Genomic DNA, 60,948 nt, shown 5'->3' with positions numbered 1-60,948 from the left:
CTTTGTCTGGCTTGATTTGTAGAAAGGTATTGTGTAAATTTGCTTTTGTCATGGAATATCTTGGTTTCTCCATCTACATTAACTGAGAGTTTTGCTGGATACAGTAACCTGGGCTGGCATTTGTGTTCTCTTAGGGTCTGTACGACATCTGTCCAGGATCTTCTGGCTTTCATAGTCTCTGGTGAGAAGTCTGGTGTAATTTTGTAGGTCTGCCTTTATATGTTAGTTAAACTTTTCCCCTACTGCTTTTAATATTCTTTCTTTGTTTTGTACATTTGGTGTTTTGACTATTATGTGATGGGAGGAGTTTCTTTTCTTGTCCAATTTTGCCTTTGTGTGTCCTGAGTCCACCAGGCAAGTCACATGGAGCAGAAAAGTTGGTCTTGGGGTTGGGGATTTAGCTCAGTGGTAGAGCGCTTGCCTAGCAAGCACAAGGCCCTGGGTTCGGTCCCCAGCTCCGGAAAAAATAAAGTTGGTCTTACCTCTGGTCTTGGGCGTGAAGTCACTCCTCGGGGATAGGTTTCAGCTCTCCTTGAGGGCAGCAACCAAAAGGGCCTGCCCCTACTTCTCCTGGGTCCCCGTGCACAGGGGGCACAGATGGCGCTAGACGTTTTCCTCTAGAGTCAGAAATGTGGGCAGAGAGTAGCCTCCTCTCGTTTCCCAGGCATGTCTGCCCCTCTGAAGGTCTAGCTCTCCCTCCCATGGGACTTGGGTGCAGGAAGCTGTTTGACCAGGTCCTGTTCGGATCCAGACGCAGTCTGGACTGCAGGGCTCCTGCAGCTTGACTTCCCCATCTTCCTGTCCCCAGATGCACTATCAGAGACATTTTTACTATGTTGATTCTACCAATCCATACACATGAAAGATCTCTCCATTTTCTGAGGTTTTCTTCAATTTCTTTCTGGAGAGACTTGAAGTTTTTGTCATACAAACTTTTCACTTGTTTGGCTAGAGTTACGGTAAGATATTTTATTTGTGACTACTATGAAAAGTGTTGTTTCCCTAATTTCTTTCTCAGCCCATTTATCATTTGTATAAAGGAAGGCTACGATTTATTTCAATTAATTTTCTATCTGGCTACTTTGCTGAAGTTGTTTATTAGCTGAAGAAGTTTCTGGTATAATTTTTTGAGTTGCTGGTATATACTATCATATCATCTGCAAATAGTGATACCTTGACTTCTTTTTTGCCAATTTGTTTCCCCTTGGTCTCCTATTACTGTCTTATTGCTATAGCTAGAACTTTGAATACTATATTGAATAGATACAGGGAGAGTTGGAATTGTAGTCTTTTCCCTGGTTTTAGTGGGATTGCTTCAAGTATCTCTCAATTTAATTTGATATTGGCTGTTGGTTTGAAGTAAATTGTGTTTATCATGTTTAGGTATGGTCCTTGAATTCCTGATCTCCCCAATACTTTTAAAATGAAGGCTTGTTGTATTTTGTCAAATGGTTTTCAGCATCTAAAAAGATGTGATTTTTTTTCTTTGAGTTTGTTTATATAGTAGATTATGTTATGGATTTTTGTATATTGAACCAATTGTACATCCCTGAGATGAAGCCTACTTGATCAAGGTGAATGATGGTTTTGATCTGTTCTTGGATTTGGTTTCTGAGAATTTTATTGAGTATTTTTGCATAGATATTCAAAAGCAACCTATAGATTCAATGCAATCCCCATTAAAATTCAAACATAATTCTTCAAATACATGGAAAGAGCAACTCTCAACTTCATATGGAAAAACAAAAAACCCAGAATAGAGAAAACAATTCTTAACAATAAAAGAACTTCAGGTGGAATCAGCAGCCCTGACCTCAAACTATACTAGAGAGCAATAGTGTGTGGTATTGGTACAGAGATAGACAGGTTGATCAAGAAAATAGAACCGAAACCCAGAAATAAAACCACCCACTTACAGACACTTGATCTTTGACTAATAAGCCAAAAATATACAGTGGAAAAAAAGAAAGCATCTTTAATAAATGGTGCTGGTCTAACTGGAAGTCTATATGTAGAAAATTAAAATAGATCCATATTTGTCACCTGACACAAAGCTCAAGTACAGGTGGATCAAGGACCTCAACATAAAACCAGATACACTGAATCTAACAGAAGAGAAAGTGGGAAAGAGCCTCAAATTAATTGGCATGGAAAGGGGGGAAGGAATCTCCAAAATGGCTCAGGCTCTAAGATCAAGAATTGATAAATGGGACCTCATAAAACTGGAAAGCTTCTGTAAGGCAAATGACATACTCTATAGGACGAATCAACAACCTACAGAAAAATTTTCACTAACTGCATATCCAATAGAGGGATAAGTCAAAATATATAAAGAACTCAAGAAGCTAACCTCTAAACACCCAAACAAGCCAAACAATAAATTGGGTATAGAACTAAACAGAATTCACAACAGAAGAATCTTGAATGGCTGAGAAGCACTTAAAGAAATGTTTGAAGTCCTTAGTCATCAGAGAAATGCAAGTCAAAATGACCCTGAGATTTCACCTTACACTAATCAGAATGGCTAAGATCAAAACTTCAGGTTGGTGAGGATGTGGAAAAAGATGAACACTCCTCCACTGCTGGTAGGATTGCAAAATGGTACAGTGACTCTGGAAGTCAATCTGTAGTTTCCTCAGAAAATTGGAAATAGATCTACCTGAAGACCTAGACTCTTGGGCATATATAGAAAAGATATCCCACCATGCCACAGGGGCACATGTTCCACTATGTTCACAGTGTCCTTATTTGTGATAGCCAGAAGCTGGAAGCAACCTAGATGTCCATAATGGAAGAATGATACAGAAAATGTGATTCATTTACACAATGGAATACTACTCAGCTATTGAGAATAAGTACATCATGAGTTTTACAGGCAAGTGGATAGAACTAGAAAATATCATACTGAATGAGGTAACCCAGACCCAAAATGACATGCATTGTATGCATTTACTAGCAAGTGGATATTAGTCAAAAAAAAGTACAGAATACCAAGGTTACAATCTACAGAATTCAAGAATGTAAACAAGCAGAAAGGTCCAATTAAGGATGCCTCAATCCCACTTGGGAGGGAGAAGACAGCAATCAAGGGGGCAGAGAGAGGGAGGATCTGGGTGGTAGAAGAGATAGGAACAAGGAAAGGGGAACATGATTAGGAACTATGGGAAGAAAACAGGAATGAAGCCATGATGGCCATCAGAAAAAATGGAAACAGGCAATCTTGGGAAGCAGGGGGTGGGGGACCCTCTAGAATGTACCAGGGACCTGGAAGGTGAGATATGCTCAGGATTCAAAGGGAAGAACCTGAGATGAAATGCTCAACAGTGGGGTGAGGGAACTTGTACAGTCCATCTCCAATAGAAGACAGGGCATCATGTGGAGGGATGGCATTGCCATCTCACAGTCAAAAACCCTGATCCAGAATTATTCCTTTCAAAAAGAAATGCTGTGGTGAACATGGAGAGGAAATTGAGGGAAATAAGGTTCAATGACCAGTCCAAAAAGGGATCCAGCTCAAGGGGAGTCTCCAAGGCCTAATACTGTTGCTGATGCTGTGGTGTGCTTACAGATGGGAGCTGGCTGTGGCCTCTGAGAGCCCCTGTGGGCAGCTGGAGGAGTTGGATGCAGGTACTTGCACCCAATCAATGGATGGAAGCTTGGGACCCCTGTGGTTGAATTGTGGAGGGGCTGGAGGAAGCTGAGGAGAAGGTCAACCGTATAAGAAGATGAGTAGTCTCAACTGGTCTGAAACCCTGAGACCTCTCAATGCTGGGTCATCAACCAGGCAGCATAAACTAGCTGATATGAGGCCCTCAACATATATACAGCAGAAAACTGCCTGGTCTGTCCTCAGTGAAAGAAGAAGTACCTTGCTCTCAAGAGACTTAAGGTCCCAGGTAAAGTTGGAAGATCTGGTGGGGTGGGAATGAGGAGGTGGGGACATCCTCTTGGAGATTAGGGAAGAGGAATGGAATGAGGAACAGAGGGCAGACCTGAAGGGGGGATAACAACTGAAGTGTAATAAATATATAATATCATTTGAAAAATCAGAGGCAAAACAATTGACTTACAGCTCCTTCTCTCCAACAAAATGTCCTCATCTGTGGGACATCACCTTCCTCAGTTTCACAGTGACGGTGAGAGATAAAGCTATTTGACACAAACAAGACAGTGCTAAAAAGCTACTTTGACTTCCTTCTTGTACTGTTCTTTCAATAGCAGCAATAAGGCGGGATACTGGGCCCCTTACAGTCAGACCTTCTACTTTAGATAAGTACTCTCTGCTACAGCTTTGCTTGCTTTTTCTCCACAGTGTTCTTTTCTTCACTACAAAGGCATTAATGCCACTTCTTTGTTTGAAAAGGAGCCAAGTTCCTATCTTGAAATCAGCAGGTGACACCCATTGTGCTGCAGTGGTTCTAAAACTCTCCAGTAAGCTATGCCTCTCAAAAAAGGTACTGCATTCATTGTTCTTAGACCAAAAACACATTTGCAATTTTTGTGCATTCCATAAAATCTTGAAGAACTTGGTAACATTACACAGTCCTCGTCAGTATTTATTTCACTAGAAAATGGTAGTTTTTCTTAATTTCATTTGTTTCGTTTGTTTGTTTATATTGCTTCAGAATGACTCTAAGTATGGTGGAAAGATAAAGTTCAGGGACTGGAAAGATGAGTCAACAGTTAAGAGCATGGACTGCTTTTACAGAGGACACTGGTTCATTCCCAGGGCTGACATGGATGTTAACAACCATGTTTGACTCCAGTTTCAGGATGTCTGATGCCCTCTTCTGACCTCAGTAGGCACTGCACCATGTGCACAGACATGTGCAAGCAAAACACACATAAACAAGCAAAACACAGATAAAGAAATTAAAATAACTGAATTTTAAGGAAAAGCTTGTAGAGAATCTCTTTCCAGGAAGGAAAAGAGAGAAGTTGGTTTTCTGTGGGAGTTACATGTAAAACCTACTTAGAATCCTTTTTGAACTATCTTGTAAGGTGTCTGGGGTTGGGACCCCCTTTGGGGGAACTAGGGGGAGGATTGAAAGAGCTGAAGAGGCTTGCAACCCCATAAGAAAAACAATGCCAACCAACCAGAGCTTCCAGGGACTAAACCACTACCCAAAGACTATACATGGACTAACTCAGGGCTCCAACTGCATATGTAGCAGAGAATAGCCTTGTTGGGGCACCAGTGGAAAGGGAAGCCCTTGGTCTTGCCAAGATTGGACCCCCAGTGCAAGGGAATGTCTGGGGACGGTAAGGGGAATTGGGTGGGGGGAACACCTTTATAGGGAAGGGGGAGGTGATAGGGGGCTTATGGACAGGAAACCGGAAAAGGGAATAACATTTGAAATGTAAATAAAGAAATATATATCCAATGAAAGAAAAGGAAAAAAAATTGTTCCTATTTTTAAATTTGACTCCCTTCACAAGGAGCTGAAAATTTCTAATGAAATTATTGAATTTATGTCATACCCACACAGAGAAACAGAGACAGAGACAGAGAAAAGGACAGAGACAGACAGACACACAGAGGGAGGGGTAAGGGGGGAGAATCCCTACCATGCTGGGCTTCTCAGTGCTACTTTGATTTTCCTTTATATGATGGTGCAAGATGTTGAACATTTTCTCATGTATTTATTGTTTATGTACTGCTCATATATTGCCTGTAGTATTTGCTTTTTAATGTTTAATTATTTGACTTATTCATGCATCCTGGATGTTAATTCTCTGTCAGATAGCTAGCTACCTAAGATATTCTCATATTCTGTTGTCTTTTCATCCTGCTGTTGCATGCATATGCAAACACACACACACACACACACACACACACACACACACACACACACACACACACACACTTTGCTCTCTTTAATATCTGCTGAGTCCACCTGTGCTGCCTGCATATACATAGGTGTTAAATCCTCAACTAGAGCATAGTAGCCTCTTGGATCTACATCACTGAAAGAAAGTGGCTCTCCCTCTCCCAGTTACCCTCAATTGTCAATGCCAAAGGGTAGGACTTCATGCTGGAATTCCAGCCGGTTTGGTCTTATGGAAGACTTGGGCCTGTAGTCCTATCCGTTGAGTTCATATGAGCAACTGCATTGTCACATCTGGAAAATATGGTTTAACTACAGACATCACTCCCTCTGGCTCTTTCTTCCTCCATCTTTCTTCCTCCTCCTGTGATGATCCATGAGCCTTGGGGGAAGACAGTATAACACATACATTTCAAATTTAGAGCCAATCACTACATAGTCTCTTAATCTCTCTGTGTTGACCAGTTGTGAATTTCCATTAATCATCATCTACTATAAAAAAAAAAAAAGGTTCTCTGATGAGGGTTGAATCTATGGATATAAAGGTAAGCTCTTAGGAAACATTTAATACTATGTCTATATATAGATATATGTATATATTAGTTGACAATAGCCAAAGAGTGAAGCCATGTATTTGAGAGAGAGGGAATACATGAAAACGGTGGGAGGAAAATTGAGGGGAGGAACTCAGTAGTTATATTTTAATTTTAAAATTAAATATATATATACATATATATATATTTTTTAAAAACTGTGGAAAAACTTCTAATGACTTTTAGATTCATACTGTGCGTTTCTTACTTATTTTACTAGGGACCACTATAAGTAGTAGCTTTGTTTGTAAAATCCAGAGTGCTATCTGAAAACATTTAGTGTGAAATGCTTTAGGTCTCCAAGTCGAGCAGTAGGATTACATATGAGGGATTCAGAACAGAGCACAAGATGGGCAGGAAGTCAGACACAACAGGAAGTTTAGCTGCTCATGGCAAGATGGTACTTTTTCAGCAAGATTGTCTTTTAGGGCAGATTATGAAACACATTGTTAATTTTCCAGTATGACTTTGATGAGTCACCAACAAAGAGGTTGGAGAGCTAGTGAGACATATAGAACATAAGGTAGAATGGTCAATGCTTCTCAAATTCCTGGACAAACTCTTCTCAAAGCTCAGCTAAGTTCTGTTATCCCCCACTTATCCTCCTTATGTGTTTGAAGGTTAAAGTCTGCCATTACGATGCTCACCCATTCAATACCAACTTTCCCCAATTCCTCTCTCTATGTCTGTTCTCTGTGCATATACCTAGGAAAGAGAACTTTGCTATCTCAGTTTGCTTGTGTTTGCTTATGGTACTTTTGGTTTACGTATATTTTAATATCCATTACATTAAAATGTGAACCACAGTCAAAGATCTGTAATGTGTATCTCTTTTTGACAGTACCGGGAAAATTAGCAATTACATAATATACTGTACACAGACACTGTTCACTCTATTCCTCCCCCACTGCCTTCTCTTCTACCACACCCTCCCACTGTTCAACCCCTTTCCCTCAAATAGTACATTTGTGTTTTCAGACTTTTTGAAAAGTCCAGGTTCTGTATATGAGAATAAGCAAGGAATATCTATCTACCTACAAATACCGTATGTTTATTCTAAGTAACTAATGGAATCTCAGAGTCACTTTGCTTTGCATTTTCTTAGTGGTTAAGGATGTTCAACATGTCCTTAAGTTCTTCTCAGTCATTAGAGATTCCTCTGTTGGGAATTCTCTGCTTAGTTCTGTACCCCATTTACTATTGGATTATTTGGTTTGTTGATGTCTAGTTTTTTTTTCCTTTTTAATTATGTTGCCCTCCTTACTGGTCCCCCCTCCACAAGTTCTTCATCCCATTCCCTCTCCCCTTTGCTTCTTAGAAGGTGCTCCCTCATCCACCCATTCACTCCTACCTCACCCCACTAGCATTCCCCTTCCCTGGGGGCATTAAGTTGCTACAGGATTAAGTGCATCCTTTCCCACTGAGACCAAACAAGGCAGTCCTCTGCTAAATATGTAGTGGCAGCCATAGACCAGCCTATGCATGCTCTTTGGTTGGTGGCTTAGTCTCTAGGAGCTCTGAGGGGTCTCACATAGTTTATACTGTTGTTCTTCCTATGGGGTTGCAATCCCCTTCAGCTCCTTAAGTCCCCCTAACTCTTCCATGGGGGTCCTTGATCTCAGTCCAGTGATTGGCTGTATCTGCTTCTGTCTTAGTCAGCTGCTGGAAGAGCCTATCAGAGGACAACCATACTGGACTCCTGTCTATAAGCACATCTTGGCATCAGCAATAGTGCTGAAGATAGAATGGATTGCACAGTATGGGCTGGTTATTAGGGAATTTAGTTCCTTGATGTTGAGTGATATTAATTAATGTCCATTGATTATTAGCTTGTTATTTTTGTGTTGATGGTGGTAGTATGTGTGGTAGTGTGTGTGAATATGAGTGTGTGTGTGTGAGTGAGTGAGTGTGAATGTGTGTGTGTGTGTGTGTGTGTGTGCGCGCGTGCGCGCGTGTACATGCTTCCCTGTTTTGGTTTTGCTGGTGTGGAAGTATTTCCTGTATTTTCTTGGGTGTAGTTAACTTCTTTGTAGTTATCCTTCTAGTATCTTATGTAGCGCTGGATTTGTGCATAGATATTTTTTACTTTTAGTTTTGTCATGGAAGATCTTGTTTTCTCCATCTGTGGCGATTGAAAATTTTGATGGGTACATTAATCTGGATTGGCGTCAGTGGTCTTTTAGAGTCTGCAAGACATTTGTCTAGGTTTATGGAGTCTGTTGTGGAATGGGGTATAATTCTGACAGGTCTGCCTTTGTACGTTACTGGGCCTTTTTCCCTTGAAGCTTTTAATATTCTTCCTTTGTTCTGTCCATTTAGTGTTTTGATTATCAGTTGTCAGAGGGGAAAGGGGGGAGACTTTCTTTTCTGGTTCAATCTACTTAGTGTTCTGTAAGCTTCTGTCTTTCTAGGCATCTCTTTCTTTAAGTTAAGGGAATTTTCTGATTTTATTGAAAATATTTTCCATGCCTTTGAGCTGGGAATTTTCTCCTTCTTCTATTTGTATCATTCTTTTTTTCATTTTTTATTGGTTATTTTATTTATTGACATTTCAAATGTTATCCCTCTTCCTAGTTACCCCTCCACAAACTCATTTTGGCTAATGTTCTACTTGTGGGTCTTGGAAACCTGTTGGGTCCCTGGCATCTGGGACTTTCTAGTGGCTATCCTCCAGTTCCCCCTCCTCCATTGCTACACACCTCCTTTCAAATTCCTGACCCTCTGTTGTTCTCCCCATCTCCTTATTCATATTATTCTTAAGTTTGAGCTTTTCATAATTACTCTAATTTCATGAATATTTTGTTTCAGGAATTTTTTGGATTTAACATTTTCTTTGATAGATTTCTTCTATTGTGTCTTCTACAACTGAGATTCTCTTTTCTATCTCTTGTATTCTGTTGGTGATGCTTTGCTTGGGTCAGTGGTTCCTGTTCATTTACCTAGATTTTCCATCTCCAGGATTCCCCCATTTCTCTCTCTCTCTCTCTCTCTCTCTCTCTCTCTCTCTCTCTCTCTCTCTCTCTCTCTCCCTCTCTCTGTGTGTGTGTGTGTGTGTGTGTTATTGTTTCCATTTCCATTTTTAAGTCTTGAACAGTTTTACTCATTTCCTCCATCTATTTGTATTTTCCTGTATTTAGGGGGCTTATTAATTTCCTCTTTAAAAGCCACTATCATCTTCCTAAGGTTGGATTTAAGGACATTTTCTTGTGACTCAGCTATGTTGAAATATCCAGAGCTTGTTGTAGTAGAATAGCTGGGCTCTGGTGATGCCATATTGCTTTGGCTGATGATGATTGTGTTCTTGTGCTGGCCTTTAGTCATCTGGGTTAGGGGATATTATAGGTTAAGGGCTAATTTCTGAGTTTATCTTTATTAAATGGGTGGGTCTTTTGGATGGATGTCTTTCTTGTGTTGTTGGGTTCATTTGTTTGTTTGAGGTTTTGAAAAGATTTTTTCTTCCATTGACTTCTGTTTTTTTTTTTTTTTTAATTTTTCTGGTCTTCTGTCCTGAGTGTCCTGGGGTACTGGTAATCATGGAGTCTTCAGGTTTAGTAGGGTATCTCAGCTGAGGATTTTATTTTTTAGCCTAAATGACTTCTGGGTTTTTGCCTCTATATTTCCAAGTATCTTTGTGGCCTCCAAGGTTCTTAGTACCTGCTTGGTCTCTGGTGTATCAAGGACTGTGTGGATGCCAGGAAAGAATGTCTTCTGCCAAAGTTGTGGACCAGAATATGGGACCCAGGGTAGGGCTGTAGTTTGTGGCTGTTGGGTTGGCTTTGAGGGGAGTTTGCAAGCAGACCAATTTTTATGTTATTGAGTTAGTCCTCAATTATATTTTCCTTTTAGTATAAAACAATAACAAACAATAGCCTCCAAACAGTAGACAGGGATAAATAATCAAGATCAGGGCAAAAATTTAATGAAATAAAAAACCCAAAGACTTAGTTTTTTTAAATATTAAAAGATTAACACTGAGCCAAATCAACCAAAAGAGACAGAGAGATAAGGCCCATATTCATAAATTTAGGGAGGAAAGGGAAGCATAGAAGACAGCAGTGAAATCCAGAGGCTTCTAAGGACAGACTTCTTTTTTTTTCTTTTCTTTTTTTCGGAGCTGGGGACCGAACCCAGGGCCTTACGCTTGCTAGGCAAGCGCTCTACCACTGAGCTAAATCCCCAACCCCAAAGGACAGACTTCTAAAGCCTTTGTTCCATCAAATTAAGAAATCTAAAAGATATGAATGATTTTTTAGTGCATGTGATACACTAAAGTTAAACCAAGAAGAGACTTTCAAAAGTTTAACAGATCCACCCAAACCATTGCGATTGAATTAACAATTAAGTAAATCTCACAACAAAAACAACAAAGCCAGATGCAAATAGATTTACTGCAGAATTCTACCTGGCATTTAAAGAACTAAAACTGATTCTTCTTGAAATATTACATAAAATAGAAAAGGAAAAATGACTTCAAATCTTCTTATGTAGCCAGTACAACACTAATACCTAACTCAAAGAAAATTTGTTTACAACAAAGAAAATTACACATCAATCTCCCTGATGAGCATAGTTGCAAACATTACCTCAATAAGATATTATTAAAGATCATATAAAAATATTATATAAAACAATCAATTGGGTTTATCCCAGAGATGCAGGGATGATTCAACATATGCTAATCAATAAATGTAACTTGTTATATAAATAGGACAGAAACCATAAGTTATTTCATTAGATGCAAAAAAGACCTTTAACAAAATCTGACAGATCTTCATTATAAAATTCTTTTTTCAAATCAGTTAAAGTGTTTATTTTTGCAATTATCATTCCTTACGAAAGCAATAGAAATGCAAATATTAACATGTTTACAATTGAATACATGAACAGAGTATCTCTACACATTATCATTTACAGCAATATTACATGGTAAATGAACTGATCATTAAATCCCTCTCTTCTGCATCAACTCACAGAGCATTTGCTAAAATACTTACCTCACACTAATGCTATTTCAAGTTCCAAATTAAAACTATATAACTTATATAAAGCGCATTAATATAACAGCTTAACATCTTTACTCAGAGCTTTGTATCAGGGAAAACTATATTCACATTGATAAAAGACCAGAAAATAAGTTTTTACAAAGTCACTGCAGCTGCCGACTGAGAATTCTTCATCAGTTACCTAAAGGGCAGCCAGTTCTAAATTGGTTAAAATCCGTGGCCAACCCTTTTGAAACGTGGTAGCTGGAGTCCCAAATTCTAGAAGAAAACCACACGCAATCTGTTGTCTAACAAGGGGCAGAAAGGTAATAGGGTTAAGTCTTCGCTGGATCCAGCTTCATTTACAATTTAAAACATGCATAACACATTCACCATACATAAAAATATGTATGGCAAGAAAAACTATTTATCATGAGAAAATAAACTCTTAACAGAGAAATACAAATGCACAGCAACTCATGCCTTCCAGGCAGCCAGGCAGAGACAAGTATTTCTCAGAGTAACCACCAGGGGGCAGTTAACTCATGGCAGAGAAGTCTTTCAAAGGTTCAGTTAAACAAGCTTCCAAATCAAACTCATCCTCCACTAGGCAGTCCACATGTCTGACTTTGGTGGGTGTGCCAGCATATACATCAGAGTTATCCTGTGAACTTGTCTAGGACTCAAAGCTGCTTTCTGTGAATTCTGTCTCCATTTCCCCATGATCTACAGGTTGTATTTCTTGCAAATCACACCCTTCTTCAGCAGGAGGATCCCCAAAGTGCAAAGCCATCTTCCAGAGTTCAATCTGTTGGTCCCATGACCGCCGGCTATACTTCTTAAATTCGTTGGGGCTCCTGGGATGGATTCCAGGTTGTCACAGGTGTCTGGGCACCTCTTTAATGTATCGATCATAGGCCATAGCGTTCTTCTCATCGTTGATCTGCTTCTGCCTTCTCAAGACACTTTCATCTGTCTCCACATCAGCAGACACTGAAGACACAGACTCCTTTGAATCAGAACTTCCTGAAGATGATTTTCTCCCTCTCTTCCAAAGTCATTTATGACTAGCTTTCTTTTGTACCTTGCAATCTCTTTGTTAACTCTGGTCCTCATTTCATCTTCTACAACTGTGTTTGCCCAGTCAGAACATCTAGAACGGGGCTTACAGCCTTCAGGAGTTGTAAAGCTTTCAAGTCGATGGTCCGCAGTCTGGAGCTCTTCTTCTTCCAAGACCTCAGGCTTCCGGTTTCTTCCCTCTGCTCTGCGCTTCGGTCCGAGACTCCATCTCGCAGGGGACCGCGGGCTCGCAGCGACTCCCATAACAGGGTGGGCTTCTAGGTCTGCAGGCCATGGCAGCAGTGGTTTGAAGGAGAGCTCAGCGGTAAGAACCTCACCGGCGACAGCACAGAAGGGCCATTATAAAATTCTTAAGAAACTAAACACAACAAAGACACATCTCACATAATAAAGAGAATATATAAAAAGCCCACAAACACTCAACAGAGAGAAACCTCCAAGCATTTCCACTGAAAAATGATACTAGTATGTTGACTTTCTCCATTTCTGTTCAACATGGGCTTGACCAAAAGGAGACAATAAAGGGAATGCAAGAGGGAAAGGGAGAAAAGAAATCAAAGTCTCCTCGAGTAAATGGTATAATTATATACATATAAAGTCCTAAAGATTGACTCACAAAACTATTATAGCTCATAAACTTGCTCATCAAAGCAGAATGATACAAAGTTAGCACACGAAAAGCAGTAGTGTTTAGATATTTCAGTGGTAAGCCTTCTAATAGAGAAATCAGGGAAACAATTCCATTCACCATAGCTTCAAAACACCGTGGATTAAATCTAACCAACAAGAGATTGGTATATAAGCTCCTTTTTGTTGTCATTGATATTGTTATAAAAACAATGTACAGTGAAAGCCAGAGACTGAAAAAACATGCGCATATTTTAAATTTCCAAATTGAGATATGTGTGTGACATCCATCTGCCAAAGTTTTAGCGGAATCAGACCACAAGGGTTAATTCCCACCTGAGGAGGGTGGTGAAATTGAACACAATTCTGGCAACGTAATACCACATCATGAGCTGCAGCTCTAGAGATTTTAAATTTTTATTGAAGAGTAAAAGCAGGAACATGAAACTTTTGATGAAATTCTCTAGCGAGATCAACTGGAGCTGCATGAAAAATAAACTCTCTATGAGTACTAGCATCCACCAAGGCGTTATTGCTGGCCATGGGACCAGGCAAATTAGTATGGGCTCGAATATGTTGTATGAAAAATTTATTTTTTCTAGCCCAAATCAATTTTTGTAATTCTGAAAGAATTTGACATACAGTACTAGTCGACCTAATTGGCCCTGCAATTTCAAGTGAGCGCACAGCATTAACTACAGAAGCAGAATCAGAAATTAAATTAAAAGAATCATGAAGTCTTTTAAAAACTTAAGCTGAGAATCCCCTTTCAGGACCTCAGTAGCAGCCCTTTATCAAACTGTCTCAGTGGGCTAAAGGCCCATGGAAAAGAAAACATTAATCTTGACCTTGGCCACAGCCTCCAGTTGGAGTAAGCTGAAGAGCCGGTGCCAAGACTTTCTCCTTTTATCATCCTAGAGTAAAGCCTGTTCTGTCTGGCAAAACAAAGTTACTCACAGTCTGCTGTAGACTTTTTCTGAAACTACTTCAGGGGCTCCCCTGTCCCCAAACCTGGGGCATTTTGACCATAGGGGCAGGAACTGGCTGCTGAGGGGATAGGATCAAAGGCACTCTCCATGTTAATGATGACCAACGGGAAAGGTAACTTAATGTTGGAGATCAACTCCTCTCTTGGAATAAGGCCAACAGATAAGGTAGGCTCCCTTAAAGAACTTCTCTTAATGAACACTCTCCTTCTGTGAGCAAGTGTTGAAGGTCAGGCCACTAAAGGCAGCAACTGGAATTTTTTTTCTCTGACCCTGTTCTTTGAGGGATGGATAAATTCCTTTCTTGTTCTTGTTTTCCTTAGAGTCCTCCCCCGCCTCACTCTCAGTCTTTTCAGATCGTTCCTCCTGTAGCATTTCTAACACAGCCTGTCCCTTTTCTATAGCCTGCTGACAGCATTTCTGATTTTCTAGGCAGCTACGCACTAAGCGCCATACTGGCTGAACCCCCGCCTTCAAGGTTCTTTGCTCCCAAGCAAAATCTAAAACCTTCCCCAGCTTATCCCAGCTGTCCACCGTGAGATTCCCAGAGACAGCAAATCAAGGTGCAATGGCATCACATTCACTAAGAAATCTCTCTATAGTGCTTCTTTTTATCCTAAGCCTTTTTCTTTCAAACACCTCTTGAAGAGCCAGAAAAATTGGGTGAGACTGATAAGTCTCCATGCTCACTGTAGTGGCTCCTCAGCTAGTTTCGCTCCCCCCTACACAGGCACAGATAAAACAGTATGTTTCAAAAAATAACGTTGGCTATAAACCAACACACCGCCATTAGAGCAGGGTCCATAAAATTAAATTTCCTACTCACTACACTAGCTCCATACCCGGAGGCCTTATCTAGAGAACTTTTATTTATGAGCGGTTTTACGAGCAGGGTGAGCTGGCATGTTTGTTTACACACGATCTTGTAGCTCATCATTAGTGGGCTCTTCCCAGCAAATGCACTCATGCCCAGGACGGTGGCAATTCAAACAGTAACAACACCACCACACAAAAAGGGTGAAAGGCAAAAGTGCTAATTCAACTCACAGGGGATCAATTGGGGAAAACAACATTGCTGTGTTCCACAAACCTTTTTGCCTCTAACCCAAGGCTTTCATTGTCTCTGCTTACTCCAGAGAACCTTATTGTCCCTACTTGGGAACTTTACAGTCCCTTTACCCGGGAGCTTTATAGTCCCTTGTCCGGGAGCTTTATAGTCCCTCACCCCGGAGCTTTATTGTCCCTTATCCAGGAGCTTTATTGTCCCTTATCCGGGAGCTTTATTGTCCCATCCGGGACCTTACCGAAGTTGCCATCCTGAGGCTGAAGAGTTCTAAATCCACGAGGATGTCCTCGGGTGTCCGTACAGGCCACCATTTGTAATTCCCACCTTGTCCAGCAAGGAAGACGCAACACCATTGGATTCTTCTCAACAGCCTTTATTGCAGGAACACCTCATTGTTGATACAGGGACCCCGAGCAACAAAGGCACTAGCCTTATATACAAAACAGGCTAATGCTGTGTAATTGTCCTCTAGGGATTGGTGGAGCATGAAATACCTCATTAGCATGAATATCACTCCAGCCTGATAGCTGCCGGAGAAATGCCAACACATGCGCTTTGTGGGTGTTTACCACAAACGACCACTGGATGTCAGCGCCATCTTTTTATCTATATGTGCCGCTCCCTACAGCTCTTCCTAGAGGTTCTGAGTTCAATTTCCAGCAGCCACATGGTGGCTCATGACTATCTGTAATGGAATCTGATGCCCTCTTCTGGTGTGTCTAAGATGGCTACAGTGTTTGTGTGTGTATTATGTAATTATTCTGAATATTTATCATAATTCTCATACAGTTATTTTAAATTGTATTTATTAGAGATTAATAAATTAAATTAACTCTCTACTTGTGTTTAAAGCCAGAAAAAAACAATGTAATGGCTGAGAACACCATCTTCAGAGTCAGGTAGACACTGAGTTAAATGAGGTTTCTTATCTAATTTGACCTATAGATCTTGAGGAAGTTATTATTTAATATTTTATATGTAAAGTAAGTTTCTAAATGAGAAATGCCATAAAACTAGATTATGCATTCATTCAGTTATATATATATATATATATATATGCATATATATATATGAATGATGTGGGGAGCGGCGCGGTGGAGCAAAGATGGCGCCGACATCCAGGGCAGCTGTAGGATATTGAGGTGATCTGGCGCCCTCCTGTGACACAGCAGTACTGCGCATGCGCGGGTTTTGCACCTGGCATCAGTCTGGCCAAGGTGGTACCATGCTAATAAGGCGATTCGTGCTCCGCTAATCCTTGGAGGACAAGTAGCAGGGGTGATGGTGGGGTGATACATGCTCCGCCAATCCCTGAAGGACAATTAGCATAGCCTCAGCCTGTTGTGTATATAAGGCGAACACTTTTGCCGCTCGATGTCCCCATATCAGCAATGTAGGTGGTCCTGCAATAAAGGCTGTTGAGAAGAATCCGACCGTGTTGCATCTTCCCTGCTGGCTGAGGTGGACGCAACAATATGTATATAATCTTTTAAAAAATAGAAGGAACTTAAAGGGAGTTGTTTATTTTTATTCGTCTTATACTTTCAAGTAACAACAGTCATTATGGAAAGAAGCCAGGGCAAGACCCTGGGGCAGAAACCTGAAGGCAGAGATGGAGGGAGGATTCTCCCTGGCTTGCTCTTCATGGCTTTTGCAGTTTTGCTTACCCCCTGGACACTCTTACAACAATCATTAATCAAGATAATGCCCCACAGACATGCTGACTGGTCAAGCTGATGGAGACATTTCCTTAGCTGAGGATCCTACTTTTCAGGTGACTCTAGTTTGTATCAAGTTGACAAAACTCTAACCATCAGAAAAAGAAAGGACTCATTCTGTCAGCAGTGGAGAGGAGCAGCTAGGGAAAAAATGGCTATAGTCAGATGTACACATCAAGAAGTTTTGGTTTCTTGGTGGGCCTGAACTTTAACGTTATTAACATGCACTCATAGGTAAATCTTCTTCGTTTCACATATTGAATTGTGTTTACTATCACAGAAAACATCATTCCAGCCCCATTTCGAAGGATTCCAGTAAACTATTGAAGCACACTGCTCTTACGGAAGATTGGGCTCATGGGGGTGCCAGAACCTACAAGAGACAAAAGGCAGAAATAACTGATGCTGTGAGTGCATGGCAGTTGTTTGGAAGGTGAAGTGTAATGTTGAATAGAACAGAGCTGAGGATGAGAGAACATTCCAGCATTTTCTCCCTTTCTCTCACAACCTACTTCTAAAATGCCAAATACAGGCAGCTTTGCATATTTTTTTCTGGTGTGGTATACTTTGCCTTTCCCCCTCAACACGATATTTACTGTCTCTTCTTCCGAGATCCCTCATCATGACATGTTAGTAAAAGTTTCTTTCCTTCTGGCATTTATTGAGGTTTCCTCTTTACATCAGTTTCCTAACCCTGAATGTGACCTATCTGTCTCCCCTGAGGAGACTAGTAGTCTAAAAAACTGTGTAACAATAAAATGATTCCTAATTATATTCCCCCATCATCAGAGAGACTTCCCCCATCATCAGAGAGACTTCCTGTGCTTGTGGGACGAGACCCACATGACGACATTACATTTAAAAAAAAAAGACCACATAGCTCTAAACAAGATGTGTCTACCAAATTCCTCCCCTCAGAACTCAGGGATCCACAATACAAAGAGAGGGGAAAGGAGTGAGGGAGACACAGAGACAAGGGACACCAGGAGAACAAAACCCTCTAAATTAACATGAGCAAAACTCGTATGAACTCACAGAGACTGAAGCAGCATGCACAGGGCCTACAGTAGTCTGCACTAAGTCCTCTGCACATCACCGTAAATGACAAAATAGAAATATTTTTGCTGAAAGCTTGCCTTTTCTTTTTTTTAATTTTATTTTTCTTGGATATTTTATGAATTTACATTTCAAATGTTATCTCCTTCCCCCCCTCCCATATCCCCTCTTGCTGCTTCTATGAGGGTGCTGCCACTCCCGCCCACTCACTCCAACCTCAACACTCTGGCATTTCCCTACTTCCTTTTTTTATTGTATTAACTCAAATATATTGTTAAATGTCTGCTATTTTATTTTCTTATGTGGTATGAGGTAAATAATTTCATCATATAAAAATATCTAAGAAAAGAATTAGGCTAAACAGCCTGCTTGGCCATAATTTTAAACCAAATACACTTAGGAAATGTGTTTATGGATGGATATGAAGTTAATTTAACTAAAATCCACTTCTGCCTCATTTCAGAGCTTCCAAAAGGCAAAAAAACAATTGTAGCCTCACAAAGTCATGTGCATCTGTAATCCCAGCACAGAGGAGGCTGAATCAGGAGGATTGTGAGTACAAACTAGCTTAGGCTTTCTAAAGAATCCAACATTACCTGGGTGAAACTGTGTCTTGAAATAGATATGTGAACAGTTATTGTATAAATGTCTCCAGAAAATAGAAAAAAGACTATCCTCGTGGAATTGTTTTCTTCGAGAAAGAATCAGCCCCACGGTTGCTTGACACAAAGAACCCAATATGCTACGAAGAGCATAGTCAGAGCAATCTTCGTGTGGCCGTGCAACGTGCATACGGGGCTTTTGCTCTGTCTTCACTTCTCATGGACTTCTTCACGAGAGCATAAATAAATATAATAATTACATAATAATAATAATAATAATAATAATAATAAAAGGCTGGTGAACAAGCCAATTCTTGGATCAAGATGCTAACAGATGTCTAGATGGCATTGCTATGTGTTAAATATTAAGTCCATAAGGAAAACTAAAGACAAGTGCCTATCATCACACAGAGGTGAGGCAGATATGATGCGCAAGTTGAGTCTCCATACATGAATTTGCCATTTATGCACTGATAACAAGGCCAGGCTCAGCCTGAGTCCATTGTCCCAGTAATAAAGCTAGTACTTGGAATGGAGATGTATAGTATTAATTGAGAAACTTAAATGCCAAAGAGAATTTTATGTATTGAATGTAAAACTCATGGGAATATTTATGAATATCTTCCAGAGTTTACCTGACAGACTATGTGTTGTGTGTTGATAGTGTTGCCCAAAAATCAAGATGGCTGGGAATTGAATTGAGTTGTTTCATGGAAATAGCCAGAACATTAACTGAACGTGTAAGTATAGAGAATGCTTAATAGTTTCCAATTGAAGCATCTCTCTCTTTCTCTCTCTCTCTCTCTCTCTCTCTCTCTCTCTCTCTCTCTCTCTCTCTCTCCCTCTCTCCCTCTGTGTGTGTGTCCTCTTCCCTCTTTCTCACAGACACACCCACACTATAACAAATATATCTTAATAATTACACTATCTTAATAACTACATTATCTTAATAACAATATTCTCACAAGTCTAGCAAAATATTGCAAATCTTCACCTGACACCATAGTCCCTTCACTGCAGCAGGTGAGACTGGAATGATATGTGTGAAGTTCAGACAGTCTTCTATTGGGCTTCTCCATCATGAACTGGTAAGTCACTGTAAACAAAGAAGGCAATGAGCATTATATAACGATCACTGACGCCTCATGTCCTCTACCTGGGCCACGGTTTTCTCTCCTCTATACCTCTCCAGGAAAACCCACTGAAGACCAGACTAAATTATTACTCCCCGATATTCATTAAATTACTTGTTGGTACATCTTGTCTCTTGTTTTTTCTCTCCTCCACTATAATGCCAGCTGTATTTTCTGTGATAAACATTTAAGCTTCTATGTGAATTAATCACAAACCCCTGAATCAAGGAATTGCCACAAGTCCTGCATAGTTAAATATTGACTCACCAATGCCCAGCCTCCTTTGTTTAAACAACTTTGAGGCAAGAATAATGGGTATGCTTACATATCATAAACATTCCTGATTGTAGGTAGGAGTACTTTAAACATCTGGAGACTTTTAAGTGTGGAGGATATGATCAAGATATGTTGTCTACAAGTAGGAAAGTTTCAAAGAATAAATAAAATTATTTTAATTAGCATTTTTATGAGCGTGCATATTAAACAATGTTAGCAAAAAGAGACTTTTTTCACTGTCCTAAGCAAATGTTTCTAGTTCATGTTTTGGGTCCTGACCATCTGTTTCTTCTTGACCAGTGAAATAACTATCCTTAATGGCCACAACCTGGTCTCTTAGGTTTGACTGTGCCAATTAGAGCAGATGATGCTTCAGTGTGAAGATGAGTTTGTCTCATCACAGAGCAGACTGCCAACATGAAGCACTTGGTTTAAGTCACTCCCACGATTTCCTGGACTGTGCAGCAATTACTGTGACTACCCTCAGCAAATGGGGAAGCAGAATGTCGACTGCAAAGAACACCATCAAAGCTTCTCAGGTAACAGACTTCACACGTGGCCTTCTGAGCAGATGAAACAGGTGGGAAATATTTTATTTCCTCAATCATCACTATCTCATTTGGTGACTTTCTCCTCTTTTATTGAGAATAAAACCATACGAATCAAAGACTCTAAGCTGCTGACATTAGAAAGCCAATTGGGCTTGTGCTCCCAATAGAGGGGTATGAGCAGAGACTGCGATTGCTGGTGAACCCAATGCTGGACCACACTGTCACAGACAATGGTTATAAATATCATAAGCTAACAAAGCAGGTGAAGAAACCTTGGATAAATCATTAGTCAAAATATGGGGGGGGGGGGAGAACAAGAAAAAGAAGGCAAGGAAAATATGTAATTACATGTAAAGTCAGACCAGATAATGGGCTTAAAATAACAACCCCAGGGTGATTGTGGCACATGCCTTTAATCCCGGCACTTGGGAGGCAGGGGCAGTAGGATATCTGTGACTTCAGATCCAGTTTGTTCTACAGAGTTCCAGAACAGCCATGGCTTGTTACACAGAGAAAGCGTATCTTGAAAAGACAAAACAAAACAAAAGGGACTCTGACAGTCTCTATGGAACATAGACTAGACAGTGCCCAGTCAGTGAAGAACTTACCCACACAGCTCGTGATGAAACAGGTGCTGAGGAGCAACATGGAAATCACAGCAGTTGACCAGAGTCTCAGAGTCCAGCAGACTCCCTTCCCTGTCAGATAGCAAGCAGATATACTCACCATAGCACCAAAAGCTTAGAGAAATTGACAGTCAGTAAAAATGCTCAGAAGATTTACAAATGAAGCAGGAAATAGGTGTCAAAGCTCTAGAATAAATGTTAAAATCAGCTCTGAAACACACACACACACACACACACACATTAAAATAATTTTATTCTCAGGCACCTGCAATTTCCATGAAATTTCATTTCATCTTAAATGTCAAATTCTTCCATTGATGTCCTATCTGTTTATATCCCCATTCAATATTTGGTCTCTTATTTATCCGTGGCTTCTGGCTCTGAGACATTACACTTCCTTCAAATCCTTGTGTTTTTGCTGTCTTGGTCCACTCCATCACTTCAGCCTGCCTACTTGACTGTATTATTAACCGAGGAAGCTCTTCATCACATTATACACCCTACAGTCTCCTCTGGAACCAGACAGGAGTGCCCATCTCACCTTGGGGATGTCTTTCCTGCACCATTATTGAGGTCTATGTTCAGAAGGTCAAGGGCTTCTTATGTTTGTCTCTCCAAAATATGACTCAGGGACCTGGATTCTGTCAAAGCAACCAGAGTTCAGAGTCAGCTTCCACACACATACTTGAGTTAAATGCCACAGAGATGGCTAATGCTGCAAACCAAGAAGTCAGAGTCCGAACTGCTCTCCAGTGATTTAAAGACATAGGAAAAGAGGAAATTGAGAAATATACCGAATTTTGTTCCTAAAAACTCTGACAAGAATGTTCTTATCACTTGCATGGTTCCTAATGTGGAAATCTCCCCCACATCAAAAGAAATTTATCTATAAACTGTATTTACATTAAATGTTCTTTACATGTGAGTTATTTTGTTGATATAAGGCAAAACTTGTATTTGAAACAGAATTCTCGGAAGCAATAAGTCTGAATGACTGAATGGTTAGCTGTTCGTCCTGGATTGGACATCTAGCAGTCCTTACCCATTCACACATGTATGCACATGCACATACATGCATACATTAAAGCAAGACATGTAAACATTATTCAGAAGTGGTATTGTAAGATGTAAAGGGTGTGGTGGTGTGCATTTTGCTGTATTGTGGCTCCTTGGACTGGAAGCAAGCTAGTATTATAATTATGATTGTTGTGACTATATTTTGAAGGGACAAACTCCATTTAGATATCCCTCTTATCACATAAGCTGTAACTAAGGCAAATAACTGCTCTATCATCTTGACAACACATAGGCAATCACATTGATGACTGTAGGTCAATATGCAAAGGAGACTCATGGGATCTAGGCTTTTTAGGTGTGACATTTCCTTAGACCATATGGACCAGTTATTCAGATTTGCCATGTGTGACACATCTCTTGTCCCTACAGTTCTCTCACAACTGTAGATGTGGAGACTCTACTGGAACAAAGGAGTCCTTCTCTTCAATGCTGATTCCTTGAGAGCACTCTGGACTTTTTCCACTGTTGTCATGGAAGGGGCTGACCTTAGTAACCATCCATAGAATTTCATTCATGAGTGTATGTTTCATTCGTTTCTAATGCTGTGTACTCAACTAATTTCCTTGGACCTATTTTTGCATATATATTTACATATTCCTTTCCCTTATTTTTGCATGCTCTCCCTTTGTGTTCCTTGAAACAAACTGATTTGTGGACTGTTTTCATGTGAGTCCTGTCTTCTCATTTGATTGAAGCCCACTCCTCTGGCAGGATTTATCCTTATGCTTGAAATTGTTCGCAGGTGCCAAGGAACCAGACTGACCTTGTTGGTCCAATATGAGAAAATCTGACTCATGTTGCGCAAAAGTTGGTTGGTAACATTTTACGAGTTCTCTCAATTAGGAGAATTGAAGAGGTGTTACACAATCAGAGGCAAGCCCCCATAGAGTCTGTTCTCTCTTCCTCCTCACACACGTTTTCTAGAACCTTCCCTCCACTATCCTCACCTCCTCATTCATAAGCAAGCAATCTCCAGTGGGAAATTTATGACACTGGAATACAGAACATAAACACATATGGCCCCTACTCTCAATTCCTAGCGCAGAACTTTGAACAGTCTTTTGATCATAGGACATATTCTGTAGAAATTTTGTGGAGACTTTTTAAATTCCAGAAAAAGTTCCAGGGCAATGAATATAAAAGGAACAGCTTTTCTAATATATAACAGTTCTATTTTAGCTAGGCCTTACATTATACTAATGAGGTAACTCTTGTCAGTACACAAGGTTGTTTCAAAATGGGACCAACCATGTGATCAGACAGTTGAAACCCTCACCCTCAATCCTTCAGAAAGGGAGAAGGGCTGGAAATTGAGTTCACTCACCAGTAACAAATTACTGACCTGCAGGGAACATTAAACCTAAATTAGATACAAGGAAGGTTTTCCAATAATAGCATAGTGGTGGCTATAGATAATAATGGAATAGATTTAATAATTTTGAAAATACCCAAAGATTTTTCCATCATTTTTGAGATGTACTACATCATAAGAAGAGAAGGAGGAAGTGCTGATTACCACTGAGGCATTACCATCTGTTTCCAGTTCCCCTCAGGGATGAAGAAGCACAAAATATAGTGTTGAGTTGACTGGCTTTCCAAGAGGAGAAAGCATTCCCCTAAGATGGCCAGAAGCAAACTGTTCTCTGCTTCCTTACCCATCCCCAACAATGCACCCCCTTACCCATCTCCAGTATATGCTCCACCTTACCCATCTCTGATTTTCATGTGGACCACTAGTCTCTACTCCCTTCAATCTCCAAGTTATCCTGGCATGCCTTGCAGTAAACAATGATAAACTGATAGAACAAAGTCCAACTGAAGAATGTCTTGAAATAAACCATAACATCAAACAGAAAAGGGGCTGGAGAGATGGCTCAGAGGTTCATAATGCTGGCTGCTCTTCCAGAGGTCTTCAGTTCAATTCCCAGCAACCACATGGTGGCTCACAACCATCTATAAGAGTACCTGATGCCCTCTTATGGCACATGCAATGCAGAGAGAGCACCCATACATTAAAAAATAAATGAATAAATAGATAAATACAAATAATAAAAAAACATTTAACAGAAGAAAGAAAGTTGGGAGAGAAAATGGAAAAGCGTGAGCAAAGTTGTGGGTGAGCTCCAATCAGATGTGCAGACAAATGTAAAATATCTGAGTCTATTCAAGGAAAAAGTGAAAAATCTCACTATCAGAATATATAATAGCCACTAAGGATTAAACTAGAAGCCTGGAATATACTTGGAGACACAAATAGGGATGTTATGACTGAATCTCTTTTGTTATTTTTTTTAAAGAATACTTCTTTTGAACTTGGCTAAGTAGAACTCCTTACAAATGACGCTTGAGGTTCCGTACCTGGGATAATATCAAAATACTAGGGCTTGCCAAAGGCAAGAGACTAAGGAGATTGAAGCATCTGATAACTACTTAAGAATTAAGTTATACCATGTATGCCTTAGAATCTTCAATTCATGATACCTTTCCACTGGTTGTGATACGAAATTTGTCCTAACAGCTGTTCTTTACATGAGTATTAGCCTAAAATAAAGCTGACTTCACATTGCAGCCAGTAGATCTGTTTGACTGGTGACTTTGAATGATTTTTCTTAATCTTTATCAGATTGTTGAAAAAAGATTTGGTAAGTTGAAAACAATGAAAATAAGCTCACAATTGTGCTCCAGTGGACCAGAAATTTATTTCAAATTTCAATGAAAGCTTTGACTTAACAGATTTTTTTCTTTTTTTGTTAGATATATTTCTTTATTTACAATTCAAATGTAATTCCCTTTCCTGGTTTCCTGCCCATACGCCCCCTATACCCTCCCCTCACCCCTCCACAATAAGGGTGTTTCTCCCCCACATCTATCCCCCTTACCACCACCTCCCAATATTCGTCCAACCTTGACAGCACCAAGGGCTTCTCCTTCCACTAGTGCCCAACAAGGCCATCCTCTGCTACATATGCTGTTGGAGCCATGGTTCAGTCCGTGTACAGTCTTTGGGTAATGGTTTAGTCCCTGGAAGCTCTGGTTGGTTGGCATTGATGTTCTTATGGGGTTGCTCCTTCAACTCTTTCAATACTTCCTCTAATTCCTCCAATGGAGATGCTGTTCTCATTTCAGTGGTTTGATGCTAGGGTTCAACACTGTATATGACATGCTCTGGTTGTGTCTCTCAGAAGAGATCTATATCCAGTTCCTGTCAGCATGCACTTCTTAGCTTCATCAATCCTATCTAGTTTTGGTGGCTGTGTATATATGGGTCAAATATGGGGCAGACTCTGAATGGTCATTCCTTCAGTCTCTGCTCTAAACTTTGCCTCCATGTCTCCTCCTATGGCTATTTTTATTCCCCCCATTAAAGAGTGAAGCATCCTCACTTTGGTCATCCTTCTTCTTGAGCTTCATGTAGTCTGTGGATTTCATTTTGGGTGATTTCAGCTTTTGGGCTAATATCCACTTATCAATGAGTGCATACCATGTGTTTTCTGTGATTGGGTTACCTCACTCAGGATATTTTCTACTTCAATCCATTTGCCTATGAATTTCATGAAGTGTTTGATTTTGATAACTGAGTAGTACACCATTATGTAGATGTACCATATTTTCTGAATCCATTCCTCTCTTAAAGAGGATCTGGGTTCTTTCCAGCTTCTGGCTATTATAAATAACGCTGCTATGAACATAGTGGAGCATGTGTCTTTGTTGTATGTTGGAGCATCTTTTGGGTATATGCCCAGGAGAGGTATAGCTGGGTTCTCAGGTAGTTCAATGTCCAATTTTCTGAGGAACCTCCAGACTGATTTCCAGAATGGTTGTACCAGTCTGCAATCCCACCAACAATGGAGGAGTGTTCCTCTTTCTCCACATCCTCGCCAGCATTTGCTGTCACCTGAGTTTTTGATCTTAGCCATTCTCACTGGTGTGAGGTGAAATCTCAGGGTTGTTTTGATTTGCATTTCCCTTATGACTAAAGATGTTGAACATTTCTTTAGGTGTTTCTCAGCCATTCTGCATTCCTCAGTTGTGAATTCTTTGTTTAGCTCTGAACCCCATTTTTAATAGGGTATTTGTCTCCCTGCGGTCTAACTTCTTGAGTTCTTTGTATATTTTGGATATAAGCCCTCTATCAGTTGTAGGATTGGTAAAGATCTTTTCCCAATCTGTTGGTTGCCGTTTTGTCCTAACCACACTGTCCTTTGCCTTACAGAAGCTTTTCAGTTTTATGAGATCCCATTTGTCGATTCTTGATCTTAGAGCATAAGCCATTGGTGTTTTGTTCAGGCAATTTTCTCCAGTGCCCATGTGTTTGAGACTCTTCCCAACTTTTCCTTCTATTAGTTTGAGTGTGTCTGATTTGATGTGGAGGTCCTTGATCCACTTGGACTTAAGCTTTGTACAGGATGATAAGAATGGATCGATTGGCATTCTTCTATATGCTGACCTCATGTTGATCCAGGACCATTTGTTGAAAATGCTATCTTCTTGTTCATTGGATGGTTTTAGCTCCTTTGTCAAAAATAAAGTGACCATAGGTGTGTGGATTCATTTCTGGATTTTCAATTCTATTCCACTAATCTATCTGCCTGCCCCTGTACCAATACCATACAGTTTTTATCATCATTGCTCTGTAATACTGCTTGAGATGAGGGATGATGATTCCCTCAGAACTTCTTTTATTGTTGAGGATAGTTTTCACTGTCCTGTGTTTTTTTGTTATTCCAAATGAATTTGCAAAATGCTCTTTCTATCTCTATGAAGAATTGAGTAGAAATTTTGATGGGGATTCCATTGAATCTGTAGATTGCTTTTGGCAAAATGGCAATTTTTGCTATATTAATCCTGACAATCCATGAGCATGGGAGATCTTTCCATCTTCTGAGATCTTCTTCAACTTCTTTCTTCAGAAACTTGAAGTTTTTGTCATACGGAACTTTCACTTGTTTGGTTAAAGTCACAATGAGGTAATTTATATTATTTGGGATTAGTTTAAAAGGTGTCATTTCCCTAATGTCTTTCTCAGCCTGTTTATCCTTTCAGTAGAGAAAGGTAGCTGATTTGTTTGAGTTAATTTTATACAAAGCCACTTTGCTGAAGTTGTTTATCAGGCTTAGTAGTTCTCTGGTGGGACTTTTGGGGTCACTTAAGTATACTATCATATCACCTGCAAATGTGATATTTCGACTTCTTCCTTTCCAATTTGTATCCCTTTGATCTATTTTCATTGTCTGATTGCTCTGGCTAAGAATTCAAGTACTATATTGAATAAGTAGAAAGAGAGTGGGCAGCCTTTTCTAGTCCCTGATTTTAGTGGGATTGCTTCAAGTTTCTCTCCATGTAGTTTAATGTTATCTACTGGTTTGCTATATATTGCTTTTACTATGTTTAGGTATGGGCCTTGAATTTCTGATCTTTCCAGGACTTTTATCATGAAAGGGTGTTGAATTTTGTCAAATGCTTTCTTAGCATCTAATGGAATGATCATATGATTTTTATCTTTGAGTTTGTTTATGTAGTGGATTAAGTTGATGGACTTCTGCATATTGAACCATCCCTGCATCCCTGGGATGAAGCCTACTTCAAACAAAATATTAGGAGTAGGTTCTCCTTCTAGAACCTATGACCTATTTATTCATATGGTCTTAGCTCTTATAATGGTGCCAGGTATAGATTTCAACTTATGGATTTGGTTTTAAATACAATAAGAAAATGGTTGGTTACTCCCCCAAGATTTATTCCACCACTGTACCAGTGGGCATGTCTTTCCTGCCTGATTAGTCTTTTAGCATGCAGTGTTCACAGCTGGATAAGATAGATTATTTTTCTCTCTTGGTACTATGTAAAACCCCTTCCAGAAATATGAGAATTATCCAGTAAGGATAATGTTTCCAAATGAGTACCATCATGATTTCCCCCATGACCTATGACTCAAGTGTGTGGTGCCTTAAGTAATATGGTCTTATGGTTAAGTCCTGGAGGAATGTCTAAAGACTTGCAACAGTTTGTCGGGTTTGGTAGGCAGTCTATCAGGCTTCCTTGGCCAACAACTCTATAAGAGGTAACACATTCCTGGCACCAAGCTTTGTCAGCCTATATGTCCAGTAGAGGCACAGTGATTCTGCTGTAGGTTAACTCCATTTTAACTCTGATCATCCATGTTTATTGTTGCTCTAGCCACAAAAGCCAGAAAATGCAAACAGCCTAGATATCCATCAAATAACAAATGGATAACAAAAGTGTATTGTATTTGCCCTGGACTAGGAAGAAAAATTAGCATCATTTTTGCTCATTTGTAGGTTTTAGCTTTGGATTTTATGTGTATTTCATTTGGAATACACCAAAAGGTCATAAAATTATTAAGGGACCATAATATGGGGTCTTGAGAGAATACAATCTAAAAGTGAAGCTGCATGTAGAGATTCTGAATGCTTGTAATAAAACTCCAAGAAACCAGGATAAGGTTCCTATAATCTCAATTTCTTCAAAAAAACCCCAAACAAACACAGAATTATTCTTAGATTGTCCTATCATGCCCCTCCCAGGTATAACTGATAAGAGAGAGTGTACTTCAAATTGTCCGTTAACACTGGCTATAGTTATTTCTCTATATATCTCTATGGGAAAACATGTTTTGCTACATTTGGTTTATCTGCCACATGCATCTTGCCTTTGTGATTGTACACTTTACTCATGGTACTCTTCTTACTCCTCAGAATATAAATTGTTTGATGTGATGAATAAAGTTGGCTATTGTATTAGACTTTAGTCTGCCTCATTTACAGGATTCATTCTACCATCTCTAGAGTGGTAAACAGGCTCTTAAGGACAGAGAGAAAGAGAGAGAGAGAGAGAGAGAGAGAGAGAGAGAGAGAGAGAGAGAGAGAGAGAATGCACTGGTATAAAGGTTAAAGAGAAGTAATGGAAGAGGAAATGTTAAATGGGATTAAGGGATAGATAGATGATAGTTGAATAGATGATAGATGGATGGATAGATAGATAGATAGATAGATAGATAGATAGATAGATAGATAGATAGATGTGGGGCAGTGGACCATGCCAGAGCCCCACAGATCTCCATGGTTGCAGTCTGATACACAACTGGCAACCACAAGCAATACCTTGGGAAAGTGGTCTCCACCCAAAACAAGAAAAAAAACTATGGAGACAAGCAAACCATTCTTTTCCTGCCCTGCTTTTAATCAGTACCATCACATGGATTTGGACAAGCTGGCTGAAGGGACAACTTATGCCTTCTGACCAAAGCTACTCTCTGGTGTAGGCTGAAGGTCCGTTTAATCCCTGCCTAAAACACAACAGCCCATGAAGGTTTTTGGCAAAGACTCTCTATCTAACTTTTCCTTAAATCAAAACCAAAACCTGGTAATACAACAGCCAATCAGAAGTCATAGGGCAACTGCCAGTTCATAAATCTGCAGGAAGGCTCGGTGTTTTGAGAGGAGGTTCTTCAGAGAATGCCATGCATGGCTAATGTTTGTAGTCCTGACGCATGCACCCAAGTTGCCTCTCTCACCTGAAAAGGGGATACCCAAGAAGAAAAAAAAACCTTCCTATGATATTTTTGACAATCTTAGATGCAATTCAGCAATGCATAACACTAGGTAAAATATGACATGGAGATAACAGCACAGACCTTGAATCCCTCAATCAGATGAGCCCAAAGATCAAGGTCCTAAAAGCCACACTATTTCAGTCTCACAGCCCTTATTTAATTAATACAAGAAATAAAATCTATTTACCCAACTATGCCCTCTTATCCCCCAGAGGAAACACTAAATAGGCCATCTGTCCCACCTACCTGCTTCCATCAACTAAAGACAGAGCTATACTAAAAAAAAACAAAAGAACTTCGGTTGTCCTTCCCCCCTACTCCACCCCCCTACCCAACCAGAGAGGTAACTCTCCTCCGCCTTGCAGAGCAACCAAAGACCTACTAAACATTTAGACAAAAACCTGCCAAACTCCATAGTCCCCTACCCTCAATCCCCTACCATGCAACAACTTTGTAGTTTTCATGATTTTGTTGCAAAAACAAACTGCCTCCCATGTTCCTCAAGATTCAAATATAGAGCCAAAATCCCAAAACACCCAAGCATTCCCCCATTAATATTAACCCCAATCAATCTAAACTTACTCAACTGGGCACCCATTCCAAGCCTCAGACTTAAAAGGACTCAGGCAAGCAGTGGAGGAATATGGTATCAGTGCACCCTGGACAAAATCCCTCCTACAGAGAGATTTTTCAGGTAGACCTATTTCCAAAGGACTTGTGCTAACCGAAACACACCCCAAGACTGAAGAGATATTTGTCACACCTCCCTGCCTAGTCCAAAATTTTACAATGGGAGTCCCTATTTTGAGATGAATGCTCCAACAAGTCAGGCAAAACTGGCACTGAGGTGACACTCCATGGGGATTTGGTGAACTCTTTGGTCAGGAAGACTTTTCCACTGGAACACAGCAAGAAACACAGCCAGCAGACTATTATGAACAGATCTGCCTCTACAATCGAAGCTTGTGACAGACTCATCCCACCCTCAGGTTTAGAAGAGTTCCTCCTACCTGCTTTTTCTCCATCAAAAGCCAGGAGAACCCCATTCTGATTTCATTCTTAGAACTAGAATGAGCCTAGAAAGAAAAATCCGCAATCCCACACCCAGAGACTTCCTTCTGAAAAATATCATCTGGAATGGTATGACTTCTGAATCCAGACAAGCCTGCAAGGGACCCTGGAAGGAGCACTAAGATAGGTGGATTGCAGTAACCCAGGATATAGGAACCACATTACACCAGATTACATCTGTATCTCAGGCATTGGAGGCAGCAGTAAAAACAAGAAATCTACTTAAATGTGGAGAGAAAGGACATTAAAGAAATGAATGCTCACAAAACTACCTTCCCATAAAAGACCTTAATCCCCCTAAGACAATTTGTCCCCAGTGCTAGAAAGGTTTCCATTGAAGAAAATATTGTACCTCCTTACATGAAAAGAACAGTAAGTCACTGGCGTCTTTAAAGTTTTTTTTTTTTATTAACTTGAGTATTTCTTATATACATTTCGAGTGTTATTCCCTTTCCCGGTTTCCGGGCAAACATCCCCCTCCCCCCTCCCCTTCCTTATGGGTGTTCCCCTCCCAACCCTCCCCCCATTGCCGCCCTCCCCCCATAGACTAGTTCACTGGGGGTTCAGTCTTAGCAGGACCCAGGGCTTCCCCTTCCACTGGTGCTCTTACTAGGATATTCATTGCTACCTATGGGGTCAGAGTCCAGGGTCAGTCCATGTATAGTCTTTAGGTAGTGGCTTAGTCCCTGGAAGCTCTGGTTGCTTGGCATTGTTGTACTTTTGGGGTCTCGAGCCCCTTCAAGCTCTTTCAGTTCTTTCTCTGATTCCTTCAATAGGGGACCTATTCTCAGTTCAGTGGTTTGCTGCTGGCATTCGCCTCTGTATTTGCTGTATTCTGGCTGTGTCTCTCAGGAGCGATCTACATCCGGCTCCTGTCGGTCTGCACTTCTTTGCTTCATCCATCTTGTCTAATTGGGTGGCTGTATATGTATGGGCCACATGTGGGGCAGGCTCTGAATGGGTGTTCCTTCAGTCTCTGTTTTAATCTTTGCCTCTCCCTTCCCTGCCAAGGGTATTCTTTTTCCTCATTTAAAGAAGGAGTGAAGCATTCACATTTTGATCATCCGTCTTGAGTTTCGTTTGTTCTAGGGATCTAGGGTAATTCAAGCATTTGGGCTAATAGCCACTTATCAATGAATGCATACCATGTATGTCTTTCTGTGATTGGGTTAGCTCACTCAGGATGATATTTTCCAGTTCCAACCATTTGCCTACGAATTTCATAAACTCGTTGTTTTTGATAGCTGAGTAATATTCCATTGTGTAAATGTACCACATTTTCTGTATCCATTCCTCTGTTGAAGGGCATCTGGGTTCTTTCCATTTTCTGGCTATTATAAATAAGGCTGCAATGAACATAGTGGAGCACGTGTCTCTTTTATATGTTGAGGCATCTTTTGGGTATATGCCCAAGAGAGGTATAGCTGGATCCTCAGGCAGTTCAATGTCCAATTTTCTGAGGAACCTCCAGACTGATTTCCAGAATGGTTTTACCAGTCTGCAATCCCACCAACAATGGAGGAGTGTTCCTCTTTCTCCACATCCTCGCCAGCATCTGCTGTCACCTGAGTTTTTGATCTTAGCCAATCGCACTGGTGTGAGGTGAAATCTCAGGGTTGTTTTGATTTGCATTTCCCTTATGACTAAAGATGTTGAACATTTCTTTAGGTGTTTCTCAGCCATTCGGCATTCCTCAGCTGTGAATTCTTTGTTTAGCTCTGAACCCCATTTTTTAATAGGGTTATTTGTTTCCCTGCGGTCTAACTTAAAGTTTTTTTTTTTACACTCCAGATTTTATTCCCCTCCTGGTTCAGCCTCTGGCTGTTCCGCATACTACATCTCCTCCTGCCCCCACTCCTGTCAATACAAGGATATTCCCACCCCACCCACCCCACCAGAGACCTCTAAACTTCCTGGGGCCTCCAGTCTCTTGAGGGTTAGGTGAATCTTCTCTGACTGAACCCAGACCCGTGAGTCCTCTGTTGTATGTGTTGGAGGCTTCATCTCCTGGTTGGTGCCTAGTTGGTGATCCACCGTCTGAAAGATCTCAGGGGTCCAGGTTAATTGAGACTGCTGGTCCTCCTACAGGGTTGCCCTCTTCCTCAGCTTCCTCCAGTTTTTCCCTAATTCAACCAGAGTGGTTAGCAGCTTTTGTTCATTGGTTGGGTGCACATATCTGCATCTGACTCTTTCAGCTGCTTGTTGTGTCTTTCGGAGGGCAGTCATGATAGGTTCCTTTTTGTGAGGACCCTATAGCCTCAATAATGGTGTCAGGTCTTGGGGCCTCCCCTTGAGCTAAATTCCACTTTGGACCTGTCATTGGACCTTCTTTTCCTCAGGCTTTTCTCAATTTCCATCCCTGTATTTCTTTCAGTCAGGAAGAATTATGGGTCTGAGTTTTTACTGTGGGATAGCAACCCCATTCCTCACTTAATGCCCTGTCTTTCTGATGGAAATGGGTTCATCAAGTTCTATCTCCCCAGTATAGGGTCCCCCACTTTGAGCCCTGAAAGTTGTTCACTCCCCATGTATCTGGTACATTCTAGAGGGTCCTCCTGACCTCCTTCCTCCAGAAATCACCTGTTTCCATTCTTTCTGCTGGCCCTCAGAACTTCAGTCCCTTTCCCCTACTCAATACCAGATCATGCTTCCCTCTCCTCCTACCTCCATCCCCTTTCCCTCCCCTGTCCCCATCCCCACTTGTGGTTGCCTTCTTCTCCCTCCCAAGTGGGACTGAGGCATCCTCATTTGGGCCCTTCAGCTTGTTGACCTTTTTGAGTTCTGCGGACTCTGTCTTGGGTATTCTGTACTGTTTTTTGCTAATATCCACTTATTAGTGAGAACATATCATGCATGCCCTTTTGGGTCTCAGTTAACTTCACTCAGGATGATATTTGCCAGTTCCATCCATCTGCCTGCTAAACTCAGAATGTCCTAGTTCTTAATAGCTGAATAGTATGCCATGGTGTAAATGATCACATTTTCTGTATCCACTCTTCTGTGGTAGGACATCTGGATTGTTGCCAGCTTCACAAATAAGGCCACTATGAACATAGTAGAACATGTGCCCCCATGGCATGATAGGGCATCTTTAGGGTATATTCCCAAGAGTGGTATTTCTGGGTCTTCAGGTAGACCTATTTCCAATTTTCTGAGAAACCTCCAAATTGATTTCCAGAGTAGTTGTATAATTTTTGCAATCCCACCAAAAATGCAGGAGAGTACCTTTTTCTCCACATTCTCAACATGTGTTGTCACCTGAGGTTTTGATCTTAGCCATTCTGACTGGTGTAAGGTGGAATCTTAGGGTCGTTTTGATTTGCATTTCTCTGAACACTAAGGACTTTGAACATTTCTTTAGGTGTTTGTCAGCCATTCAAGATTCCTCTGTTGTGAATTCTCAGTTTAGTTCTATACCCAATTTTTTTATTGGGCTGTTTGTTTTTTTTTTTTTTTGGTGGTTAACTTTTTGAGTTCTTTATATATTTTGGATATTAGTCCTCTATTAGATGTGGGGTTAGTGAAGATTTTATTCACAATATGTAGAATGCCGATGTGTCTTAATGACTATGCCCTTTGTGTTACAGAAGCTTTCCAGTTTCATGAGGTCCTATTTATAAATTCTTGATTTTAGGGCATGAGACATTAGAATTCTGGTTAGGAAATTTATTCCTGTGCCAATGAGTTCAAGGCTCTTTTCCACTTCCTCTTCTGTTAGATTCAATGTTTCTGGTTTTATGTTGAGGTATTTGATCCACTTGGATGTGATCTTTGTACATGATGACAAATATGGGTCTATTTTCCTTTTTTCTACATAAAGACAGTCAGTTAGACCAGCAGCATTTATTGAAAATGCTTTCTTTCCCCCATTGTATATTTTTGGCTTCTTTGTCAAAGATCAAGTGTGTGTAAGTATGTGGTTTATAGCTGGCTGTTCAATTCTATTCCACTGATCAACCTGTCTGTCTCTCTACCAATATCATGCAGATTTTATCATTATTGCTCTGTAGTAGAGTTGAGGTCAGGGATGGTGATTCCCCCAGCCATACTTTTATTTTTAAGAATTGTTTTCCCTATTCTGGGTTTTTGCCTTTCCAGATGAATTTGAGAACTGTTCTTTCCATGTCTTTGAATAATTGCATTGGGATTTTGGTGGGAATTGCAATGAATCTGTAATTTGCCTTTGGTAGGATGGCCATTTTTACTATATTAACTCTGACAATCCATGAGCATGGGAGATATCTCCATTTTCTGAGATTGTCTTTGATTTCTTTCTTGAGAGACTTGAATTTCTTTCATATAGTTCTTCCACTTGTTTGGTTAGAGTTATACCACGATATTTTATATTATCTGTGACTATTGTAAAGGGATTTGATTCCCTAATATCTTTCTCATCCTTTTTGTCCTTTGTATAAAGGAAGGTAACTGCCTTCTGGTTGTTGCCCTCACAGAGAACTGATATGCAGCCCTCGAGGAGCAACATCAGGCCTGGGACAAGAGGTAAGACAAACTTTTCTGCTCCAAGTGACCTGCCTGGTGGACTCAGGACACAGAGAGGAAAAATTTCTCTGGGACTGAATACTTCTGGTTTATAGCTGGAGCCAGAACCTCGCTGATCCTGATACACAGCTCCCTGCCCCCAAACACTGTGGGAGAGAGACCTCACTGCCCAGACAGGTGGGCACTCCTGAGATTGCAGGGCAAGAGGGACGACTGGTACTGCCCACCTTTGCCCACATCCCTGGCCCAAGAGGAAACTGTATACGGCCTCTGGGAATAGGAAGATAGGGTCACTCAAGCTGTAGGTCCCCTGCAATCCAGAAATCACCCAGATATGAAGGGACAAGGTCAAACAGCTCCCTGCACCCAAATCCTGTGGGAGGGAGAGCTAAACCTTCAGAGGGGCAGACATGCCTGGGAAGCCAGAAGAGACTACCCTCTGCCAACATTTCTGACTCGAGAGGAAAACTCTTAGTGCCATCTGGACTCCAAGTGCACAGGGACCCGAGAAAAGGCATGACAGGCACTTCTGGTTGCTGCCCTCACAGAGAACTGAAACACAGCCCCTGAGGAGTGACTTCAGGCATGAAACCAGAGGTAAGACAAATTTTTATGCTCCAAGTGACCTGCCTGGTGGACTCAGGACACACGTCCACAGGGACAGCTGAAGAACAGTAGACAGGAAAGACTACATGCCTGAAAGAAGAATACTCTGTTCCCATAACTGGCTGAAAGAAAAAAACAGGAAAACAGGTCTATAGCACTCCTGACACACAGGTATATAGGATGGTCTAGCCACTGTCAGAAATAGCAGAACAAGGTAACACCAGAGGCAACCTGATGACAAGAGGCAAGCACAGGAACCAAGCAGCAGAAACCAATACTATATGGAATCATTGGAACCCAATTCTCACACCAAAGCAAATACTGAATATCCAAATACACCAGAAAAGCACGATCTAGATTTTAAATCACATTTGATCATGATGATGGAGGACTTCAAGAAAGATATAAAGACTCCCTTAGAGAAACAGAGGAAAACATAAATAAACAAGTAGAAGCCTATAGAGAGGAATCACAAAAATCCCTGAAAGAATCCCAGGAAAACACAATCAAACAGGTGAAGGAATTAAAAACAGAAATAGAAGCAATAAAGAAAGCACAAAGGAAGAAAACCCTGGATATACAAAACCAAAGGAAGAGACAAGGAGCCGTAGATACAAGCATCACCAACAGAATACAAGAGATGGAAGAGAGAATCTCAGGAGCAGAAGATTTCATAGAAATCATCGACACATCTGTCAAAGATAATATAAAATGGAAAAAGCTACTGGTCCAAAACATACAGGAAATCCAGGACTCAATGAGAAGATCAAGCCTAAGGATAATAGGCATAGAAGAGAGTGAAAAGTCCCAGCTCATAAGGACCAGTAAATATCTTCAAGAAAATCATAGAAGAAAACTTCCCTAGCCTAAAGAAAGAGATGCCCATAAGCATACAAGAAGCCTACAGAACTCCAAATAGATTGGCCCAGAAAAGAAACACCTCCCGTCACATAATAGTCAAAACACCAAATGCACAAAACAAAAAAGAATATTAAAAGCAGTAAGGGGAAAAGGTCAAGTAACATATAAAAGCAGAACTATCAGAATCACACCGGACTTCTCACTAGAGACTATGAAAGCCAGAAGATCCTGGACAGATATCAAACAGTAAAAGGCTGGAAAACAACTTTCCAAGCAGAGGGTCAGAAGAAGCAAGCTGGAGTATCCATTCTAATATCAAATGAAATCAATTTTCAACTAAAAGTCATCAAAAAAGATAAGGAAGGACACTTCATATTCATCAAAGGAAAAATCCACCAAGATGAAATCTCAATCCTAAATATCTATGCCCCAAATACAAGGGAACCTACATACGCAAAAGAAACCTTACTAAAGCTCAAAACACACATTGCACCTCACACAATAATAGTAGGAGATTTCAACACCCCACTCTCATCAATGGACAGATCATGGAAACAGAAATTAAACAGAGACGTAGACAGACTAAGAGAAGTCATGAGCCAAATGGACGTAACAGATATTTATAGAACATTCTATCCTAAAGCAAAAGGATATACCTTCTTCTCAGCTCCTCATGGTACTTTCTCCAAAATTGACCATATAATTGGTCAAAAAACGGGCCTCAACAGATACAGAAAGATACAAATAATCCCATGCGTGCTATGAGACCACTACGGCCTAAAGCTGGTCTTCAATAACAATAAGGGAGGAACGCCCACATATACATGGAAGTTGAACAATGCTCTACTCAATGATAACCTGGTCAAGGAAGAAATAAAGAAAGAAATTAAAGACTTTTTAGAATTTAATGAAAATGAAGGTACAACATACCCAAACTTATGGGACACAATGAAAGCTGAGCTCAGAGGAAAACTCATAACTCTGAGTGCCTGCAGAAAGAAACAGGAAAGAGCATATGTCACCAGCTTGACAGCACACCTAAAAGCTCTAGAACAAAAAGAAGCAAATACACCCAGGAGGAGTAGAAGGCAGGAAATCATCAAACTCAGAGCTGAAATCAACCAAGTAGAAACAAAAAGGACCATAGAAAGGATCAACAGAACCAAAAGTTGGTTCTTTGAGAAAATCAACAGGATAGATAAAACCTTAGCCAGACTAATGAGAGGACACAGAGAGTGTGTCCAAATTAACAAAATCAGAAATGAAAAGGGAGACATAACTACAGATTCAGAGGAATATCAAAAAATCCTCAGATCTTACTATAAAAACCTATATTCAACAAAACTTGAAAATCTGCAGGAAATGAACAATTTCCTAGACAGATACCAGGTACCTAAGTTAAATCAGGAACAGATAAACCAGTTAAACAACCTCATAACTCCTAAGGAAATAGAAGCAGTCATTAAAGGTTTCCCAACCAAAAAGAGCCCAGGTACAGACAGGTTTAGTGCAGAATTCTATCAGACCTTCATAGAAGACCTCATACCAATATTATCCAAACTATTCCGCAAAATTGAAACAGATGGAGCCCTACCGAATTCCTTCTATGAAGCCACAATTACTCTTATACCTAAACCACACAAAGACCCAACCAAGAAAGAGAACTGCAGACCAATTTCCCTTATGAATGTCAACAGAAAAATACTCAATAAAATTCTGGCAAACTGAATCCAAGAGCGCATCAAAACAATAATCCACCATGATCAAGTAGGTTTCATCCCAGGCATGCAGGGATGGTTTAATATACGGAAAACCATCAATGTGATCCATTATATAAACAAACTGAAAGAACAAAACCACATGATCATTTCATTAGATGCTGAGAAAGCATTTGACAAAATTCAACACCCCTTCATGATAAAAGTCCTGGAAAGAATAGGAATTCAAGGCCCATACCTAAACATAGGAAAAGCCATATACAGCAAACCAGTTGCTAACATTAAACTAAATGGAGAGAAACTTGAAGCAATCCCACTAAAATCAGGGACTAGACAAGGCTGCCCACTCTCTCCCTACTTATTCAATATAGTTCATGAAGTTCTAGCCAGAGCAATCAGACAAAAAAAGGAGGTCAAGGGGATACAGATTGGAAAAGAAGAAGTGAAAATATCACTATTTGCAGATGGTATGATAGCGTATTTAAGTGATCCAAAAAGTTCCACCAGAGAACTACTAAAGCTGATAAACAACTTCAGCATAGTGGCTGGGTATAAAATTAACTCAAATAAATCAGTAGCCTTCCTCTACACAAAGGAGAAACAAGCCGAGAAAGAAATTAGGGAAACGACACCCTTCATAATAGACCCAAACAATATAAAGTACCTCGGTGTGACTTTAACCAAGCAAGTAAAAGATCTGTACAATAAGAACTTCAAGCCTCTGAAGAAAGAAATTGAAGAAGACCTCAGAAGATGGAAAGATCTCCCATGCTCATGGATTGGCAGGATTAAAATAGTAAAAATGGCCATTTTACCAAAAGCGATCTACAGATTCAATGCAATCCCCATCAAAATACCAATCCATTTCTTCAAAGAGTTAGACAGAACAATTTGCAAATTCATCTGGAATAACAAAAAACCCAGGAGAGCTAAAACTACCCTCAACAATAAAAGGACTTCAGGGGGAATCACTATCCCTGAACTCAAGCAGTATTACAGAGCAATAGTGATAAAAACTGCATGGTATTGGTACAGAGACAGACAGATAGACCAATGGAACAGTATTGAAGACCCAGAAATGAACCCACACACCTATGGGCACTTGATTTTTGACGAAGGAGCCAAAACCATCAAATGGAAAAGAGATAGCATTTTCAGCAAATGGTGGTGGTTCAACTGGAGGTCAACATGTAGAAGAATGCGGATCGATCCATGCTTATCACCCTGTACAAAGCTTAAGTCCAAGTGGATCAAGGACCTCCACATCAAACCAGATACACTCAAACTAATAGAAGAAAAACTAGGGCAGCATCTCGAACACATAGGCACTGGAAAAATTAGAAAAGCACACAAACATAACCTCACATCCAAATATGAATATAACAGGAAGCAATAATCACTATTCCTTTTTTTTCAGTTTTATTATTTATTTATTACTTAATAATAATTCTTTGGTTTCCGGGCAAACATCCCCCTCCCCCCTCCCCTTCCTTATGGGTGTTCCCCTCCCAACCCTCCCCCCATTGCCGCACTCCCCCAAACAGTCTAGTTCACTGGGGGTTCAGTCTTAGCAGGACCCAGGGCTTCCCCTTCCACTGGTGCTCTTACTAGGATATTCATTGCTACCTATGAGGTCAGAGTCCAGGGTCAGTCCATGCATAGTCTTTAGGTAGTGGCTTAGTCCCTGGAAGCTCTGGTTGCTTGGCATTGTTGTACATATGGGGTCTTGAGCCCCTTCAAGCTCTTCCAGTTCTTTCTCTGATTCCTTCAACGGGGGTCCTATTCTCACTTCAGTGGTTTGCTGCTGGCATTCGCCTCTGTATTTGCTGTATTCTGGCTGATAATCACTATTCCTTAATATCTCTCAACATCAATGGCCTCAACTCCCCAATAAAAAGACATAGATTAACAACCTGGATACGCAATGAGGACCCTGCATTCTGCTGCCTACAGGAAACACACCTCAGAGACAAAGACAGACACTACCTCAGAGTGAAAGGCTGGAAAACAACTTTCCAAGCAAATGGTCGGAAGAAACAAGCTGGAGTAGCCATTCTAATATCAAATAAAATCAATTTCCAACTAAAATTCATCAAAAAAGTTAAGGAAGGACACTTCATATTCATCAAAGGAAAAATCCACCAAGATGAACTCTCAATCCTAAATATCTATGCCCCAAATACAAGGGCACCTACATACGTAAAAGAAACCTTACTAAAGCTCAAAACACACATTGCACCTCACACAATAATAGTAGGAGACTTCAACACCCCACTCTCATCAATGGACAGATCATGGAAAAAAAAATTAAACAGAGACGTAGACAGAGTAAGAGAAGTCATGAGCCAAATGGACTTAACAGATATTTATAGAGCATTCTAAACATATTTATAGAACATTCTAAAACAAAAGGATATATCTTTTTCTCACCACCTCATGGTACTTTCTCCAAATTGACCATATAATCAGTCATAAAACAGGCCTCAACAGATACAGAAAGATAGAAATAATCCCATGCGTCCTATCAGACCATCACAGCTAAAGCTGGTTTTCAATAACAATAAGGAAAGAATGCCCACATATACATGGAAGTTGAACAATGCTCTACTCAGTGATAACCTGGTCAAGGAAGAAAGAAAGAAAGAAATTAAAGACTTCTTAGAATTTAATGAAAATGAAGGTTCAACATACCCAAACTTATGGGACACAATGAAAGCTGTGCTAAGAGGAAAACTCATAGCTCTGAGTGCCTGCAGAAAGAAACAGGAGAGAACTTATGTCAGCAGCCTGATAGCACACCTAAAAGCTCTAGAGCAAAAAGAAGGAAATACACCCAGGAGGAGTATAAGGCAGGAAATAATCAAACTCAGAGCTGAAATCAACCTAGTGGAAACAAAAAGGACCATAGAAAGAAACAACAGAACAAAAAGCTAGTTCTTTGAGAAAATCAACAAGATAGATAAACCCTTAGCCAGACTAACGAGAGGACACAGAGAGTGTGTCCAAATTAACAAAATCGGAAATGAAAGGGAGAGATAACTACAGAATCAGAGCAAATTCAAAAAATCATCAGATCCTCCCACAAAAGCCTATATTCAACAAAACTTGAAAATCTGCAGGAAATGTACAATTTTCTATACAGATACCAGGTACCAAAGTTAAATCAGGAACAGATAAACATTTAAACAACTCCATAACTCCTAAAGAAATAGAAGCGGTCAGTAAAACTCACCCAATCAAAAAGAGCCCAGGTCCAGATGGGTTCAGTGCAGAATTCTATCAGACCTTTATAGAAGACCTCATACCAATACTATCCAAACTATTCCACAAAATTGAAACAGATGGAGTGCTACCGAATTCCTTCTATGAAGTCATAATTACTCTTATACATAAACCACACAAAGACTCAACAAAGAAAGAGAACTTCAGACCAATTTCCCTTATGAATATCGTGCAAGGAAAGTAGAGCGAATACATCAAACCCTAAAAGCCTAACTTGTAAAACAAAAGACAACCACCTACTTCCCTAATGTATAATTAATGATAGCTGACTACACTAACATATTTAACATCTACAAAAACTCCAAACACTGTCCTATTTCCTCCATTGGCCCACACGAAAATTACACCCTGCCCCTTTTACCTAGTACAATTGTGTGATCCTTTGAATGGATTCTGGAAGGGAACAGACCCTCTCCTTACAACTGGGAGGTATTTTCCTTTTATTTTCCCACTGGACCAGTCTAAGTCTAAGGCTCTCTGGGTTCTGGCCAGAAATGTCCAACACCACCCCACCAAGGAGATGGCTCACCTCTTGCTGGCAGATCAAGAAAAAAGATAGAGGTAGCAGAGGAAGCATCACACCCAAAGGAACAACAAATTGTACTGGAAGGACGTTCATCATCTGGTTACTGCCAACCAGGCCAAGTGCCTTCCACACACTCCCCTCTCCTTTATTCTCTTGGATGTTCTTGTCATTCTTTTTACTAGCAATGCTACTGCCCAGCCTCTCTCTAGTCTTTCCAACACTTACCGCTGGAGATTCTTCACTAGGGAGACCAAAAACAGACACAACAAAATCATAGGAACCCAGAATTGCACAGTTGAAGGTAGTCAGACCAGGCTTGAGATCCCCCTACACCCAGATTCCATCTCTACTACCTCCAGCCCTTTCCTCTGTTCTCCTTACAGAAACACAGGTGAATGTATCCAGGTGATCTCCATATATGGAAGTTGCAGATACTGTAACTGCAGATTTGAATCCAGTCACAGGAGCATCATGCTCACTGACCTTAAAACTCATTTTTGGTTTTACATCAGACCCTCTCCTTACAACTGGGAGGTGTTTCACTTTTATGTTCCCACTGGACCAGCCTAAGCTTAAGCTTATCTGGGTTCTGGCAATCCAAGAAATGAATATTAGCAAACAGGAATCATGGTCAAATTCTAGCCTTATGGCTATGCCAAATATCCATAGAAAACTTATGTCTCCCACGAGCTTGTCCCTGCCTCCAAATTGGTCTTTACCCATATTAATATTCTTCAACAGAAAAATTCAATCTCAGAAGAAACTCAAAGCTACCCTCTCCTGGCCGCAATGCATCCAATATGCAGCTGACCTTCTTCCATTAACCACCCACCCAAACTCATCCCAACACTTTTTCTGTGCTTCTCTCTCCCACAATCACTATGAGCAGCTGTTCCCATTAACATTTCCCTTCATAAACTCCATGGATCCTTAGTCACATGGAAAGCCAAGACATTACTCTCTTAGACCTCCCTCCTCCCACCCCCACCTTTTTGCCTTGTAGGATATTCCTCAAAACCCCATCTTACATGTGCCTGTGACATCACCATAACAAAATCAATATGTGTTAACCCTCCTGCTCTCCTCTGGTGCAAAGGCACTACAGGTCCCTGTATTAATCTCCTTCACCCCCTTGATAATTGTTTCCAAGGTTTATCTCTATGAACCTAAAGAACTCACCTTGCAGATAGGAGAAAACTGAAAGAAGAGAGAGATCTTCAACCCTCTGCTTATTGGCCTGGGCCTGGATGTTTCACTGAGTGTGACAAGAACAGCTGGAGCCCTTGTCCAAACACAACATCTGGCCAGAGACTTCCAGGACAAGCTTGACCAGGCAATAACCTCCACTGCAGACAGCCTTGAGTCCCTTCAATTCCAGATAACCTACTTAGCAGGATTTGTTCTCCAAAAACAGAGGGCCCTGGACTTACTGACTGATAAACCAGGAGGGACTTACATTTTGCTGGAATGTTGGTTCTATAGCAATGAAACTTGGCTAATAGAACAAGATATACAAATGCTCAAAAAGCTTCAGAGAGATGTATCTCCAGGCCTATTATGCTACCAACATCCCTACCCTTGGTACTGTAACCCCTTGGTAGCTTGGCTTCTTCCTCCCTCCCCACCCCACTTGGGTACCTACTAGCCATTGGAGCCTTGCTTCTTTTGACATACTGCCTCATCCAATTTCTAGAGCAACAGATGATTAGCATTATAAAGACCATTATTAATTGGGTCTTGATTTAATATCTGTTTCCAACATAGGAGACAGTTATTTAAATGACACCTCTCCTTTATAAAAATAGAAAAAGAGGAGTAGTGGAGCAGTGGACCATGCCACCAGACAGAAAGGTAAGGTCGAGTGGATTCAGAAACCCTGGTACTCTCATATCTTAGCATGGTAGGCATTTTATCTACTCCTGACCAGGTTCCTGTCCTGGAACATGTGACCATAACATCCCCATGGAGAGGACTGTGGCAATTAGCCATATCAGGGCAATCCCCAAAGCCCTTCCATATGCAGATGAGGCATCGTTAACATCTCAGACCAAGCCAATAGAAAGCATCTACTTTTAGACCCCAACACATGAGTTATTTCATCAAAGACCATCTGAGAACATCTGTCTATAGAGCTGTAATACTTTGGAGAAAACAATTCTCTCCTGAAGATGCTGGAAGTTGATCAAGCCTACCGCAGTCACATTCTGCTCAGTGGCAATGACCTTGACTCCTAGCTACCCAATGCACCTTGCTGTCTTACCATGCCTTGCCATCCTGCTAAGCCCCGTCAGCTTATAGCATTGCATAGCCTATACCTGCCATCCCACCTTGATAAGACTCCCCCTCCCCTTTGGAGGGTGCAAGTCTTTGTCCAATCTGTTCTCCATGAACAGCACTCAGTACACAGACCTACAGGTATGTAGATAGGAAAACAGGTATGTAGGTAGGTGGATAGGTGGGTTGGTGGGTGGGTAGGTAGGTAGGTAAGTAGGTAGATGATAGGACAGAAAGAGGGGGAGGGAGGCGGAAAGGGATAGAGAGTTAAAATGGGTTATCTTATTGAGAATTTTTGAATCTCTGTTCACCAATAAGAATAGTTCTCACAGCCCCCCGCCCCATGTTTGTGTGTGTGTGTGTGTACGTGTGTATGTGTGTGTGCACGTGTGTGTGTGCACATGTGTGTGTGTGTGCATGTGTGTGTGTGTGTCTTGATCTGGTTTTATTGTGAAGAGAATACTGGCTTCATAAAAGTTATTAGGAAGTGTTCCTTCTCTTTTTTTTATAGAACAATTTAAAACATATTCATGTTAGTACTTTGAAGACCTAAAAGAATTCTATACTGAATCCATCTAACCTTGAGTTATTATTTTTTATCTTTCATTAAAAACACGCTGAACTACAGCCTCTTCTTTACCCACAGATTCACTGCTCTCCAGTTTGCATTCAGAAAAGAGTAGGCCTCCCAGTGATATCAACTGAACACAGCATAACAAGATGCATTAAGATTAGGCATAGACCCTTATATCTAGGCCAGACAAGGCAATATAGTATGAAGAAAAAATCCATGAGTAGGCAAAAGAGTCAGAAAAAACCTAATCCCACTGTTAGGAGTCCCACATTCCAGGCACCCCATACACACCTCAACCCCAACACTCAAAAACCTGGGGTATAATCAAACACAACTAAAAGATAAAGATCCATTAAATGATTCCTAATGATATTTTGGTATAGTCATGCATTGGTTCCTAGTCCAATCACTATAAGAGAAATTTCCTCCAGCAGCTGATGGGAGCAAATGCAGAGACCTATGATCAAACATAAGGTGGAGCTCAGGGAATCCCACAGCAGATGGATAGGGAATAGTATAGGATCCAGTGAGGTCAAGGACACCAGGAGATTATAATTACATAATTCCTCTTTCCCCTTTCTCTTTCCAAGTTCTTTCATAATCTCTTCCTTGTTCTTCTTCAAATTCTTGGTCTCTTTATTTTCATTAGTTGTTGTTATACACACACACACACACACACACACACAAACATAAATACTAGGACACACACTTAAATACTAAATACAATCTGCTCAGTTTGTACAATGTTATTTGTATATATATTTGGTGGTTGTTTGGCCATTTGGTATTGGATAACCAATTGATCTTTCCTGAGAAGACTTTCTACTGACCTCAGTATTCATCAGTTGCCTGTAGTTCTTTGTGTATGCATTTCTATTGCTGTCCTTGTTCAGCTCATGATAAGCAGCCATGTTGGTAAGACTTTATGGAGTGTAGCCTCTGAAATTCCTAGTAGACACAATCTAACAGCATACTTCCTGTTCCTCTCACTCTTACAATATATACAAAACCCCTCTTCCACAGTGATTACTGGGCCTTGGGTGTAGGAGTTGAAGATATATCTTTGGAGACTGGATTCGACAACTTACATTTTCATTGGATGCTAAGAGAAGTAAGTGGTAAGGACTTCACTTATCTATGGGTGCAAGGACAAATATTTAGGGTATAGTTAGGGACTGTGATGGTTTGTGCATGCTTGACCAAGAGAATGGCCACCAGGGTGTGGCCTTCTTGGAGTACATATGTCATTGTGAGCATGGGCTTTAAGACCCTACTCCTAGCTGCCTAGATGCCAGTATTATACTAGCAGTCTTCAGATGAAGATGTAAAACTCTCAGCTACTCCTACACCATGCCTGCCTGGATGTTGCCATTTTCCCACCTTGATGATACTGTATTGAATGGCTTGAGCCTCTAAGCCAGCCCCAATTAAATGTTCTTACACTAGTTCTATTGGTTATGGTATCTTTTCACAGCAGTAAAACATTGTCTAAGACAGGGACTGTGCTGGTTTAGCAGAGTGGTGGTTGTATGGTCTCTGTAGGTAATTTTTAATTACTGTTTCTGTCTCATCAGTTGTGGTAACCTATAAATTGTCTACTTGATCTTGGTTTAACTTTGATAGGTCAGAAACATCTAGAAATTTCTCTATTCCTCTTAAATTTAACAGTTTAGTGACTCTGAAAGTCTTCATTGTCTGTTGTAATGTCACCCTTTTCATCTCACACTTTGTAAATTTGGACATCCCTGGACCAAAATTCAGGTAAAGATTTGTCAATCCTCTTATCAGTAAGTGCAATATAATCTGTGTTATTTGTGACTGTGTTACCTCACTCAGGATGATATTTTCTAGTTTCATCCATTTACCTAACTATTTCATGTAGTTATTGTTTTTAATAACTGAGTAGTATCTCCATTGTGTAAATGTACATTTTCTGTATCCATTTCTTTGTTGAGGGACATCTGGATTCTTTCCAGCTTCTGGCTATTATAAAGAAGGCTGCTATGAACGTAGTGGAGCATGTGTCCTTGTTATATGTTAGAGCATCTTTAGGGTACATGTCTAGGTGCAGTATTGATTTTCTGAAGAATTGTCAGATTAATTTCCAGAGTGGGTTACCAGCTTGCAATCCTAACAACGGAGGAGTGTTCCTCTTTCTCCACATCCTCGCTAGCATCTGCTGTCACCTAAGGTTTTGAACCTAGTCATTCTGACTAATGTGAGATGGAATCTCAGGGTTGTTTTGATTTACATTTCCCTGAATACTGAGGATGTTGAACATTTCTTTAGGTGCTTCTAAGCCATTTAATGTTTCTCAGTTGAGAATTCTTTGTTAAGCTCTGTGTACCATTATTAATAAGATTATTTGGTTCTCTAGAGACTAACTTCTTGAGTTCTTTGTATTAGATATTAGCCCTCTATCAGATGTAGGATTAGTGAAGAAATTTCCCCAATCTGTTGGGTTGCCATTTTGCCCTATTGACAGTGTCCTTTGCCTTACAGAAAGATCTGTATGCTTTGCAGTTTTATGAGGTCCCATTTGTCAATTTTTTTATCTTAGAACATAAGCTACTAGTATCCTGTTCAGGAAATTTTCATCTGTGCATATGTGTTCAAGGGTCTTCCCCACTTTCTCTTCGATTAGTTCAAGTGTATCTGGTTTTATGTGGAGGTATTTTATTCACTTGGACTTGAGCTTTGTACAGGGAGATAAGAATGGATCAATTTGCATTCTTCTACATGCTGACCTCCAGTTGAACCAGCATCATTTGTTGAAAAAGCTGTCTTTTTTCCACTGGATGCTTTTAGCTCCTTTTTCAAAGATCAAGTGACCATAGGTGTGCGGGTTCATTTCTGTGTCTTCCATCTATTCCATTGATCTACCTTCCTGTCTCTGTACCAATACCATGAAAAATTTATCACAATTGCTGTGTAATACCATTGAGGTCTGGGATGGTGATTCCTCCAGAAGTTCTTGTTCTTTGTTGTTGAGAATAGTTTTCACCAGCCTGGGTTTGTCGTTATTACAAATGAATTTGTAAATTGCTCTTTCTAACTCTATAAAGTATTGAGTTGTAATTTTTATGGGGATTGGATTGAATCTGAAGATTGCTGTTGGCAAGATTGCCATTTTTACTGTATTAATCCTGACAATCCATGAGCATGAGAGATTTTTCCATCTTCTGAGATCTTCTTCACTTTCTTTCTTCAAAGACTCGACATTCTTCTCATACAGATCTTTCACTTGCTTGGTTAGAGTCACCCCAAGGTATTTATATTACTTGTGACTATTGCAAAGGGTGTCATTTCACTAATATCTTTCTCAACCAGTTTATCCTTTGAGTAAAGGAATGTTACTGATTTTTAGCCTTAATTTTATATCCAGCCAATTTGCTGAAGTTGTTTATCAGGTATAGTAGTTCTCAGGTGGTACTTTTGGGGTCACTTAAGTACACTTTTATATCATCTGCAAATAGTGATATTTTGACTTCTTCCTTTCCATTTTGTATCCCTTTGACCTCTTTTTGTTGTCCAATTGCTCTGGCTAGGACTTCAAGTACTATATTGAATAGGTAGGGAGAGAGTGAGCCACAATCTTTATTACCTGATTTTAGTGGGATTGCAACAAGTTTTCCTCCATTTAGTTTGATGTTGGCTACTGGTTTGATGTATATTGCTTTTACTATGTTCAGGTTTGGGCCTTGAGGTCCTGATATTTCCAAGACTATTATCAAGAAGGGGTGCTGACAGCAGCAAACCACTGAACTGAGAATAGGTCCCCTGTTGAAGGAATCAGAGAAAGAACTGGAAGAGCTTGAAGGGGCTCGAGACCCCAAAAGTACAACAATGCCAAGCAACCAGAGCTTCCAGGGACTAAGCCACTACCTAAAGACTATACATGGACTGACCCTGGACTCTGACCCCATAGGTAGCAATGAATATCCTAGTAAGAGCACCAGTGGAAGGGGAAGCCCTGGGTCCTGCTAAGACTGAACCCCCAGTGAACTAGACTATGGGGGGAGGGCGGCAATGGGGGGAGGGTTGGGAGGGGAACACCCATAAGGAAGGGGAGGGGGGAGGGGAATGTTTGCCCGGAAACCGGGAAAGGGAATAACACTCGAAATGTATATAAGAAATACTCAAGTTAATAAAAAAGAAAAAAAAGAAAAAAAGAAATACTCAAGTTAATAAAAAAAAAAAAAAGAAAGGGTGCTGAATTTTGTCAAAGGTTTTCTCAGCATGTAATGAGATGACCATGAGATTTTTTTTTATTCTTTGAGTTTGTTTATATACTGAATTATATTGAAGGATGTCTGTATACTGAACCATCCCTGCATTCCTGGGAGTAAGCCTACCTGATCATGGTGAATGATTATTTTGACGTGTTCCTGGAGTTGGTTTGTGAAAATTTTATTGAGTATTTTTGCATTGATATTAGAAATTGTTCTGAAGTTCTCTTTCTTTATAGCGTCTTTGTGTAGTTTATGTATAAGTACAATTGTGACTTCAAAGAATGAATTGAGTAGTGTTCTTACTTTTTTGGTTTTGTGGAATAGTTTCAAGAGTATTGGTATTAGGTCTTCTTTGAAAGTCTTATAGAATTCTGCACTAAAGCCACCTGGTCCTGGGCTTTTTTTGGTTGGGAGACGTTTAATGATTGCTTCTGTTTTGTTGGGGGTTATGGGACTGTTTAGATGGTTAATATGATCCTGATTTTACTTTGATACCTGGTATCTGTCTAAACAATTGTCCATTTAAACCAGATTTTTTTGGTTTTCTTCAGAATAGGATTTTGTAGTAGGATCTAATAATTTTTTTGGACTTCCTTGGTTTCTGTTGTTATGTCTCCCTTTTCATTTCTGATGTTGCTAATTTAGATACACTCTCTGTGGCTTCTGGTTAGCCTGCCTAAGGGTTTAATCTATCTTGTGGATTTTCTCAAAAAACCAGCTCCTGGATTTGTTGATTCTTTGTATAGTCCTTTTTGGTTTCTAATTGATTTATTTGAGCCCTGAGTTTGATTGTTTCCAGTCTTCTACTCCTCTTGGGTATATTTGCTTCTTTGTGTCCTAGAGCTTTCAGGTGTCCTGTCAAGCTGTTTGAGTATTCTCTCTCCAGTTTCTTTGGGGAGGCACTCAGAGCTATGAGTTTTCCTTTTAGCACTGCTTTCTTTGTGTACCATAAATTTGGGTACATTGTGCCTTCACTATCATTAAAGTCTAAAAAGTCCTTAATTTCTTTAATTTTTCCATGGCCAAGTTATCACTGAGTAGAGCATTGTTCAACTTCCATGGGTAGGTGGTCTTCATGATATTTTTGTTGTTATTGAAGACTAGCTTTAGTCCATGATGATCTGATGTATCTGTTGAGGCTTGTTTTGTGACCAATTATATGGTCAGTTTTGGAGAAGGTACCCTGAAGTACTGATAAGAAGGTATATTCTTTTGTTTTAAGATATCTATAGATATCTGTTAAATTCATTTGGTTCATAACTTCTGTTAGTTTCCCTGTGTCTCTCTTTAGTTTGTTTCCATGATCTACCCATTGCTGAGAGTGGGGTTTTGAAGTCTCCCACTATTATCCTGTGAGGTGCAATGTATACTTTGAGCTTTACTGAAGTGTCTTTTATGAATATGGGTGCCCTTGCATTTGGAGCGTAGATGTTCAGAATTGATATTTCATCTTTGTAGATTTTTCCTTTGATGAATATGAAGTATCCTTCATTATCTTTTTTGATAACTTTTGTTTGAAAGTCCATTTTATTCAATATTGGAATGACTACTCCAGCTTCAAGCATTCTTGAGACCATTTGATTGGAAAAACTTTTTGCAATCTTTTATTCTGAAATAGTGTCTGTCTTTGTCACTGAGGTGCACATTTCCTGTATGTGGCAAACTGCTGGGTCCTGTTTACATATCTTGTCTGTTATTCTATGTCTTTTTATTGGGGAATTGAGTCCATTAATGTTAAGAGATATTGAGGAATAGTGATTTTTGTTTTCAGTAATTTTGTTGTTAGAGGTGGAATTATGTTTATGTGGCTCTCTTCTTTTGGGTTTGTTGTGAGGAGATTACTTTCTTGCTTTTTCCAGGATGTAGTTTCATTCCTTGTGTTGGAGTTTCCCATCCATTATTTTTTGTAGGGCTGGATTTGTTGAAAGATATTATGTAAATTTGGTTTTGTCATAGAATATCTTGGTTTCTCTTTCTATGGTAATGGAGAGTTTTGCTAGATAGAGTAGCCTGGGCTGGTATTTGCATTCTCTTAGGGTCTGTATGACATCTGCCCAGTATCTTCTGGCTTTCATAATCTCTGGTGAGAAGTCTAGTGTAATTCTGATAGGTCTGCTTTTATATGTTACTTGACCTTTTTCCCTTACTGCTTTTAATGTTCTTTGTTTTGTGCATTTGGTGTTTTCACTATTATGTAACAGGAGGAATTTCTTTTCTGATCCAATCTATCTGGAGTTCTGTGGGCATTTTGTATGTTTATGGGCATCTCTTTCTTTAGGTTAGGGAAGTTTTCATCTATAATTTTGTTGAAGATATTTACTGGGCCTTTGGTTGGGAATCTTTGCTCACTTCTATACCTATTATTTGTAGGTTTGTTCATCTTGTTGTGTCCTGGATTTCTTGGATGTTTTGTTTTAGGAGCTTTTTGCATTTTGAATTTTCTTTGGCTGCTATGTCCATATTTTCTATGGTATCTTCTACACCTGAGATTCTCTCTCCTATCTCTTGTATTCTGTTGGTGATGCTTACATCTATGACTCCTGATCTCTTTCCTAGGTTTTCTATCTGCAGAGTTGTTTTCCTTTGTTATTTCTTTATTGTTTATATTTTCATTTTTAGAACCTGGATGGTTTTGTTCCATTCCTTCACCTGTTTGTTTGTGTTTTTCTGTAACTCTTTAAGGGAATTTTGTGTTTCCTCTTTAAGGGCCTCTACTTGTTTACTTATGCTTTGCTGTATTTCTTTAAAGAGTTAGTTATTTATGTCCTTCTTAAAGTCCTCTATCATCATCATGATATATGATTTTAAATCCAAATCTTGCTTTTCTAGTGTGTTGGGGTATCCAGAACTTGTTTTGGTGATGCTGTGGTGGGAGAACTTGGTTCTTGTGATGCCAAGCATTCTTGGTTTCAGTTGTTAGGTTCTTTCACTTGCCTCTCACTGTCTGGTTAACTCTGACGTTAGTTAGTCTTGCTGTCTCTGACTGGAGCTTGTTCCTCCTGTGGGCCTGTGAGACTGTGATCTTAGAAGTGAGAGCACTCCTGAAAGACTAGCTCTCTCGGGGCAGGTTTTGGTTCCAGAGGTCTGAGCGACAAACAGCCTTAGCTCTGGGTGCAGATGGAAACTGAAAGGATCCTGTCCCAAACTGCTCTTCAGTTCCTGTGTCATGTCCACTCCTGGCAGGTCTTTCTTTAGACAGATAGTGAAATGAAAGTGGGTTCTCACCTGTGGTCTTAGGAGTGAGAGTGCTCCTGGGAGACTAGCTCTCTTGGGGCAGGTTTTGGGTCTGGAGCGCTGTGGGACAGCCTTAGCTTGGGGCACAGATTGAAACCAAAAGGCAACAAAACTTATAATAAATAAAATAAAAACAAAACTCATAAGGAAATACCATCATATATATAGAAATACAGTATATTTTTCTATGGAAATATATAGTAGGAAATACTAACTGTATACATTAAATTGGATAATCCATAAATAATTAGTAATTTATGTATGTATACAACCTACTGCTGGGTGCTATGGGACATACTTGCAATTTCAGCATGTGGAAAATTAGGGCAAGTGGATTAAGAGTTACAAGTCATACTTGGCTATCTAATATCTTCAAGGTTATCCTGGATTACATGGAGATTCCAAAACAGAAGGAAAAAGAAAGATAGAATTAAAGAAGGAGACAAAGGAAGAGAGAGAGGGGAAAAGGAAATTATAATATCCAAGGCTTAATCATGAGTATGTAGAAACTCAGAATAAATCAATGAGCAAGGAGTTTGAATCAGTATTAAAATGGAAGCTTTAAAGCATGATTTCACTGATGAATTAAAAAGTGTTTCCAAGAGAATTAGAATCATTCATTTTAAATTTTTTAAAACTTTAAAACTAGGGCTTCTTCAACTCTAGGACACTTCTGATACAAATTATATATTCTAGAAAGTAGTAAGGTAAAGTCAACACAAATATCTTGGCTTGAGTTTGTTTTCCCAAGAGAGGGGGCTGTGCAGAATTGTGTACCTCTTCTCACTGTGTAATTCCAGACAGTGAATTTCTGTACTCCAAAAGGTACATCTTATGGGAGTTGCAGTTGCCTGCTTAGTAAAGACTGCAAGAAAAAATAAATAAAGTAGTAAAATAAAATAAAGGGAAAATTTTAAGAGAAGAATATACGTGCAATGTCATTTTTATAAGACTTACATGGCACAAATACCAAAGTGATTCAAAGATATATTATAAGGAAACATACTTCAAATTCAGGCTAGTATCCTTGATGGATATAAGTGCAATAATTAAAAATAAATAAATAAAAACCAGAAAACTGATTTTAGCAGACATTAAAAGGACTATATTCTATGATCGGATAAGATTTATCACTAACAGGCACAAATGAGTTGCACATGAAAACCAGACAATGCAATTAACTAGATTAACAGGATGAAAGAGGAAAAAATCTTGATAAATTATTAAATGTATCTGAGAAACTTAGCACACGTATATAATTTTAAAGACTTTCAACAAATAGGTACCATGGCAAAGTATACTAACATCCAATGGACTATAGAGACAGCCCAGCTTTCCAATTGGTAATGTTTATGGTGTTAGTGACAGAAAAGCTCATTAAAAATGGATTTAGCAAAGCATGCTGGTACACACCTTTAATCCTATCACCAATGAGGTAGAGGTAGGTAGATCTCTTTGAGTTTGAGTACAGCCTGGTCTATATAGTGAGGTTTTCTGAGGTTACATACATAGTAAGACTGTATTTTGAAACATTAATAATAAATACCAACAATAATAAATGTTTTATTGAGAAAGAAGTTTTTTGCTTAGAAATAGCTGTCTGGGGGTTTTACTGCTGTAAAAAGACACCAAGGCAAGTACTATAAAGACAACATTTAATTGGGGCTGGCTTACAGATTCAGAGGATAAGTCCATTATTATCAAGATAGGAGCATGGCAGCATCCAGGCAGGCATGGTGGGGGAGGAGCTGAGAGTTCTACATCTTCATCTGAAGACTGCAAGAAGACTGGTTTCCAGGCAACTGGGATGAGGGTCTTAAAGCTCATGCCCACAGCGACACACTTCCTCCAACAAGGCCACAACTCCAAATAGTGTCACTTTCTGGGCTAAGCATATTCATACCACCACATATATGCCTAGGACCTCTGTGGGAAAGAAAGAAAGTATAACACTGGACTGAATCACCTCATACAAATGTCACTAAGCACAAAGATATCTTCTGGGAAGGGTACACTGATGGAAAATCTGGTCATCACTTGAACAATAGTGACATAGGCTAGCATTAAAAGGTGAACTTAATGTCTTGCCTTAAAGAGACTACAAGTGACTAGTATCCACTGTCTAGTTACTATAAACCCATTGTCTCATGATTTTAACCTGTAGCATGATTTTATTCATACATCAGAATTCAAATTGTGAAGGGCTAGCAGAATATTTCATTGGATTTGAGTAAAATTGCCTTTGGTAAAGAGAATATGATGTTTTGAAAATAATACTTCCACTTGGACTTGAGCTTTGTACAAGGAGATAAGAATGGGGCAATTTAAGTAAAATATCTGTACAATAAGAACTTCAAGACTCTGAAGAAAGAAATTGAAGAAGACCTCAGAAGATGGAAAGATCTCCCATGCTCATGGATTGGCAGGATTAATATAGTAAAAATGGCCATTCTACCAAAAGTGATCTACAGATTCAGTGCAATCTCCATCAAAATACCAATCCAATTCTTCAAAGAGTTAGACAGAACAATTTGCAAATTCATCTGGAATAACAAAAAAACCCAGGATAGCTAAAACTATCCTCAACAATAAAAGGACTCCAGGGGGAATCACTATCCCCGAACTCAAGCAGTATTACAGAGCAATAGTGATAAAAACTGCATGGTATTGGTACAGAGACAGACAGATAGACCAATGGAACAGAATTGAAGACCCAGAAATGAACCCACACACCTCTGGGTACTTGATTGTGGACAAAGGAGCCAAAACCAGCAGATGGAAAAAAGATAGCATTTTCAGCAAATGGTGCTGGTTCAACTGGAGGTCAACATGTAGAAGAATGCAGATTGATCCATGCTTATCACCCTGTACAAAGCTTAAGTCCAAGTGGATCAAGGACCTCCACATCAAACCAGATATACTCAAACTAATAGAAGAAAAACTAGGGAAGCATCTGGAACACATGGGCACTGGAAAAAATTTCCTGAACAAAACACCAATGGCTTATGCTCTAAGATCAAGAATCGACAAATGGGATCTCATAAAACTGCAAAGCTTCTGTAAGGCAAAGGGCACTGTGGTTAGGACAAAACGGCAACCAACAGATTGGGAAAAGATTTTTACCAATCCTACAACAGATAGAGGCCTTATATCCAAAATATACAAAGAACTCAAGAAGTTAGACCGCAGGGAAACAAATAACCCTATTAAAAAATGGGGTTCAGAGCTAAACAAAGAATTCACAGCTGAGGAATGCCGAATGGCTGAGAAACACCTAAAGAAATGTTCAACATCTTTAGTCTTAAGGGAAATGTAAATCAAAACAACCCTGAGATTTCACCTCACACCAGTGAGAATGGCTAAGATCAAAAACTTAGGGGGGCTGAGGATTTAGCTCAGTGGTAGAGCGCTTACCTAGGAAGCGCAAGGCCCTGGGTTCGGTCCCCAGCTCCGAAAAAAAAGAACCAAAAAAAAAAAAAAAACTTAGGTGACAGCAAATGCTGGCAAAAATGTGGAGAAAGAGGAACTCTCCTCCATTGTTGGTGGGATTGCAGACTGGTACAACCATTCTGGAAATCAGTCTGGAGGTTCCTCAGAAAATTGGACATTGAACTGCCTGAGGATCCAGCTATACCTCTCTTGGGCATATACCCACAAGATGCCCCAACATATAAAAAAGACACGTGCTCCACTATGTTCATCGCAGCCTTATTTATAATAGCCAGAAGCTGGAAAGAACCCAAATGCCCTTCAACAGAGGAATGGATACAGAAAATGTGGTACATCTACACATTGGAATATTACTCAGCTATCAAAAACAATGACTTTATGAAATTCGTAGGCAAATGGTTGGAACTGGAAAATATCATCCTGAGTGAGGTAACCCAATCACAGAAAAACACACATGGTATGCACTCATTAATAAGTGGCTATTAGCCCAAATGCTTGAATTAACCTAGATGCCTAAAACAAATGAAACTCAAGACGGATGATCAAAATGTGAATGCTTCACTCCTCCTTTAAAAGGGGAACAAGAATACCCTTGGCAGGGAGTAGAGAGGCAAAGATTAAAACAAACACAGAAGGAACACCCATTCAGAGCCTGCCCCACATGTGGCCCATACAAATACAGTCATCCAATTAGACAAGATGGATGAAGCACAGAAGTGCAGGCCGACAGGAGCCGGATGTAGATCGCTCCTGAGAGACACAGCCAGAATACCTCAAATACAGAGGCGAATGCCAGCAGCAAACCACTGAACTGAGAACGGGACCCCCCTTGAAGGAATCAGAGAAAGAACTGAAAGAGCTTGAAGGAGCTCGAGACCCCTTATGAACAACAATGCCAAGCAACCAGAGCTTCCAGGGACTAAGCCACTACCTAAATACTATACATGGACTGACCCTGGACTCTGACCTCATAGGTAGCAAGGAATATTCTAGTAAGATCACCAGTGGAAGGGGAAGCCATTGGTCCTGCTAAGACTGAACCCCCAGTGAACGTGATTGTTGGGGGGAGGGCGGCAATGGGAGGAGGATGGGGAGGGGAACACCCATAAAGAAGGGGAGGGGGAGGGATTAGGGGGATGTTTGCCTGGAAACCGGGAAAGGGAATAACACTCGAAATGTAAAAAGAAATACTCAAGTTAATAAAAAAAAAAAAAAAAGAATGGGGCAATTTGCATTCTACATGCTGACCTCCAGTTCCACCCAGCACGATTTGTTGAAAATGCTGTGTTTTCTCCATTGGATAGTTTTAGCTCCTTTGTCAAGAAAATATTCTTCACTAGCCTAGGTTTTTTGCTTTTCCAAATAAATTTTCGAATTGTTCTTTCTAATTCTATGAAGAATTGAGTTGGAATTTTGATGGGGATTGCATTCAATCTGTAGATTTCTTTCAGCCATAAATTTGAAAACTATTCTCAACAATAAAAGAACTTCTAGAGGAATCACAATCCCTAACCTCAAGCTCTACAACAAAGCATTAATGGTAAAAACTGTATGGTATTGGTACAGAGACAGGCAGGGAGATAAATGGAATACAAGTAAAGACCCAAAAATGAACCCACATTCCTATGGTCATATGGTCTTTGACAAAGGAGCTAAAACAAACAAACATTTTGCATTTTGCCTTTTCTTTGACTATTGTACCAATGTTTTCTATGGTATCTTTGACACCTGAGATTCTCTATTTAATCTCTTGTATTCTGTTGGTGATGTTTATATCTACGACTCCTGATCCCTTTCCTAGCTCTTCCATCTCCAAGGTTCTCTCCCTTTGTGATTTTATTTTGTTTTGATTTAGATTTTTAGATCCTGGGTGATTTTGTTCAATTCCTTTGCCTCTTTGGTAATGTTTTCCTTTATTTCTTTAAGGCATGTATGTGTTTCCTCTTTAAGGGCTTCTACCTTCTTTCTCCTGAATTTCTTTTTTTATTGGATTTTTTTATATACATTTCAAATGTTTTCCCTTTCCCAGTTTCCCAAACATAAACACCCTATCCCATCCCCCTCTCCGTCGTCTGTAAGGATGTTCCCCTTACCAACCATCCCCGTTCCCACCCACCCCCAATATTCCCCTACACCTAGGGGTCCAGCCTTGGAAGGATCAAGGACATTTCCTTCCATTGGTGCCTAAGAAGGCAATCCTAAACTACATATGCAGCTAGAACTATGGGTCAGTCCATGTATAGTCTTTGGGTAATGGTTTAGTCCCTGTGAGCTCCGGTTGACTGGCATTGTTGTTCTTATGGGAATACAAGCCCCTTCAGCTCTTTCAATCCTTTCTCTAATTCTTCCAAGAGGATCATGTTCTCAATTAAATGTTTCCTGCTGCCATTAACCTCTGTATTTGACATGCTCTGGCTGGGCCTGTAAGGAGAGAGCTATATCCGGCTTCTGTCTGCATGTACTTCTTAGCTTCTTATCTAGTTTTGGTGGCTGTATACATAAGGGCCACATATGGGGCAGGCTCTGAATGGCCATTCCTTCAGTCTCTGCTCCAAACTTTGCCTCCATATCCCCTCCTATGGATTTTTTGTTCTCCTTTTTAAGAAGGAGTGAAGCATCCATATTTTGGTCATTGTTCTTGAGTTTCATGTGGTTCATGCATTGCATCTTGGGTAATTCAAGCTTTTGGGCTAATATCCACTTATCAATGAGCATATACCCTGTGTGTTTTTCTGTGATTGGGTTGGGCACTCAGGTTGACATTTTCTAGTTCAATCCATTTGCCTATGAATTTCATCAAGTCATTACTTTTTCCATCTTTATTAAATTGGGTATTTCTTTTTTTTTTATTAACTTGAGTATTTCTTATATACATTTCAAGTGTTATTCCCTTTCCCGGTTTCCGGGCAAACATCCCCCTCCCCCCTCCCCTTCCTTATGGGTGTCCCCCTCCCAACCCTCCCCCCATTGCCGCCCTCCCCCCATAGTCTAGTTCACTGGGGGTTCAGTCTTAGCAGGACCCAGGGCTTCCCCTTCCACTGGTGCTCTTACTAGGATATTCATTGCTACCTATGGGGTCAGAGTCCAGGGTCAGTCCATGTATAGTCTTTAGGTAGTGGCTTAGTCCCTGGAAGCTCTGGTTGCTTGACATTGTTGTACTTTTGGGGTCTCGAGCCCCTTCAAGGTCTTCCAGTTCTTTCTCTGATTCCTTCAACGGGGACCTATTCTCAGTTCAGTGGTTTGCTGCTGGCATTCGCCTCTGTATTTGCTGTATTCTGGCTGTGTCTCTCAGGAGCGATCTACATCCAGCTCCTGTCGGTCTGCACTTCTTGCTTCATCCATCTTGTCCAATTGGGTGGCTGTATATGTGTGGGCCACCTGTGGGGCAGGCTCTGAATGGGTGTTCCTTCAGTCTCTGTTTTAATCTTTGCCTCTCCCTTCCCAGCCAAGGGTATTCTTTTTCCTCATTTAAAGAAGGAGTGAAGGATTCACATTTTGATCATCCGTCTTGAGTTTCGTTTGTTCTAGGGATCTAGGGTAATTCAAGCATTTGGGCTAATAGCCACTTATCAATGAGTGCATACCATGTATGTCTTTCTGTGATTGGGTTAGCTCACTCAGGATGATGTTTTCCAGTTCCAACCATTTGCCTACGAATTTCATAAAGCCGTTGTTTTTGATAGCTGAGTAATATTCCATTGTGTAGATGTACCACATTTTCTGTATCCATTCCTCTGTTGAAGGGCATCTGGGTCCTTTCCAGCTTCTGGCTATTATAAATAAGGCTGCAATGAACATAGTGGAGCACGTGTCTTTTTTATATGTTGGGGCATCTTTTGGGTATATGCCCAAGAGAGGTATAGCTGGATCCTCAGGCAGTTCAATGTCCAATTTTCTGAGGATCCTCCAGACTGATTTCCAGAATGGTTGTACCAGTTTGCAACCCCACCAACAATGGAGGAGTGTTCCTCTTTCTCCACATCCTCGCCAGCATCTGCTGTCACCTGAGTTTTTGATCTTAGCCATTCTCACTGGTGTGAGGTGAAATCTCAGGGTTGTTTTGATTTGCATTTCCCTTATGACTAAAGATGTTGAACATTTCTTTAGGTGTTTCTCAGCCATTCGGCATTCCTCAGCTGTGAATTCTTTGTTTAGCTCTGAACCCCATTTTTTAATAGGGTTATTTGTTTCCCTGCGGTCTAACTTCTTGAGTTCTTTGTATATTTTGGATATAAGGCCTCTATCTGTTGTAGGATTGGTAAAGATCTTTTCCCAATCTGTTGGTTGCCGTTTTGTCCTAACCACAGTGTCCTTTGCCTTACAAAAGCTTTGCAGTTTTATGAGATCCCATTTGTTGATCCTTGATCTTAGAGCATAAGCCATTGGTGTTTTGTTCAGGAAATTTTTTCCAGTGCCCATGTGTTCCAGATGCTTCCCTAGTTTTTCTTCTATTAGTTTGAGAGTCTCTGGTTTGATGTGGAGGTCCTTGATCCACTTGGATTTAAGCTTTGTACAGGGTGATAAGCATGGATCGATCTGCATTCTTCTACATGTTGCCCTTCAGTTGAACCAGCACCATTTGCTGAAAATGCTATCTTTTTTCCATTGGACTTTTTTGGCTCCTTTGTCAAAAATCAAGTGACCATACGTATGTGGGTTCATTTCTGGGTCTTCAATTCTATTCCATTGGTCTATCTGTCTGTCTCTGTACCAATACCATGCAGTTTTTATCACTATTGCTCTGTAATACTGCTTGAGTTCAGGGATAGTGATTCCCCCTGAAGTCCTTTTATTGTTGAGGATAGCTTTAGCTATCCTGGGTTTTTTGTTATTCCAGATGAATTTG

The 60,948-nt window shown here is 40.1% G+C and overlaps 2 pseudogenes across 1 annotated transcript; both read right to left on the bottom strand.

Moving 5' to 3' along the window:
• Positions 1-11,871: 11,871 nt before the first annotated feature.
• On the bottom strand, positions 11,872-12,815 carry Slbp-ps1 (stem-loop binding protein, pseudogene 1; annotated as a pseudogene).
• A 4,293-nt stretch (positions 12,816-17,108) lies between these two features.
• Clec6a-ps1 (C-type lectin domain family 6, member A, pseudogene 1) lies at positions 17,109-21,690 on the bottom strand (annotated as a pseudogene). The gene is given in 4 exon segments (NR_002706.1): positions 17,109-17,253; positions 19,533-19,634; positions 21,107-21,196; positions 21,666-21,690. The product of NR_002706.1 is annotated as a C-type lectin domain family 6, member A, pseudogene 1 (transcript).
• Positions 21,691-60,948: the final 39,258 nt, after the last annotated feature.

Source organism: Rattus norvegicus, chromosome 4 (genome assembly GCF_021556685.1).
Source record: "Rattus norvegicus strain SHRSP/BbbUtx chromosome 4, alternate assembly SHRSP_T2T, whole genome shotgun sequence".
Lineage (NCBI taxonomy): Eukaryota > Metazoa > Chordata > Mammalia > Rodentia > Muridae > Rattus > Rattus norvegicus.
The sequence above is the reverse complement of the archived record's forward strand: the minus strand, read 5'-3'. Positions and strand labels throughout refer to the sequence as shown.